Source organism: Elaeis guineensis, chromosome 7 (genome assembly GCF_000442705.2).
Source record: "Elaeis guineensis isolate ETL-2024a chromosome 7, EG11, whole genome shotgun sequence".
Taxonomy (NCBI): Eukaryota; Viridiplantae; Streptophyta; class Magnoliopsida; order Arecales; family Arecaceae; genus Elaeis; species Elaeis guineensis.
In genome coordinates this window covers 76,076,257-76,141,844 of record NC_025999.2, presented here as the reverse complement: position 1 = coordinate 76,141,844, position 65,588 = coordinate 76,076,257, and the positions used below count along the sequence as shown (strand labels likewise).

The following is a 65,588-nucleotide window of genomic DNA, read 5'->3' as shown; positions in this document are numbered from 1 at the left end:
ACCCCAAAGGCCCTCTGGGGCTCACTGTCAGCCGACCTTCTACAGCAACCAACTACCCTCCGTACTTCTTTCGGACTTCGTCAGCGTCCGAGCTTCCCCGACAATGAGAGTTCTACGGTAACCAGACTCCATCCGAGTTTCTATGGTGGTCGACCACCCCCTGGATCCTAATCGGGCTCCCGCGATAGCCGAACTTCTACTACGAACAGTCTACTCCGAACACCTACAGTGGGCTATCTACCCCAAACGTCTACTGTAAGTAAATTTCATTCGAGCCTTTACTATGAACAAAATTTTTTTGAACTTCTGTTACAGGTAGACCTCAGCCGAGCTACTCCGTAGCGAGGGGATTCCGGACGAACTTCTACAACGGGACACTACTTCGATTTTCCACGACAACTGGTCCTCGTCCGAGCTCCTACAACAAACGGCCCCCTTTCGATCTCTCGCGAGAACTGAATCCCGTCCGAACTTCTCCAGCGGATGGATTCTGGACGATCTTCTATGACGGACGAGCTCCAGCAGCTGGGTCCCTGCGATGGCCGATCGCCCCCGATGTCTGCCGAGCCTCCCCAGCACTATCCGAAGTCCATCGCCGACCGACCTCCTACCAGGCTCTTCGTAAAATCGGGCTTCCCCAGCAGATGATCTTCGAATGAGCCTCCACATCAGATAAATCCCAGATGGACTTTCCTAGCGATCGGACTTCCCTGGACTCCGCCAACAGAAAATCTCCATCCAAGCTCCTGCGGCAAGTGACTCCCACCTGAAACGTCAGCGACCTCGGAACATCCGAGCCTCTCCCAGAATGATGATGTGAAGAGCCATTCTGCTCCATCAGGCATCCCAGTCGAGCTTCAACCGATGGATCCAAACTCTCTGACAAGCCACGACAAGAGCCGTCACCCTGCTCCACTCTCTGTAACAGATTTCACGCAGCTCCATCACTCTCTGGCAAGTCACGACAACGGACACTACTTCACTCTCCGTAGCAAGCTCTATGTGGCCCTGGACGACCTCTGACGCCACTACTCTCCGTAACAAACTCCGCACGTCTCTGAATGGCCCACTTCCAGACAGTTACAGACATCGCTGTCAGTCAGTTACGCTCTCCGTCTATAAATAAGGACCCCCAGATACGTTCTTTTCTAAGCTCTAAACTCTACATCGAAACTCTGCCAAAATTTCTGCTCGAGCACTCCATTTCTGTTGAAGCAGAGTACTGACTTGAGCGTCGGAGGGTCTTGCCGGAGCACCCCCAACTCTGGTTTAGACTTTCTTTGCAGATCCCGGTAGCGGCCGCGGTCATTCCAACTCCAGCTTTTATGACCTCGACGAAATTCTGCACCAACAATTTATATTTATAATATACTATTTATTAGTACCAATATTTATTTTAATTAAAAAAATAAAATAAATAAAAGTAATATATTAAATAATTTTATTATATAAATATAAAGTATAATAAGATATTTTTAGTCTAATTTAAAATTATCATTGAATCATAATATGATAATAAATAATTAATAATATATTATAAAATAAAAGTATTATAAATATAATATATAATATCAATATAATATCAGATATCTAGTATTGATATAATATATGAACAGTATATTGATATATCAATTTTTTTTGCTAGACTAAGCAATATTTTTATTCTCAAATTTTAATTCATGATCACTATCTGAGGGTGATCCTAGATTTATGATCTCAAGGATAGATATCTCATTACTGGATTGGACAGTGATTTGAGTAGTAAGAGTAATTGGCATCAGTGTCATATAGAATCACCATAATGCAATCAAATGCAATGACGTCATTATGTCCATCCATATCGATCATCCTTGATCTTGGGTTGATTATCCCATACCTCCCTTTATGCATTGAGCCAGTGCATCATGCGGCGTACTCGCCCTAAGGAGAAATGATTATATAGACTAGGTCTGCTGGACCCCTCCAATAGTTCTGAGTTCAATTGTCACCCACCACATTACCTCTCTTGTATTCAAACTATTCAAGATTAAAATAGGGTTTGGACTGGTCCATGTAATAATTTTTCTACTATAAGATGCCCAATATGTCCATTTAGGTTATAGAGGATAAAAGATTTATCGGCCTTTTGACTACTTTTTTTAAAAAGGGACTCTCTCTCTCTATCCTTATTAACTTTTAGAAAAAAAAAATAAAAGTACTAACTTTTCAGATTTTGAAGATAAATATTTTAACTCTAGAATTTTAAATTTTTCCAATTAGATACCATAATTTATTTTTTCATTGCAATGTGACCTACCTATCTACTTTTGTTGGAAATAGTTATCACATAATAATAAAACATACCTCCTATTCCTTTTATGCCCTTTCCACTAAACTAATAGCCAACTTTAGTTTCAATAAAGAGAGAAGGATATCATGTGGCACGAAGTAAAAATGTGAAAAATTACAAACTACCATTCCATAAATAGATTAGTGGCCCATATATCCATTGATAATATAGAATAATCGCAACATGAGAAGAATGAAGAAAAGAAAAGGGGGAGGGAGAGAGATTCCATTAATATCATTGCTAAATATAAAGGGAGAGAAAAAAGAATCTTTGAGTTGTCAAAAAAAAAATGCTAGATGTAGATTGTGACCATGAAGATTGCCACGACCATAATGACCTCATTCTCCCACTATGAGGCGAAAAATAAATCAATTGAAACACCCACCATGACTATTGAGAGAAAATCAATTCCTATTGGGTTCTAGTTTTTTTTTTTTTTTGGATGATGGCCATTCACTATGCAATCTCAGAGAGGTTGGAGAGGATATCAAGAATGGGAAAAGGTCATCTTTTTTTAAGACCGTGTTCTTCCAACGATCTTAGACATTGATGTTGGGGCCTAATTTGAGGGGTTGGGGAGGATGGCTTGATAGATTGAGGTAGAAACTAGAAGAGGAATCATCGGAGTAAATGAGGAGGCTGTCCGTGAGTATGGGTGACGGGCTGGTGAGGGCCCAAATCAGAGAGTCAAGGAGGGACAGTAAGATATGGGCCTAGGTAAAGATGTAGCCGACATTCTTATAGTTGATGGATTGCTCATTGTTGCTTGTCATGGGATCATCACCCTCTCAATGGCGGCACTCCAAAAGCTACTGGAGTTAGTGAGGTCATGATAGTGGCAGCCACCAATGATGTAAGAGATGTAGAGGTTGTACTTGTTCTTCATAGCTTTAACTGCACAATGCCACCATTACTATAGTGGGTCATGTGAAGAGGCATAATTTTTTTGGGAGAGTCAGTTGGTTTCATCTTTAGTTATAGGTTTTCTCTAGCATTATTGAAGGTAGGAGGAAGGGGACCACCATCACCCCCCATCCTTCTCCTCGTCCCACCAATGGGACCACCACCCCTCTCCCAAATCCTCATCTCCCTTCTCTCCTCCAAACCCTGATCTCCAAGATCGGCGATCCCTCCTCTCCCCCACCCCATTTGCTATATGAATCCCACCTATCGGTCCTAGATTGATAAGCTTGAGATGAGAAATTGATCATCAAAGAAGGAGAAATGATACCTGATAGGTCTTTTTTTTAAAGTAAAAGATCAAAAATCTAACATCTTTCTTAACGAAAATCAGCTATATAGTAACCCCCATGGAAGATGAGGGTATTTTAGTCATTTTCTATATTTCATTAATAATGTAAGGGCACAAACAAATGGTTGAGCCAAATTGTAATAAAAAAATAAGTTATTGTATCTAATTGAAAAAAATTAAAAATTTGGGATCAAAGTATTTCTTGTCCAAACTTAAAAAGGTGTCGCTGTTTGGCATGAAGTCAAGAATATTTTTTCTTCTTCCTATATATTCTTTCCAAAGGTGCCAATTGGGTCAAGCAAAATTAGATGCAAGTGTAGTAAAAAAAAATCATTTAAACCTAACATGTTCATTATAGGTCAAAAATCTAGATATGGACCTAGCCTATTATTAAACAAGTAAACAAATCAGACTCACTCATTTATTAAATACATAGAATCAAGTTAAATGAATTTATTAGGTTAAATAGATTTTTAACAAGCTTGATAGGTTTATATAGGTTAAACAAGTTAAGCATATCAAGTTAAGGGGGCAAAAATAGGTTAAGTTTTTAACAAGTTAAACAGATTTTAAACTAATTAAAGGGGTTGAGTCATGACTCTGCTCAAACAGATCAAAAGTTCAAATCTAAATCTAACATATTTAATAAGCAGATCTAGATAGTTGACATATTTTAACCCATATCCATTTATGCCAACTCCAAACCTACTTAAAGTGGATCTATTATGAGTAGGATTGATAAGTCAGGTCATAACTTGGCACCCCCAGTTCTTTCATCCTCACTCCTATCTTCTTTCCACCTATCTCAAATTTGTAAGAACTCTACCAGCCTATCACATGGATGTGGAAAAATATTGTATGCTCTCCCGATGTCAATTGAATACTTAGTTCTAGTTTGCTGGAAATATGATCATTATAGGGTCTAGCTAGGATATGGGTGGCATGTGTCCCTTCGTAAGTTTTTACAAATGCACGCGCATTCTATCAATGTCAAATAACTAAAAAGTATTGAAAATTATATCCTAAAATCAATCGTTTGATGATTGAGTTCATCTTTGTATATGAATTATTATTTAATGAATAAAAATTATTCTGATATTTTTCATCATAAAGTAACATCTTTCTTGAACTCTTGTGCTATGATGAAGTCTTTAGAACTATGCTAGTGTGCGATAAAGAGAGGATTTATCGTATAGTTCTTAAATATGTTCACGACCAAATGATACGTCATTATGGGATGATGATGTTTATCGAGTGAAGATCATTGTGTGCCATATGGGTTGGTTGTCCTCTTAACTAAGGAGTATGGTGATACTGGTATGGCATATAGATGAGATATAAGAGTACATCATCACTGAACAGATGATTCACCTGTTGAGCATTCTACTATCCAGAGCTGCTCGCGAAATATATGGATATAAGTATCCTTCAGATCTGAGATCATCATAGTGACTTGCAAGCAACTCACTGTGCTTTGATGCCAGACTATCTTGATTTCTAATGCAGTGACGGAAGGTTACTGGGTACAGTCAAGTACTTGCAAAGTCTGCGTGTGGATCAAGATGGGATTGACCCCTCCAGATTATTGAAGTTGATGTATCACTATATTTTAATTTAGCAAAGTCTTGACCAAAATAATTCATGAGATGAATTTGAAAAGTTAAAATACAATATGGATGAAGCAATCTCGGTTGACAGTTAATCCGAGACCATCCTAGAGCATTCAGGATCAAAAGGATGAATTATGCAGCAACCATGTGTATGGGTTCTGAAATATTTCTTTACGATAATTTAACCTATCTAAACATCAAAAACTATTGTTAGATGTTATCTCAATTAGTGTAGGAATTGGTTCTTGTACTACCAGCTTAGTGTTTGAACCTATAAAATCACGCACACAAGTCAGACAAAGTAAGAAAAAATTGACCCATGTTTATATGTCCAATTTAGAAGTACTAGACTTGATTAAACATATAAGCTAACTTGATTGAGAATTAAGTTATAGGTCAAATGAGATTGAAGAGTTGACTATGTCTAACTAGCACTACACATGAGGTTCAGGTTCGATCCCGGGGATAAATAGTTTCTGATCTATGATCCATGGAGCATATGAAAGATTATATTTAAGTGCTAATTAATTTTAGATTAGATCTAAATTAATTAGACATAAATGAATCCAAAATTTAAGTTAGACGTAGTATAAAAATTCTAAAAATTTGAGATTGACAGCCTTTTGAAATTATTTCGAATTAGCTTCGAATCGGATTCGAATTGGACCTGTTTTGGATGAGATATGAGTATTCCTACTTGCACTAGAAATACACCCTCATGAAGGATAACCAAAACCTAGTTTGGTGCTTATTTGGGGCATCCCAAGTGGGTGTGAAAGTGGGTGCAAAGTAGATGTCATAAGTGATGGTAATTCTATCTCATGTAGGAATCCTTCTTTTATGAGTATTGGATCAATTCAAATCAGATTTGAGTTAGGAGTCCTACTCACATTGGATCATAAAAATTATTTATAAATAGAGAGGGTCTCTACCTATGGATGCATAGCAAATAGCAAACAAATCAGATTGAGAGAAGAGAGAAAGGGAGAGAGGCGTGAGAAGAGAGAGAGGTCCCTTTCTCCCTTTAGCCTCTCCCCTTGTTGCCGCCCCTCTTTCTTTGGGTGTGGGGTCTCTTTAGGTGTCCCACCTACTGGTTTGAGGAGTCACACCAGCACATCTCATCTCTCGATTGATTATGTTGCGAAGATAATTGGATTAGAGTTCATCCCGCTTTCCTACGGCGTCTGGCGTGCATGCGGAGTAAAAGGTCTGCACATCCAAGCCTCCATGAAGATTTATATCAGATAATTTGAGATTTAATCTCTAGTTTCACTATGATTCAGGTAAAAATTTGATCCTTAATTAAGTAGAATATTAAAAAAAAAATTTAGATGCAACCTGGGCATTCTAGAGAAAAACTGTTCTCTTCCTTTCAATTGGTATCATAGATAGCCTGAAATATATACATGCATGACAAAAAATTTTAAAAAAAATTTATGATATTTAATTAAATTTTTTTATAAAATATTAAATCTGATTTAAATCTATTTATATAAAATTTTTGTTCTAATTTTGATCAGATTAGAAGTGCCTAATCAATAGTTGATTGAGATTGTTATAAGTCTGTTATAACAGAATTCTGTTGTTGCTGAATTTTTGATGGAATAGCAATATGAATTAAAATTTATTTTAAATTTATTTTAATAAAATTTTAATATTATTATTTTTTTATAAAGTAAAATTTATTTTAGATCTGAATTGGATCCATTTTGATGGATATTTAGATCTGAATCCTATCAGAATTCAGTACTACTGAAAATAGATTTTATCAAAATTTTATTTTTTATGCATTCATATTTGTATCTAATTAATTTTTTATATAATATCAAATCTAAAATTAATATTTTATAATCAGTATAAGATATATTTCAGATCTGATATAATGTATATAATACATTAAATCTAATTAGATTAGATAAAGAACATAATTGATAAAATCAAGGATATGTTCATGACATAAAATAGTTTTATCAATAATTGCATGTTGATATAATTATATATGAAATTAGTTTTCAGATCTTAGTAGCCTAGTACTCGGATTGATGAGATCATCAGACCGTCCAGTCATAGGAGATTGAAGAGATTAATCTTTCTTTTACCTATTCGATAGGTTCTCTTATGACGTGTAGGGGTGTCATTGTGATCTGATTTTATGAAGAAAAAAGTAAATAAATTTTTATATATTATTTTGATCATAAATATATTTAGATTGGATCTAAAGTGATTTATGATTCATTACAATAGAATAAAATTCAGATATAAAATTATTTTAGATATGAATTGCATGTTACATATGATGTAAATGATATAGATCTAAAAGTTGTCATGATACATGAGATGTATGTATGAAGTTTAGATCATACCTATATATGTTTAATTGTTAAACATATTATAAAAATTTAATTTCATATATTGAAACATATGGTATGTTTCATCTGAAATCTTTGTAGAATAGTTCTACAGACTAAAATATACGTTTCACACACTTAATTATGAATTAAATTTTGAATGATCTAGATTTGAGAATTGAAAATCATTAAGACACCACATAAAATGATGGGCAAAAGGTTAGCATGAATCAGGTCCTTCTAATGGGTTAGATTTAGGATTAGAAACACATATGGATCATGTAGAGAATTGATTAAATCTAATTAAATATTGAATTAGATCAGATCAATATTTCTCTAGATCAATCTCAATAGTTGTAGTTTGATCAAGTCCATGTGTTTGACCCTAATAAATGGACCATGATCACAGCTCAATGGTTGAGCCCGAACCTTCTAATATGCCAAATCGAAACTAATTAACTAGTTAGTGTCTAAGATAAGTTTGACAGATTCGATCAAATGATTTTTAATTGGGAGCTATTCACCTAGATGTGTCTACGATGAGTTAAGGGCATATCCCTCCCACTGATCTCACTTACCTGGCCAATATGGTAGATTATATTTTGATTAGGTCACTAGTTGATTCGTGTAGACCCATGCCATTAAGATAAATCAGTGTGACTGATTTAGGTATCTTTAGACCAGCTTGTGCCTAATCTTTTACATGACTTGGTGAAGTCAGTGAGAGGATTTGCAGCTTGCAGATCAACTTCTTCTCTTATCCTCAGATCAATAAAATCAAATCCTCTAAAGTATTGAGTCAATAAAGTGATAAAATTATGAGATAACTTGATCATTACCTCCCATTAAGGTGCGTGATAATGAGTTCAATATTTCAAATAGGCATTGAAGACGCCACACGTCTGGTGTCTATTACGTATTAGAATTATCATTCATCATATGATCATCATGATGTACCTTCAGATCAATACTCAGATTGGTCAAGCCATACTTGAGCATGGATATCCGTTTGTTAGATGCACTTGGTGTGCCATGTTAATAGTTGGACCTAACCGAATTTTTAGTAAAGGCACCACACGCCTGCTGAAGAGATGCCTGAGGTAAAACTTATTGCTAGAAGTTGTTTGGAGAAATAATTGATTATGAACCTATCCATGAATACACTAAGATTGATCGAGCCATACTCAGACCTAAATGCAATCTGTGTGGATTCTAGTACCCGCTAAAAAATTAATATAATTTCTCGAGTTGGAGGTAGAGGCTATCAATTCATAAAAATAATGAGAGAACCTTTAGACTAAAATTTATATCTTCAGGATTAAAAATAATTTATACACTAATAGGCTAGTATTTTCTCCTTTCAATTATGGCCAACACACTATCCCTCCGTACGCTGTTGGACAGCAACAAGCTCATCGGACCCAACTTCGATAGCTGGTATCGAAAGTTGAAGATTATCTTGGAGCACGAGATAATTTTATACGTCCTTACGAATCAGGCACCTGAAGAACCTGCAGCCAATGCTCCTCGTGCCGCAAGAGATACTTATATGAAATGGTTCAATGACTGTACGACTGTGCGTTGCATGATGAGGGCAGCTATAAACGATAAACTTAGTTGTAAGTTCGAAGATATGCAGTCAGAGGAGATCATTCAAATGTTGAATGAGTCTTTCGGCACTCCTAAAGATGCGGAGAGACATAAAATCTCCTGCACAGTGTTCAATACCCGTATGCGAGAGGAGGCTTCAGTCACCGATCATGTATTGTATATGATTGAACAGATTGAATACCTTAGCAAATTTGACTTTCCGTTGCATGAACAGTTAAACAAGAATACTATCCTCAAATCGCTACTGAAATTCTACCTACTCTTTCTTAGTCATTATAGAATAATGAAGCCTGTGGTAAACTACCATGGTTTGCTAGGGTTACTGCAAACTTTTGAGAAAGATCACCAGCTCCAGAAGAAGTCAGTGAATTTAGTAGGAGGTTCATCTGCAGGATGTCGATCTTCTAGGAGAGCAAAGAAGAAAAAGATGCAAAAATTTTGTGCCATCGATTCCAAGCAAAGCAAACCATCAAAAGTTGACAAGAGCCAAACAGAGTACTTGTTCTGGAAAAAGCTGGATCATTGGAAAAGAAATTATCCTGCTTATATAGCCACCTTTGACCCAAACATGCCTAAAAATAATAGAAAAAAGCAAGCGGTTGTTTCACAAGGTACTTATATAATAACTCCTTATAATTTTTCTGTTTGTGATACTACTACCTGGGTATTGGATAGCGAAATTCTATTAATATATGCAATTCGTTGCAAGAACTGCAGGTAAGTAGGAAGTTTCAAGAGAGTGAGCAGTTCCTTAACGTTGGAGATGGAAGTCTTGTTCCAGTTCTGGCCTTGAGAACTTTGTAGCTTATCTTCGAGTCCAATAGTGTCATGTTAAATGATTGTCATTATTGTCTCTCTTTTTTGATGAATATCATCTCTGTAGGCCTTTTGGCCAAACTTAGTTATAAATTTATAATAAAGGATGATTTTTATGATATCATTGTGAATGATTCTACAATTATGTGTGGACAATTGAAACATTGCATATACATAATATCTCGATCTGTTAGTATAATATACACACTCAGTAAATGTCCAAAGTTAGATAATGTCAGTGAATCCTACCTTTGGCATTGTAGGCTTGGTCATGTGAACAAGAATAGGATTGACAGGTTGATCAAAGAACGTATCCTTGAGATAGATGATTGTGAATCATTGTCTACCTGTGAGTCCTATCTAGTTGGTAAAATGACTAAGTCACCTTTTAAGGAAAAAAATGAAAGAGCCAGTGATGTGCTAGGTCTAATACATACTGATGTATGCGGGCCTATGAACATAAGTGCCAGAGGAGGATACTACTACTTCATTACATTTACAGACAACCTATCGAGGTATGGGTATGTCTATCTTATGAAGCATAAGTCAGAATCATTTGAAATATTCAAACGATTCCATGCTGAAGTAGAGAAACAAACTGAAAAGAGTATTAAGATCCTTCAGTTAGACCAAAGAGGTGAATACCTCACCAATGAGTTCTTGACATATCTGGAAGAGAATGAGATTCTCTCACAGTGGATCTCTCCTGAAACACCACAGCATAATGGTGTGTCCAAGAGGAGGAATCGAATCTTATTAGACATGATCCGATCCATGATGAATTTTGTGAGTCTGTCAATCTTCTTTTAGGGATATGCTCTAGAAACTGCCTGCTACATTTTAAACAAGGTGCCTAATAAGTCTGTCGATAAAACTCCTATGAGATATGGACTGGACGTAAGCCGGTACTCTCACACCTTAGTATCTGGGGGTGTCCAGCTTATGTCAAGTGTTTAAAGACAGATAAGCTTGGATCGAAGTTCGATAAATACTTGTTCGTAGGGTACCCAAAGAAAACTAAATGATACTACTTCTATCTCGCTGCAAAGCAAAAAGTGTTTGTCAGCAGTCGAACAGTTTTTGAGAAAAAGAGTTCCTTAGTGAAGGAGCTAATGCCTATAAAATTGAACTTGATGAAATTTATAAGGTGGGAGGACCGACACACACAGAATTGAATTTGATTGGTGAATCGAATTCAGAGCCAGTAGAGGCACCATTAAAGATATCCGGTAGAGTACCGCGTCAGTCGGATAAATACTATGATTTTTTTATCCGGAATGATGATCCTATCGAACTTGATGAGAACGATGAGGATCCGATCACCTATATGGAGGCCATGCAAAGGTCCGACTTTCAAAAATGGCTTGAGGCCATAAAGTTCGAGATGGAGTCCGTGAAGATCAATGGTGTATGGACACTGGTTGATCCGTCCGAAGGGATAAAACTCATAGGGTGTAAATAGATTTTCAAGAGAAAAAGAGGAGCGAACGGTAAGATGAAGATCTATAAAGTCCGTCTAGTTGTCAAGGGTTACCGTCAGCATTATGGTATTGACTATGACGAGATATTTTCTCCTATGGCATGCTCAACTCCATCCGGATTATGCTTGCTATCGCTGCACACTTAGATTATGAGATCTGGCAGATGGACGTCAAAACCACTTTCCTTAACGGAGAGCGGAAGAAGAAGTGTATATAATACAACCTGAAGGATTTATATCTACAGATGAGTCGAAAGTGTGCAAGCTGAAAAGGTCTATTTATGGACTTAAGTAGGCGTCTAGGAGTTGGAACGTGCATTTTGATAAGGTGATCAAAATGTATGACTTCATTAGGAATAGAGAAGAGCCTTGCATCTACAAGTGGGCTTCTGATTCTATAGTCATTTTTCTTATACTATATGTAGATAATATACTGTTACTAGAAAATGACATTCTGACTTTGCAGAGTGTGAAGCTGTGACTATCATCACAGTTCTCCATGAAGGACTTGGAAGAAGCATCCTACATCCTTGGGATGAAGATCTATAGGGATAGATCTAGAAGGATGCTTGGACTATCCCAATCCACATACATTGATACCTTGTTGAAGCGGTTCAACATGGATAATTAAAAAAATGCTATCTTCCGATAGGCCATGAAATTACTCTTTCCAAGAAGGATTGTCCGACAACTCCTGAGAAGAGAGAGCGCATGAGTAGAATACCATATGCTTCAGCAGTGGGATATATCATATACGCTATGACATGTACGAGGTCGGATGTGGCCTATTCACTAGGAGTAGTGAGTAGGTACCAATCTGATCCGGATGAGAGCATTGGAAGATGGCGAAAGTACTTTTTAAGTATTTGAGAAATACTAAAGATCAATGGTTTATCTATGGAGACACTGACCTAAAACTTGTGGGATATATTGATTTCAATTTTCAGTAAGATTGTGATGACAGCAGAAGTGTGTCGGGCTATATATTTACTCTGAATGGAGGAGCCGTTTGCTGGAAGAGTTTCAAGCAACATACTGTGATCGATTCTGTATGCGAAGCAGAATACATTGCTGCATTGGATGCTGTATTGGATGCTGCATGTTCTGCGCTGCTATCACCTGGTGCGAGAGATCGTGAACCGGGATAACGTCGAACTTCAAAAGATCAACAAAAAAGAAAATCTAGCCGACTCCTTCACTAAAGCTCTCGGGATCAAAGAGTTCGATAACTTTAAATAGAAGATGGGTATAAGATACTGCTCCGATTGATTTTAGTCCAAATGGGAGTTGTTGAAAATTGTATCCTAAAACCAATCATTTGACGATTGAGTTTATCCTTATATATAAATTATTATTTAATGAATAAAAATTATTTTGATATTTTTCATCATAAAGTAACATCTTTCTTGAACTCTTATGCTGTGATGAAGTCCTTAGAACTATGCTAGTATGCGACAAAGAGAAGATTTATCGTATAGTTTTTAAATATGTTCGCAATCAAATGATACGTCATTATGGGATAATGATATTTATCGAGTGAAGATCGTTGTATGCCATATGGGTTAGTTGTCCTCTTAACCAAGGAGTGTGGTGACACTGATATGACATACAGATGAGATGTAGGGGTACATCAACACTGAACAGATGACTCACCTGCTGAGCATTCTGCTGTTAAGAGCTGCTCGCGAAACACATGGATATAAATATCCTTCAGACCTGAGATCACTATAGTGACTTGCAAGCAACTCACTATGCTTTGGTGCCAGACTATCTGGATTTCTAATGCAGTGACGGAAGGCTACTAGGTACAGTCAAGTACTTGCAAAGTCTGTGTGTGGATCAAGATGGGATTGACCCCTCCAGATTATTGGAGTTGATGTATCGCTGTATTTTAGTAAAATCTTGGCCAAAATAATCCATGAGATGGATTTGAAAGGTTGAAATATAATGCGGATGAAGCAATCTCGGTTGACAGTTAATCCGAGACCATCCTAGAGCATTCAGGGTCAAAAGGATGAATTATGCAGTAACCATGTGTATGGGTTCTGAAATATTATTTTACAATAATTGCTAGATGGTATCTCGATTAGTGTAGAAATTGGTTCTTATGCTACCGACTTAATGTTTGAACCTATGGAGTCACGCACACAAGTCAGACAAAGTAGGAAGAAATTAATCTATGGTTATATGTCTAATTTGAAAGTACTAGACTTGATTGAACATATAAGCTAACTTGATTGAGAATTAAGTTATGGGTCAAATGAGATTGAAGAGTTGACTATGTCTAGCTAGCACTACACATGAGGTTCAGATTCGATCCCGATGATGAATAGTTTTTGATCTATGATCCATGGAGCATATGAAAGATTAGATTTAAGTGCTAATTAATTTTAGATTAGATCTGAATTAATTAAACTTAAATAGATCCAAAATTCAACTTAGACTTGGTATAAAAGTCCTAAAGAGTTTGGGATTGACAGCCTTTCGAAATTATTTTGAACCAGCTTTGAATAGGATTCGAATTGGACCTATTTTAGATGAGATATGAGTATTCCTATTTGCACTGAGAATACCCCCTCATGAAGAATGACCAAAATCTGGTTTGGTGCTTATTTGGGACGTCCCAAGTGGGTATGGAGTGGGTGCAAAGTGAATATCATAAGTGATGGCAGTTCTATATCATATAGGAATCTTTTTTTTATGAGTATTGGATCAATTCAAATCAGATTTGAGTTAGGAGTTCTACTCTCATTGGATCATAGGAATCATCTATAAATAAAGAGAGTGTCTACCTATGGATGCATAGCAAATAGCAAACAAATCAGATTGAGAGAAAAGAGAAAGAGAGAGAGGCATGAGAAGAGAAAGAGGTCCCTTCCTTCATTTGGCCTCTCCCCTTGTTGCCGCCCCTCTTCCTTTGGGTGTGGGGTCTCTTTGGGTGTCCTACCTGCTGGTTTGAGGAGTCACACCAGTATATCTCATCCTTCGATTGATTATGTTGCGAAGGCAATTGGATTGGAGTTCATCTCGCTTTCCTGCGGCATCTGGCGTGCATGCGAAGTAGAGGATCTGCACATTCAGGCCTCTGTGAAAGTTTATATCAGATAATTTGGGATTTGATCTCTGGTTCTACTGCAATTCATGTAAGGATTTGATCCTTAATCAAGTAGAATATTAAAAAAAAAATTAGATGCAATCTGGATATTCTGGAGGAAAACTGTTCCTTTCCTTTCAAAAAGAAGGTAAAATAAAATATTATAGCATAAGTTTTGGTGTCTTGATCTTTAAAAAATTTTGATAGCATAATACTACCTACCTAGAAGCGGAGAAGGTAGAGTGTAGCTGGAGCAATGGATATATACTACAATAATGGATAAATTGGAGTTGAACTAGATAACCAAAAGCAAAAAATTCAAAAGATAAATATAATGATAACCTAAAGATAAAAATAAATGTAACAATGAGTTGTTTGATTTGCAGAAGGGTCTTTTCTCTTTGGATTATAATTTGATATCAGTAAATGGCTCCTACTAATTGCTGAGATAGATGTCATTACATAACTTTTGACACTTATGCTTGTTGGTTTGTGCCATATAGGCTACTATGGTAATACATGATAGTTAAAATCCCAATTCCCAATCATTGTGATTCTAATATAATAAAGTTTTTTAAAATATTTTTCAATACTAAATTATTTATCCAATTACTTTTGCAATTCAATCTGATTTGATTAATGTGATCAAATCAATCTAATCTATAACAATAACTTAACCCAACCCTACCCACCCAATTTGCAATACTGTGTTGCTGCCTGCCATCACTTGTGCACACTTTTCTATCCGATTCCTGGTGGCTTAATTTGTAATACCTATGCAACCATTGGTCCTTTCCCCACATAATTTGGACCCTCAAAACATTACCATCTTTGATAAGTTCACATGAAGTATTATGGAGTGCTTATTTGGCAAATGAGAGTTGCAAGTGAAAGTCTTGTTTTTTATTAGTCAAGCACATTTGGTACTTTATATCACTCATGAGGGATTAGTCTATTTGACTATCTTCCTTAATTTACTCACTGTAGAGTTTGCAGTAGTAGCCAATGTAGGGCGCAACATGACTATTACATAACATAAATAGTTAATCCTAAAAAATGTAGAAAGGCAAATTGATTTCATCTATATAATTCATATTTATACCATGTCTTAAGCATGGTACAAGCATGCTAATGTTATGATCATCTGTCTCTTAAATTTTAAAGCAATACATGTTCATAATTATCTATGAAGTGCATTTTCTTCCTCTTCAATCTTAGTCTATGTTCTTATTGTTTTTCATTTATCAAATTAATTCTATAATATATTTGCTAAAATCTAGCCTTTTTCATTTCCTATTGATCGGGATATTGGAGATAGCTAAGATAATAAATCAAAAATTTCTTGTCAGTAATAGTTGAACCAATAGATTCTTTTCAGTCAAGTTAACAATTAATAATACATAATGTAACAAAAAATCAGTAAAACAACCTTTTCCATTGTTGCTCATCCCTCTTCTAACATTTGGTCCAAAGGAAAAACTCATAATCGATGCCTACTTTGGAAGTGAAAGTGATTACAGATATATTAAACCAATATATCTTAATAGATTCTCAATGTCGGATCTACAATTATAATAAAGTTGATATGACTTGTTATAACTATACTATGATACAAATTTTTACAAAAATAACCATACATATTTTATATGATTAGATGTAATGCAAAATATTATATTATTCTACATTTGGTATAGCAAAAAAAAAAAAAAAAGAGGGTGCTTGATATCATTGCAATCGGTTTATAGCATATTAATTGATAGTGAATTTTGCATTAAAAAATCCACTTAATTATCATTTTCAAGAAATTTTATTGTAAAATGATATACATTTAGGGATTATTTGACGATTTTGTGCCTACATCTAAATATGAGATGATTACTAATCTAAACAAATGAATACAAAAAATTTAAAATATATATTATGCATTTAGTAGATATGTATTGTGAACCAAATTAATATATATTCTTTACCTCATAGGATAACATCATCCAATGACTCGTATATGTATGTTATTTTGGAAATAAAATTAATCTGATCTTTTCTTGTCAACTTAATAATTAAATAGATTTTTTATACAAAATTCACTGATTTTAATTTTGGACGATAATGCTAAATTTAATAATTGAGATTTGCGAGGAAAATAGGATTTATGGTCATTTTAAAGAGTTTCTTTAATAAAGACCAAGCATGGTCCATCGAGAAAGTTCACATTGTTAAATATGTAGTTTAAAATTTTAAATTTTTTACCAACTCAACGCATTACTATAAGCACCAAGAAAGCCAAGTGAATCTAAGGGGGCTTGTGTTCAATTGATCCAATGAGTGGCCATGCATTATTCACGAGGAAAATGGAGTTTCTAAACTAACGGAGATCCATTCTTATCTCCCTTTCTCAACACTCCTCTTAGCTGAAAAAAAACGGTAAAAAAAAAAAAAAATGCTTGATTTGAACCTAAGCCCCTTCTCATGGGAGTGAAGCTAGAAGAAGGTGAGTCCTGCAATTCTGGAATTAGTTGTTATATATAACGTTGTGGGACATATAGTAGTGGTTTTTTTTTTTTTTTTTTTTTTTTGGTAGTGAATGAAATCTTTATTCACATAGCATACTGTTTACAATACACTTTACAAGTCTGAAAACAAGAAACATAACATCAGGTTCTGATATCACATACATACCCAAAAGCTGTACCAATGTGTTTGGTAACCACAAGGAAACACATGCAATTTGTGATATGTATAAGACAAGAACACCCAAAATAATGATTGATTTGTTACCCAAAAAGAAGAAGCAAATATGTTTTGAAGTTTTGACTTTTATATTGTATACTGGACTTCTGTAGATGGTGGTTGTGAACAGAGGATAAAATGGGTGCGCCAAGGACTGTGCCAACAGAAGATAACCACCATGAATAAAGGCCTGTGCCATGATTGATGATGATGTGTTACTCTTGCCTCTAGTGCAATGATGCAGATATAATATGTAATATAGCAACCTGATCCCATGCTGAAAGGTTGTTATCCAAGACAAGCTCCCAGAATAAGACATGGAGACCCTGCAAACAGATGAAGCAGCGAAGCAATCCTCCCAATAAAGAACCATTAGATGCTTGAAATATATGACCCAAAGACAGATGCTAAAGAGTTGCAAAATATCACTATGTGCTGATCCATGCATCCATGAACAAGATAACTGTATGCTGGCAGTAGAAGGTACAATATAAGCATTCCTTACTATGTTCCATAACCAAGTGAAGATAACAGAGTATTGTAAAGACTGTAATCTGTACTGAATTGCTGTCCATAAACATTTTTCATGTGAAGGAAGACAGAAGTGCATCAGTAAAAGAACTATATTCATATTAACCCTGCAAAGAAAAAGAAAAAACATGTTAGTAAAATAACCTTTTTTCTCTTTTTTTGATCTTTTTTTCCTTTTTTTTTCCTTTATTTTTCTTTTTGCTTTTTTCCTTCTTTTTCATTTTTTGTTCTTATTTCTTTTGTTTTTGTAGTGATATGATACATTTGCCCAAAATCTGAAACTTATGAGAAAGTATACATCCTGTTATAGCCCAAAGCCCAAGCCCATCTAGCAAGACCCAAGCCCAAAAAAAAATAAAAATAAAAATAAAGGGAGAACAGGGGAACCGGGAAGAAGACTCCCGGTAGGAGTCTTCTTCTCCGATCAAACCTCGGAATCGGGAGACCTAAGACCTCTCGGAGTCCTAGGGCTCTCTATAAAAAGACCTCTCCCTCCTTAGAAGCCGATCATCGATCCTCTTTTTCTCTCTTTCTCCCTGATTTCCCGATTGGAGCCGCGGACACTCGTTTTGTTCTCGCCGTGATTGCTCACCGACGAGGTCACCGGAGGCCGAAGTAAGCCTTCCTTCCCTTCCTCTCTTCTTTCCCTTTCTTTCTGTACCTTTGTGCGCGACTGCCGGCGATGGGTGTCGTCGATTCTTGATCAGAAAAGAGACCTCTATTTTGGCCTCTTCTTCCCTTGAATTTTCCGACGCCGGCGATCACAATCGACCGCCGGCCTTGCCCCTCCGAACCCGGGAGAGTGGCCCCCCTGCCGCCGGGTCCGCCATGCCGGCCGTGGCCTGAATGACCGATCAAGACAGGAGACCCGCCGGTCCCCTGTTTCGGCCTGGAAGGAGCCTGAGAGAAAAAGAAGAAAAAGAAGAAAAAGAGAAAAGAAAAGAAAAGAAAAGAAAAGAAAAAGAAGAAAAAGAGAAAAGAAAAGAAAAGAAAAGAAAAGAAAAAGAAAAAAAAATAAAATATATATAAATAAATAAATAAATAAATAATAAAATAAAAAAATGAGAGAGAGTTTCTCTCTCTTCTCTCTCTTCTTTCAGTCTGAACCCTTACTTTCTCTCTCTAAAATTGGATTTTCTCTCTCTACTTTCTCTCTCTAGAATTTTTTCTCTCTAGATTGTTTCTCTCTCTTGATGGATTTCTCTCTCCAAAGTTATTCCTCTAGGATTAGCGTAGTGAAAGGCTTCATTTTGATGATTTTGATCGAGTTTAGGGAAGAGTCTGATTTTAAGTGAGGTTTTGATTTGAGATTTGTTTAGATTTAATTTTGAATTAAAAATTAATATAAAAATATAATTTTGGATAATAGACACTGAAGAATCTCCTAGAAGTTAGTCGATCTATTTATTCAGTGCTCTATGAAAGGTAAGTAATGAATCATCTTCTCGAGATATTTCATATTTATTCTGAAAATAAATAATTATTCTCTGAAATTATGCATGATTTATGAAATTATGTTTTGAAAGAAAAGTGCTTTTGAAATATTATGGTACATCGATTATGCACACGTTCAGTGAAAAATTATGATATATTATGATACAAAGTATTTTGATACAAATCGGATTTATCTCTCAGCCTAACTATGTTTCAGTGGGCCCCATCAATGGGGATTATACGTTGGTACTCAGTGGACCCTGCCAGTGGAGGTTGTGCGCTGGTGTTTATGGACCCTGCCAGTGGGGGTTGTGCGCTGGTATTCAGTGGACCCCGCCAATGGGGGTTAAACGTTGGTCATAGTCGAGGCTGCTTACGAGTGTTTTGAATCAAATCGGATTTATGATTATATTATATGTGAATATTTGAAAATATTGGATTTGTATTAAATCAGCATGAAATATATTTTTATGTTTATTTGTAACATTGTTCTTGAAAATTATATAATATCTGAAATATCTAGTTGAGATATTTGTTACTTACTGGGCTGTCTAGCTCATTACCTTTCTTACTATTTTTTAGATTCAGATAATTAATTTCGAGTGTGGGAAGAAATATTGGGACAGAGCTTTTAGAGGCGAGATTTAGCATTGTCAACTTCATTGAACTTAGATCTATTGTTTTATTTTTAGTAAAATTTTATTGGATGTAAGATATTTGATTTCATTACTTGAATTAAAGTTGAATAATAATTATTTAAATTTATTCCGCTGTGATGCATTGATATCGTGATGAGATGCCTTGCATGCTTATGGAGAGAGTTCTTCATAAGTATGCGGCGGTTGCCGCGACCTCCTGCTCGCGATCTCGGGCCGGGGGCGTGACAATTAATATGGTATCAGAGCATAAGTGGATAAATTATGACACATAGAATTAGACATAGTATGAGTGTAGGTGGGTAAACATTAGAAATATTGGGACGTTAAAGTATGAGCATCATAATAAACCCATCCTAACAAATAGATAAATGAATCTAATAAGGTTTTACTACTACAAGGTTATCATGCCTCCCCGTAGAATGACAAGAACTACTCAAGAAATTACAAGAGAGACATCACAACCACGGGATGATAGCACTCCCCATCTGACCAGTGGCACCCCTCAGGAGGAGGGAGTCGTAGATCTTAATGGGAGTACTTCGAGAGCACGTTAGGAATCAGATATGGCTCAGTTAATGCAGACCCTAATCAGGATGGTACAAGCGCAACAATAAATACAGCAATAAATGCTTGAACAACAGCAGATACAACGAGATACACAATAACATCAGCATCCACCACCACAACATGGAGAGCAACCAGTACAACGGAACAACATTTCAGAATTTAAAAAGCTTGCTCCTCCAGCTTTCAAGGAGACTACTGAACCTTTGGAGGCTGACAACTGGATAATGGAGATGGAGAAGGTCTTCGCTGTCCAAGAGTGTCTTGATGAAGAAAAGATTCGATATGCAGCTTATTTACTATAAGGAGAAGCATACAACTGGTGTCAGCGACTACAGCGCAAGTATGAACAAGACGGCAAAATACTTACCTGGGAAAGATTTCGGATTGCATTCTATGATCAGTATTTTTCTCGGAGTATAAGGATCTAGAAAGAGCAAGAGTTTATTTATTTGAAGCAAAAGGGTATGAGTGTGACTGAATATGAAGCAAAATTTACAGAGTTAGCAAAATTTGCTCCGAGATTAGTGGATGGTGAGCAAGAACGTGTTCACAAGTTTGAGATGGGACTGAGAACTGAGATTCGAAAATAAGTGGTTCCATATGAATTGATAACTTATACCGATGTGGTAAACAAAGCACTGATAATTGAAAGAGAAGTCAATAAAGAACGCATGGAAAGGGAAAGAAAGCAAAGAAAGAGAGCAAAATCAAATGATACACAAGGATAGAATAATAAAAACATCAAAAGATCAGCTAAGGAAGCAATAGATAATAAGACTCAACAGATTGATGGTGAGCAGTGCTCCAGATGTGGCAAAAATCATGCAGACAAGGATTGCTATTGGAATACAGGTGCTTGTTTCAAATGTGGTCAGATGGATCATAAAATTGCTAGCTGCCCGCTAAATACTGAAAATCAAGTTGGCCAAAGAACTTATGAGGGACAACATAAGGGTGGTGGATAGATTTCTAAAACCCAAGGAAGAGTTTATGCGCTTACTCAACAGAATGCACAGGCTTCCAATACAATGGTGACAGGTATGAAAAATTTTGAGGATGAAATTTTTTTTAGGGGTGAAGAATGTTATAGCCCAAAGCCCAAGCCCATCTAGCAAGACCCAAGCCCAAAAAAAAAAAAAACAAAGGGAGAACAGGGGAACCGGGAAGAAGACTCCCGGTAGGAGTCTTCTTCTCCGATCAAACCTTGGAATCGGGAGTCCTAGGACCTCTCGGAGTCCTAGGGCTCTCTATAAAAAGACCTCCCCCTCCTTAGAAGCCGATCATCGGTCCTCTTTCCCTCTCTTTCTCCCTGATTTTTCGATTGGAGCCGCGGACACTCATTTTGTTCTCGCCGTGATTGCTTACCGGCGAGGTCACCGGAGGCCGAAGTAAGCCTTCCTTCCCTTCCTCTATTCTTTCCCCTTCTTCCCGTGCCTTTGTGCGCGACTGCCGGCGACGGGTGTCGCCGATTCTTGGTCGGAAAAGAGACCTCTGTTTTGGCCTCTTCTTCCCTTAGATTTTCCGACGCCGGTGATCACAATCGACCGCCGGTCTTGCCCCTCCGAACCTGGGAGAGTGGCCCCCCTGCCGCCGAATTCGCCGTGTCGGCCGTGGCCTGAACGGCCGATCAAGACAGGAGACCCGTCGGTCCCCTGTTTCGGCCTGGAAGGAGCCCGAGAGAAAAAGAAGAAAACGAGAAAAGAAAAGAAAAGAAAAAGAAGAAAAAGAGAAAAGAAAAGAAAAGAAAAGAAAAAGAAAGAAAAAGAAGAAAAAGAAGAAAAAGAGAAAAGAAAAGAAAAGAAAAGAAAAAGAAAAAGAAAAGAAAATAAAATATATATATATAAATAAATAAATAATAAAATAAATAATAAAAAAATGAGAGAGAGTTTCTCTCTCTTTTCTCTTCTTTCAGTCTGAACCCTTATTTTCTCTCTCTAGAATTGAATTTTCTCTCTCTATTTTATCTCTCTAGAATTTTCTCTCTCTAGATTGTTTCTCTCTCTTGATGGATTTTTCTCTCCAAAGTTATTCTTCTAGGATTAGCGTAGTGAAAGGCTTCATTTTGATGATTTTGATCGAGTTTATGGAAGAGTTTGATTTTAAGTGAGGTTTTGATTTGAGATTTATTTAGATTTAATTGTGAATTAAAAATTAATGTAAAAATATAATTTTGGATAATAGGCACTGAAGAATCTCCTAGAAGTTAGTCGATCTATTCATTCAGTGCTCTGTGAAAGGTAAGTAATGAATCATCTTCTCGAGATATTTCATATTTATTCTGAAAATAAATAATTATTCTCTGAAATTATGCATGATTTATGAAATTATGTTTTGAAAGAAAAGTGCTTTTGAAATATTATGGTATGTCGATTATGCACACGTTTAGTGAAAAATTATGATATATTATGATACAAAGTGTTTTGATACAGATCGGATTTATTCTCTCAGCCTAACTATGTTTCAGTGGGCCCCGTCAATGGGGATTATACGTTGGTACTCAGTGGACCCTGCCAGTGGGGGTTGTGCGCTGGTGTTTGTGGACCCTGCCAGTAGGGGTTGTGCGCTGGTATTCAGTGGACCTCGCCAATGGGGGTTAAACGTTGGTCATAGTCGAGGCTGTTGAGTTACGAGTGTTTTGAATCGAATCGGATTTATGATTATATTATATGTGAATATTTGAAAATATTAGATTTGTATTAAATCAGTATTAAATAATTTTTATATTTATTTACAACATTGTTCTTGAAAGTTATATAATATCTGAAATATCTAGTTGAGATATTTATTACTTACTGGGCTGTCTAGCTCATTACCTTTCTTTCTATTTTTTAGATTCAGATAATTAATTTCGAGTGTGGGAAGAAATATTAGGACAGAGCTTTTAGAGACGAGATTTAGCATTGTCAACTTCATTGAACTTAGATCTATTGTTTTATTTTTAGTAAAATTTTATTGGATGTAAGATATTTGATTTCATTACTTGAATTAAAGTTGAATAATAATTATTTGAATTTATTCTGCTGTGATGCATTGATATCGTGATGAAATACCTTGCATGCTTATGAAGAGAGTTCTTCATAAATATGCGGCGGTTGCCGCGATTTTCTGCTCGCGATCTCGGGCTGGGAGCGTGACACATCCACTGAGATCCATGACAACCAATGGTGGCATGTGCTCTATCTGAAACAAAAAGTGATAGGCACCAAACTCAGTATAGTATGCCTCCAACCAACAGCAGAAAAAAGAAATAGTTTCTCCGTACAGTGAAGTACAAGGAATGGACCGATTCAAAGGGCGTCTATATTTTTGACACCCCATTTGATACCTGGCAGTGTTGAACCTCCTCCTGGTGTACGTGGTAGGGAACAATCCAGCTGGCCGGCTAAAGGTTGATGCTGTGTCAAGGTTTTTTGTGACAGCTATGTTTGATGAATGAAAGCGCGGCAACATATGCTCCACATTTTGAAGACTCCAATTATAATGAAGCACAATGATGAGTAGACATGATGATATCAGACAAATATTCTCTTGCTTCAATGTGTTAACCAAGAAACACTTCATTTTTTTTATTTTGTAGACACTCAATATTTATTCTTTTATGCACTCTCTTGTTTTTAACCCTCAGATTTTTAACTTGCATATTGAACTGATGGTACCAAATCATTCCAACTCCTCTCTGAATATTGATGATCTGCCTAATGAGATCAGTGTGATTGTGGTTGCAGAAATTACCGTATGACTCCCCAAAGCTTTGTTTATGCTCCTGAAAAAATAAGATGTTAGTACCAGAAATGTATATAAACTGAGCTTAACATCAATGCTGATCAAAACGAATATCTTGATGTTTTCTAAAACAGCCAATGTTTGCATAAATGTATCCGTGGCTTCCATCTTCTCCAAAATTTCATCCCCTCTGTTGAAACTGGACACCATAATTATTTGTATGTCAAAGATATAAACAATATGAGTCAACATCTGTAATTTCATTCCATTGAAAATCTCTAAATCTGGCCTTATTAGCCAAATAATCTACTACTTGATTTCCCTCCCTATATATATGGGCCACTTTAAACTCTTCCGATTGAGTCCTCCAAGTGAAAATGTCCTATAGAAAAGGAAATTATTTAGGCTGTTCACTTTTAAAGGCTTCAATCCAATGATAACAGTAAGTGAATCACCTTCTAATAAAATGAGTGGCGTGAAATTTAGTAGCAGTAACATATAGAGATGGCAATGGGTAGGATTTGGGTCGAGTAGTATACTACCCATCCCCAAATCCGAACTTAATACCCTATACCCAAACCCTACCCGATACCCAATCGGGTAAGAAAAGAGATACCCATCCCCATACCAACGGGTTCGGAGATATCCGTCGGTAACCCATTTCCCCATACCCAATCCATACCCACCCCATACACAACCCATACCCATCCATTCTATACAAAAAAAAAAGTAAAATAATTTTATGCATATTATCAATCAAATTACCAATTATATATATATACATACATACATACGCACATACACACTTCTAACACACACACACATACATGCATACATATATGCATGCATACATATACATACATACATGTTGCGGCCAATCGCCTCGTCGATGCTGGGAGACCCCGGGAGTGGAGCCTCCGGAGGATTCTGAAAGAGAGGCCGACGGTGTGCGCGGCCGCTTTTCCTTCCTCGCCCGTTCCACCGGGGAAGGAGAGGGCCGCTGAGACCGTCGGTCGTCGCGCCGTGGTCGCCCCTCCTCCTCTCCGTGGGAGCGCTGTTGAGAGCGCTCGCATGGGGGCGACAGGGGTCGGCGCGGCCGTCGGCGGCTGCTCCTGGAAGGCATAGGTCGGGCCGCCGGTTGTTGCTGGAGGCTTTTAACTGCGTCGGTCAGTACGGTCATCTGCCGTACGATGGCCGCAATCTGGGCCTCCGTGGTCACTGCAGGATGCGGAGAGCTAGGCTCCGCCGTCGGTGGGGGCGGGGAGGCTTCTTCCCGGCGGGAAGAGCGCCTTGCCGACCCAGTGATTCTCGATCGTTGAGCTCTTGTCTTTGTCATGCTGTCCCCTACCTGGCGCGCCAATCTGTTGCGGCCAATCGCCTCGTCGCCCAATCGCCGGGAAGCGTGCACCAGCAAAAGGAAGTCCGCACTGACCGGAGGCGGCTCCGACGGGGACCCTCCGACGGTCAAGTCAGAGAGGTGACTGGGCAACAGTGAAATGCAGACAGAGAGCTCTGAGAAGGAGAGAGGGAGAGGAAGAGAGAGGAGCGAGCCTGCGTATGTGGGAGAGACGAGCGAATCGATCCTTTGCACTGTTGCCTTTCCCGGTATATATAGTGGAGCACGGTATGGCGCCGTCATTAATGGCGCGGACAAGTGAGGAACTGTCAACTCACTGTAGGCTGTCAGAGCCGCCGTGAAAATGTCATGTCGCCGTGTAGCCGTCTAATCACCAGGGTTGACCCGGCTCTCGGCGGGACAATGCCCCTAGGTAACTGTGCCGCATGTCCGTGTCAGAACTGACAACGTCTGGCGGCCGTACGGCGGTTGGTGGAGTCGGCCGACCCAAGGTCGGTGGCCAGCAGAGTGGCGTCGGACTCCTCCGTCGGTCGGCGAGCTTCGTGTGGGTCGGCTACCGGACCTCTGGGTTTAGTCGGTCGGGAATGGACCGTGGAATGGCCGCAGTTAGCCGCTGCCAACGTCCGTTGGCCTGTCGCCCGACTCACGATCGGCCAGTCAGAGTCGTTCGTCGGGCCGTCGGTTGGTCGGTCAAGCCGCCAGCTGTCGCCGTGTAGCCGTCTAATCACCAGGGTTAACCCGGCTCTCGGCGGGACAATGCCCCTAGGTAACTGTGCCGCATGTCCGTGTCAGAACTGACAACGTCTGGCGGCCGTACGGCGGTTGGTGGAGTCGGCCGACCCAAGGTCGGTGGCCAGCAGAGTGGCGTCGGACTCCTCCGTCGGTCGGCGAGCTTCGTGTGGGTCGGCTACCGGACCTCTGGGTTTAGTCAGTCGGGAATGGACCGTGGAATGGCCGCAGTTAGCCGCTGCCAACGTCCGTTGGCCTGTCGCCCGACTCACGATCGGCCAGTCAGAGTCGTTCGTCGGGCCGTCGGTTGGTCGGTCAAGCCGCCAGCCGGTCGGGTCCTCCGATAGTCGGTCGGTCGGTCGGGCCGCCAGCCGGTCGGGCCCTCCGATAGTCGGTCGGTCGGTCGGGCCGCCAGCCGGTCGGGCCCTCCGATAGTCGGTCGGTCGGTCGGTGGGTATCCCCCAACAGTACATATATATAATTATATATATATATAGAGAGAGAGAGAGAAAGAGAGAGATCATATATATGTGTGTGTGTGTGTGTGTGTGTATATATATATATATATATATTCGGATATGGGTTCGGATATTACCCATATCCATAGGTTCGGATCGGGTTCGGGTAGAAAATAGCACTACCCATACCCTACCCATATCCGTACTATAGTTTTCGGGTTTTACCCAAACCCGAACCCAAACCCAGTCAAACCCTATTTTTCGGGTTTGATCGGGTTCGGGTAGAGTGTATACCCATCGGATCGGGTTAATTTTGCCATCCCTAGTAACATACATACCTAACCAAGCAGCTATTATTTCAGCAAAAAAAATCAAAATATTAAATAATTTTTTTCCACCAACCTGTAAGAAGCGAGCTACATGGTCTCTGAGAACATAAGCTGCAAAAGCTTGATTTGATACAAGAGAGCCATTAAAATTTATTTTAATAAATCCATAGAGAGGAGGTAGTCAAGAGACTGATAGAGATCTACTGTTATTAGCAGTGATGGATTGAATGCTATCCCAGTGCCTAAATAGGTGTGAAGCAGAACTGCTGATGTAAATCATGGCTCTGCATAAGACTTGCACAGGCATAGAATGAGTATGGCCAAATATGTGCTTGTTTCTCACCTGCCAGATTATCCAAGTAATACAAGCCACAAAAATTTTTCACTCCTTAATAATATTGGCATTTTGCATAAAATCAAACAAGCTTGTCAATGAGTTGAAAACCTGTGAGAAATATAAAGTCTGTACTAATGTGCAACAGGACATGTGGTGAAAATATGATCATAATCTTTAATAATGTCAGGACACACATCATAAAACCTACTAGCAGAAAGAATTATATTATAATGAGCAAGATACTGCTTTGTTGGTAGTGTAACCCAAATTAATTGCCACCAAGAGTATTGAACACGAGATGAGATAGATAAATGCTAGATGAGATTAAAAAGATGAGCATATTTATGTAAATTTGGTTGAACCTCAAAAGACAGCATATCTTTAAGCAAAACATAAGGGAGCTTAGATAGGCCCCAGTCTAATAGTTGTGGGTTTAACTATAAGAGCTAATACGCCATCTCTGTGCCATACTGTATAGGGTCTATTGGACATATACTATGTACTAATACCAACTGTTATGGATGTTTTGTACTATCCGATTCAGCACCATACAACGTACCTTGAGCTAATTAGTGGGTATCATATATACCAATACCAATGACTAGTTTCTATCATTTATTCATTTGGTCAACTGGAGTTTGGCATGTGCGACGAGAACCAATGAAATGCATGAGCAGGTATTTTGGGAATCAGAAAATAAAAAACACAAAGCTGAAGCCTCAGGTCCTCAACAGTGGAGGCATTCAAGTTAGAAAAATTTAGATTGATAATAGAATAGAAGCTTGCACAAGAAATCATAACTATCCAGAACTACATTGATGGTTATACTAAACTAAGCACTTGCCCCTTATGGACGGATGGCCAAAGCATGCCTCTATGTTGTTTTCTCAAACATAAATTTTTTGTTCTTGATGTTCATTATTAGGATTTGACGTCTCGAGATTCAGTCCACATTGAGCCCACAATGAGGTTCGCGGCAAAAAAACGAAGTCCAACGAGACCAAGATTATCCAAAACGGAGCTCGGACGGAGAAGATACGAGCTTTTGAAATCGACACGAGATCCGAGGCGACGGAGGACCGCCGGCGGCCGGTGGAGCGGCGGCGGCGCGGCTCAGGCGGGGCCAACGCGTGGGACGACCCAGGCGCGCAGCCCAGGCGGGCAGGTGGACCAGCCAGGCGTGCGGCCCAGGTGGTCCAGTCGGGCGCGCGGCCCAGGCGGGCGTTCGGCCCAGGCCCGCGTGCGCGGGCCGCCCCAGGCCCAGGCGCCCCTGCCTGGGCCTGTACCCCGGTCCACGGGTGGGCCTGTGGACCGCATGAGCGTTTCCCACGCGTTTCTCGCGGTCCACGGCACTATTCCGTGGATCGGAGCGCGATCGGAGGGCGTGGGTGACTTCCGATCTTGATCCAACGGTCTGAGACTTGATTTGGGTTGATTAAGGAGTCCTAAACCTAATATAAATCGTGAGGCACAGAAAGGTCTGAGTGGTCTGATTTTTGCCATATGGAGCCGTACAGAACCCGTAAAGGAGGGAGAGAACGCTGTATGCTGTGAGAGAAGGAGCAGGAGGTTCCTGGACAGCGGACGCCGGTCACTTCAGAGGTTCAGAGGATCTTTCAAGAGAGATAGCTTTTGAGAGGAGAACTTTTAGAGAAAGAGAATTGGGTATACAAGGGTTGAGGGTGAGGTCTCCTCTTGTAAAATTTTTTTTTTCATAGTGAAGTTTACATACCCGTGGAGACGAGCCTTTTTGTGGCTGATCCACGTATTTTGATTGTTTTTATTTTGTTTCTTCTTTCTTCCTGCTACATCGTATGGTACTAAAAAAATCTTGAGAGATGGTGTCCTAGCTAGACATCCATCTAATATTCATGTTAGTCTAAGCGGAAAGTTTGGAGATGCAGAAGAAAGCAAAGACTCCGTCCAGAAATTTAATAGCAGCACAAGAGGAACGGCTCCGTAATAGCTAAGTTTGTTCATCTATATTTTTTTTTTTTGTTTCCATATTGTTTTAGTGTGATAATCCAAAAAGATGAAATATTACTTAAATCTTTTCATTTTTTTATAAGAATTTTCCATCAATTAAAAGAAACGGAAACAGCAGTATGCAACGTTGGAAAGCTGTGAAACGTTATGGGATTGGCTTGTTATTGTTTGCATATTTCATTCATTTGAAACGTTATGGGATTGGCTTGTTATTGTTTGCATATTTCATTCATTTGACCATGGTTAATAGAGAGGTTGATGAAAGGGGAAAAAGGCACTAAAAGATGCAAACAAGATTAAAACAAAGGAAACAACTTTCATTATATCTAAATATATATAACATCGATGCATGGAACATATATAATCAAAAAAAAAAAAACAAGATACTCGGTAGGGTAGGTTGAGCCTCTACTCTAGTGGAAAACCAATATAGGATAAGGACTATGAGAGGACGTTAAGCGTTAAAACTAGTTTAAAAGCAATTTTAGGTTTTGTACAAATCAAGTCTTCTTGCTATTTTTAGTTATAAAATATATATACTGGCATGTAGTATTGAAAGTGGTATGGATAATATCCGTTCAAATTTATTTTTATATTCGAATCAATTCGGATATCTATAAAAATTTGAAGATCTGATTAATATTTATATCCGTATTCATATTGTTAAAAAAAAAATCAATATGGATATGGATACGAATAAACAACTTTCCGATCTGTATCCGAGTATCCGAATCTATCTATAATTTTATATAATTTTATACAGTACTTATTAATTTTTAAAAAATATATATAATTATATAAATATACTATTAACTTGATTTATCATCTATTTAGTAATATCTTTAATTCAATAGGCATAAAGCTTAATTATCCAATTTATATCCGTAATTATATCCATACTTTCCGTATCTAAATTGTATTCGTATCCATTTAAAATAAATATGAATATGATTTTTTTGCACCTGAATTATATCTATATCTAAATTTTAATTCGTCAGAAAAAATAAGTATAGATATAGATATACTGACATTTAATCTGTATCCAATCTAGTTTCAACTCTATAAGCATAATAACTCTTTCTTAGATGGTTGCCTGGTAGTTTCTGTGTAAATAACTCAGCTTATTTGAATAATTTTTTTTGGATAGTTAATTCCAACAACAAGCTATCTAATATAGCCTCATCTATTATGGAAAACGCACAAACAACATCCCTCAGGCGTCATGCTTGAGCAATTAATTAGATTTTGGTTGAGATAAAGTTATCAATCATTTAATATAGTTGGTTGATAAGCAATTGATTTTTGGGTGTAAATAGTTATAATGAATTTTCTTGGTACATTCATGCAACCTCCCACTAAGATAAATCACAAAGTGCACCTTCAAAGTTCCTTTTCATTCGGATCATCCTCATATTTACTTGTATTATTATTGCTTATAACATCCAAAATATTAATAGACAAGATTTCCATCTTGGTATCGGATCCATACCAATACCGATACCATTTTATCATGTTATTGATACATGATTCGATGTAGTACGAAACAACATGTCGAGTATCGATATGACATAAGATCATGTATTAGTATGAGATGGTATGGTACATCATATTGGATAGTACAACAAACCATACTAATAGATAAAATATAAAAATCTTGAGGTTTGTATAAAACAAGAGTTTCTCACAGTCACACTCATTTGCATATGTGCGTTGCACGTGGACGCTGCGAGAGAGGGAGAGATTTCATCAATATTAGGTCCAAGTAAGCTAAATCCACTCCTAATTAGTTTTATCAAGTTAGCTTGGAGTGATTAAGGTTCGCCATCTTGAGTTCTTCAGCAAGGTACACCTTGGGAGACGATTGATTGAAACCCCTCCCGATTATTAGGAGAGAAAAGGTGATAAAAAGAGAAAAAAAATGCAAGTTTAAACAGAGAATAAAAAGAGACATAGAAGAGATTGCTTGCATCTTTTATGTCATCATCATCTATCTATAATGAGAATGAGGATTAGTTTTTAGCAAAAAAAGCTTTGAAATGCTAGCAATAGGGGGTGTGCAATGAAATCGATCAAATCATAAAATTGATTTGGAACATTAATTTAGTTCACTTTAGATCAAATTTTTTCAAGTTCGGTTTGATTTTTGTTCAAATATTTTAAAAATAAAAAATGATTTAATTTTGATTTAAATTTTAAAAATGAGATTTAAACCAAACCAATCTGTATGTATGTATGTATGTGTATACAGATAAATGACAAATCATACGCTATCTTATTTTGTCAAAAAATTTGGCCCATTTAGCCTATCCATAAGCTACCTATTTAGTATGCTTAGAATTTAAAATAATAGCAGTCTATTTAGCCTATTCCATAAGCTGCCTATTTGATAGAAGCCTAATAGCTCATAATTCAATAAACCAAACCGAAGTGAATCAATTTTTTTGGATTGATTTTAATTGATATTTCCGTATGGTCAGTTTGGTTTCATTTTCAGTTTTAAAAAACTAATTTAAGTCATTTCGATTTAAAGATTGATCCTCAATCAGACCATAAACACCCCAATGACTTTTGAGAAAAATCAAATAAAATTTAAAGTATAGTACATACAAGTATACTAATTTTTCTTATTTGTCTATAAAATTTTTGTACTTTCCTATATTTATTTACTCTTACAGGTACGTCAATTAAATATTTCCTTATCTATCTACAACCATTACTTGTAATTCTTTCTAATTTGTTTACTCTCACAAATTTTTGTTAGGATATTTTCTCTATTCGTTTGAAACATGATTCTAAATTTTCTTTATTTATTTACTTATTTTGACAAAATGGTAGTGAGAATATAGCATATAGACAATACGTTTGGTATGATCTCATCAAGAAGAAATTTTATTTTTTATTTATTTATCCTGATATTTTTCAATTTTTCTTAACATTTATTTTTTGTGTATGATCCATTCCTTACATGTTTGTAACTGGTTTTTCAATTTTTTTCTTATTTTGTTGAAAGCCAAATTTTTGCTGTTTTTGTTTGTTTATTGTTAGGATTTTAACTAGATGAAATCTTTTTATTTCTTTTAAATTAACATTTTAATTTTGTTTTCTTATTTACATATAACCAAGATTGCATATGTAAACTAGAAAAGTGGAAGGATACTTTTAAGTTCAAAAAATGACAGATGGAATTTAGGAAAAATAAACCGAGATTTCAAAACTTGTATTTTTATAGAGCATAGATCTTAGAGTTTCATCTCTCTTTAGTCTCTATTTGTTGCGGTCTTATAAATGGTCTCGGATCTTCTCCAAAAAAAAAGAGGGGGGGGGGGGAGTTTCATCTCTCTTTAGTCTCTATTTGTTGCGGTCTTATAAATGGTCTCGGATCTTCTCCAAAAAAAAAGAGGGGGGGGGGGGTCTCAGATAAAAGAGAGGTATGACACACTGGCTTGTTGAGAAGTTTCAAGCAAAAATATTCAGAAATTGATTTAAAGAATCTTAATCAATTTAAACAAATCAATTTTTTTCATTAAAATTTTATAAAAGTATTCTCTGAATCATTTGAGAAATCATCAAGATGACTAGTGCACAAATCTTAGAGCCCGTTTGATTGACTTATTTAAAATAGATTTAAAGTTACTTGTGACTTAAGTAGCTTTTCTAGCTAAAAGTCATTTTGCTTTTCTATCAAAAAAAAAAGTCATTTTGCTGATAAGCTGTTTGGTGTTTGGATGGAAGTGTTGAAAAGCTACTTAAAACAAAAGAATAAGTTGTTGACTATTTGGATGAAGAAATGCTGAAAGGTTACTTATTCAATCAAATGACCAAAAAAGATATGTAGTCTGAAATTTGCATATTGATATTGAGTTTTTTAGAAGAATAAAAATATCTTTTGAAAATAAACTTTTTTCCTTCCTAATTTCATTCTAGTGGAACAAAAATTGTCAATAGTGGGCAATATATATAAGGGAAGACAAGTTAATAACATCTTAATAAAATAAAAGTTTCTTAAAAAAAATAGAATAGCATAAAGGATCAAATAGTTCAACGATTTAATAAACCAGTATTGCCATCCAACAAAGGACTCCCGATAATAGGGCTTTACCATTAGGTTGATGCTGTAAAAGTACATAGGCTTCCTTGTGTCCTTTGTAGGTAAACTTCTGATATTATTCATACATTCAGTAATGGTGGATATTTTTGGAGCCTGTGGGTCAGATAATGTATCAGTACTCAAATCATTGGCAACTCTCAAAAGTTTTGCTATATTCTGATTCACAGTAGATTGTGCAGACTTAGTGCTCTTTCTCTTACTAGCAGTGTTGCTTCCCTCCCCATTTTTTTTCTTCTTGAGAGCTGATGGGAACATGGAATCACTAGGAGCACTAACACCCATCCTCGGATCATCACTATCACCACTTCCCTCCTGTTGATTAGCATCGGCCTAAGCTATGGTTGGTATATCTCCCAGGGCATCATCAAATGAGTCTAGATTATCTGTACTCTTTTAAGTGGCGAAACAAATTTGGCATGGTGTCCGTGCTCTATGACCAGTTGCAACAATATCAAAGAACAAGTTATCATAATGAAAATACAACAAACTCAAATCTTTATTTCTAAACTTCTTGTAACTCGCATAGCCCGCAATCATTCTAAAAAGCACAACATCAATATATGCATTAGTAGACATTGCATTATGAAATTTTGAAAATTCGAACAACAAGTTTAATAGGTGGTACCTTAATTTTTGCTGCCCACCACTCCTCAGACATCATAATAGTTTTTTGGGTGTCATCCCATCCTAATCCTGTTTTTCCTTTGATAAGATTCTGTAAAGAAGCCATTCACTTTTCATTGAGGTCCAATGATTCATCAATTGCTTCTTGGTGTAATTCCTACCGGAATGCATATTGAATAATCGGACTATATTGGCCAAACTATTTTTGCTCATTCAATCACCTAACCTAATTCCTTTACTAATTTGTTCTTCACAAACTTCAATGAAACAAGGTGGGTATTGTCATTCTAGTTAGCTGCATGCCTATCTTTACTTGTAGCCATCACCTAAAGCCAGTAAGTTATAGAACAACATCTAAGACTACATATGATTACCCCTCAAACTCTTAACATATTTAGCAAAATACAATAGACCAAATATAGAGCATGACCATCCACACACACACACATTGATGTCACTGTCCATAATATGTGGTGCAAGAAAACTAAATAAGAGGAAGGAGGAGGAGGACGATCAGAAGCCACTTACCAGTGGCATCTCTACTCATGGTGGTGGCTGCTATTTTCGATGGAAGAGATAAGAGGCTGCTTTCGATGGAAGAGATAAGAAAGATGTGAGAAAAGAAACGAAAGAGACGTTAGGGGGCAGTTGGTTCAGAATTGAAACAAATAAATAAAGGTAAAATAGATATTTTATTTTGAACTTTAAGTTCGAAGCAAGTACCCAGCTACTTCTTGCTTATTTTGAACTTTTAAGATCCTACTTTAAGTTAACTTTAAGTTAACATTTGTAATAGCCAAACATCCGAGACTTTTACCATCTATTTTAAGTCTACTTCAGGTTAAAATCTCCTCCATCCAAATGGGCTCTTAAACTCAGTCTAGTGTGCAATACAAGACTAGCCTCTTATGTCTAAATAAGTTATTCTGGCCTAGCTAGTTGGATTGGATTTTTCTTGCTTTGGGTAAACTCATGGAACAATCTCCTTTTTTTTTTCTTTCCATCTTTCCTTAAACACGAGGCTATAGTTACAAACTAATGATCAGCAACCCAAATCCTAATCCTAACACTAAAAAAGTGTTTATATTTCCTAACTTTTAATTCTCAAGTTATGATTTTTAAAATAACTATATCCACACCATGCATGGGATATATAGAATATATGCCATCTTAATTTTTTTTATTCATTATGTAATTTTTAGAAATAATATATATTTTACTAATGCATATTTTTAATTTTTAATAAAATATTATTTTATTAATGCATTAATATATTATTTTATTTATTAACATATCATTTTTATTATTTATATTGCATTAACATCTTATTATAGAAATGCCCTTCATTTTCTCTTAAATTATAAAATGACCCACCATATAGACTTCGGCATAGAATTTGAAGCAGAAAGCATTGAAATACCCATTCTTTTTTTACTAAACTACAAAAATATCCCTAGAAACACTCCATGGAAGATGTTACCACTCTTAAAATATTTGCAGCTAAAACCTATCTGGCTAGAATCATAAAGTATATTCGTAGATAAAATTCTCTTTCAAATCTCCCAATTAATTCAAACAAATTCTAAAGCGTCAATCATGAATGGAGATAGTAGCTAAATTTAATGAAATATGGGGGTAAATGATTATTTGCACATCGATTAGAAAAATATATATGAATATATTCTAAGATGTGAAGTTAGAAAATATATGTAGATATATTGAAGTTGTAACCTGTGATATTAAAACCATATGTAGATACATTGAAGTTAGAAAAATATGTATGGATGTGTTCCAAGACGTGAAGTTAGAAAAAATTTCTATAAATATATTGAAGTTGTAACTAGTAATACTAAAACCATTCATCTTTGTATTCTGAAAATGGTCAGTCTCATATGACAAAAGCTTCTAATGTGGTAGAACCTCCGATAAATATGGCATTTGGTGAGGGCTTTTAATATGGAAGATCCTCTTTTGAAAGCTTTTCATGGTTCTTGATGGGGGCTTTTAGAGGGGCAAAGTTATAATTCCAATGAAATAACTTTAATAAACACATAATGGATGAAGACCATGCCAACACAGAAACCTCTATTTTAATACACACACACACACACACACACACACATATTTATTTATTTATTTAAATTAGATTCTATGCATAATAAAAGCTTATCTGAACTAAAACTGTAATATGGTAAATGAAACACAAACAATTTTAGGAGGAAGGTACATTAACATGTAATCCATGCTTAAACTGTTTTTATTAAGACTTCTAATGTATCTAAAATATTTTAAAGCCACCTACATTAGCATGTACAATCATCATGCAAAACTAGTCCAGTTCAATTTTGAGTTGGGTCTAGGCAAGAGTTTTTAGCCCATATGACCAAACCTAAGTTTTCCATCCAGATTAAAAATCAAGCAGTGACATAGGGCAGGGGTGAGGTTCATGGTTAACTAGCATTAAATCTGCAATCTCCGGTTTGCAATAAGCATCTATAAAATTAAACAAGAAATTACAACTATCCAACATGGTTTTAGTTTGAACAAGAAATCTTGTGCTTATATGCTCTCACTTCCAGTTCCTTTTCAATCCATCCAACTCATCTCAAGGTCTGGAATATGGAGAAAAAGGAAGAATCAACAACAAAATGAACTTCTATCGAACAAGAGTAAACCCAATGAATTCTCTGAATCCAAATAGCCTCAATAATTCTTTTCCTATGGAAGATGTACACCTTATAGTTGCAGAGCATCCAGTCCTCTGTTGCTTTTCTCCTCGAAGCTCTATGACAGACACCTGCATGAATGACCCAACAAACTATAAAAATAATAGAAGCTAAACTAGGCTATTTGTTTTATCTAACAATAAGTTCTCATTCTAAATCTCTGGTAATGATTTCATCTTGTCTATCCTTTTTGGAAATGACAGAATAGGAAAATCATACAGACATAATACCAAATGCAGCTTGATGAGTTTTCTTCAGAAAACAATCTGTGTTTGCTTATCTTCTGGAGCAACACACTGCCACAATGACCGGTAGGCTGGAATGTCCACTGCTTTAATACCAATCGCAGCAAGGTTGCGCCCATATTCCTACAAACCAGAGGATAGAGAGATGGCTTATAATTTCTGTTATTATAATGAGAATCACAACTTGTCATGATTTTCTTGTGCATCACTAGCTTCTCAAAAAACGTCAAGGTAAATCCAATGAATTGCATCAAGTTTCAATTTTCAAAATTGCAACTTCATAAACTACTAAAGATTTAACTTATTTGTGCAACAATGATCCTTAATATAGTGGTTTGGAATAAAATATAACCATTTGCTTTCAATCTGAATCCCTTAATTACGTGTATACAATCCTTTTCTAGCCCATAAGATATAAAAGTAGTAGTTGAAAAAGGTAGAAACAACAGAATCATAGCAATTGAAACTGCAAAATCTACTTGCATATTTTGGTAAGGTAATTCAAAAAAGTCAATGTCGTCTGGCTCCCATTTTTGTAACAAGATCAAAATGCTATGGTTCTTATCATTCGTCAATACACGAATATGTAATCCAGTAAACAACAAAGTTGCCCCTGCTAAAAGACTATACACGGAAGAGGCAAAGTTTGAGAATGGAAAAGCCAACACTGAAGATGGTATAACAGAGGTGATAAGGCCCAGATAAACAGGTGTTATATGCATAAAACTACAATATCGCCACTGCATGCAATGACTGGTCTTCCGTAGGAGGAGGTTCATTCCGAGTTAAAAACAACTCCACCGCACCCTAGCCCTTTGGCTACCTTACCTGGTTAGCAAGTAGAAATCAATTGATCGATGTAGCCAAACTATTAAAGATCATTATTTATGCTGTCACAAGTATTCTTGATGGTGTATTCTGGAGTGAGAACAGGACCATTTATTTTTACCAAGCATTCCTATTTAAATTTAACAAAAAAAAGCATACTTATTTAAATATTTCAAATAGCCCATTCAGAGATGGTCAATTGGCTATAGTTCTGGTTACACTAACATTGAGAAGTTCTTATTTTGTAAATGGAAAAGCCACCACCAAAAAGATCTTCATGAAGAGATAAGGCCAGTATAGGGACAAATGATAATTATGCAAACCAACCTAACCTAAAGAATATAATAAACTATTAGTTCCCCATTGTTCCAGTAACTTTCCTTTTTTAATAATAGAACCAGGTAAGTTTAGGTGAGAACAACTTGGTCCAAACCATTTTTACTATCCCACCTGATTAGCAAGTAGATAATAATTGACCTAGGAAACCAGACAGAACCAAAGCATTTAACCAATCCAGTTTACTTGCCAACACAAGCAAGCTGCACGCACACAGGCATGTGCATGAAAGAAAATACCAACACACAATCCTTCAGACAAGTCTCTCTATCTCTCCCTCTTGCCCATGTGTCGTAAGGGGGAAGATGCGTAGGAATGATGTATATGAAGTTAAGACTCAAAGTCTCAAACATCTTCAAATATTTTTTTGTCAGTGGACCAGAGCTGCGATAAAGGGGGTATGCTTGGCATTAAGATGTATAGCTGGATACCAATAGGGGGGGCAAGATATGATCCAATCCGTCAATCCGACCCACGTTCGACCCGTCTTAAACAAGTTTGGATTTGACTTAAACAGGTTCAGATCGTAAACGAATCGATCTGTTTAATCCATTTATTAAATAGATCGGATTTAGATTTAAATTTCTCAACTTACCCAACCTATTTAACCTGCATATAATTTTTATTTAAAATATCTGGGCTATGGAGTGTGGGCCTGTGGTAAAATTTGAGTGGCCCATTTGAATTTATATGGAATACATTTGAAATTTAAAATTACGTGTGAAGCGCCTTTAATTGACCATTGATGTCCCACTACCAGCATGCAGTCTTTTTTTTTGGATTCCGTGTTCCCCACTTTATCTATCTCGTTCCCACTTCCCCCCACTTCTCTGTTCCATCTCACACACTTTCTCTCTCCCTCCCCTCTCCTGTCTTTGAGTTTGAGTCTCCCTTTTTTTTCTTTTTGTTTTCCGTCGAGGGAGGTTGGAGACAAGGGACTGCGGAGAGGCAATGCCAAGAACGGCGTGGGTAGAGGGCGAAAAGGCAGCGAGAGCGACATCGATGTCCCCACTCTCAACTGCGACCCCGCATGCTCGCCCTCGACCCAGCATGCCCATGGTGGTGGCTTTGGAACTCCCCCTATTAATGTCCACTAGAAGCCCTAGAACATACGCATATCGCCGGCCTAGGTCGTACGCCAGTCGCCGCCCTCGGCCGCCTCGCATCGGGAAGAGCCGCTTCCAGATCCCCGCTGCTAGCTTCTCTTAAACAAGTTCCCACATATCCACCATAAAGAATGGGGGGTGGGAACCAGAAGCACTGCCACGGTGCCAACCCCTTCCGCCTCTGCTCCAACCTAAACGTCATCGGCTACTTCATGATCCTCCTCGTCGCCTCCATTATCACCATCTCCTATTGCGCCATCATCGTCATTGCCTAGAGCCCGCTCCTCTTTCGTGAAGGCCTTGTCTCCATCGTGGCCAAGAGCGGAGTCGCGGTCGAAGGTCAACAAGAGCAGAGGCCGGAGAGACGGTCGGGCAGAGATGCGACAAGGGTAGAACCATAGAGATCAGAGACAGGATTTTTTTTAAAATTTTTTTAAACGGGTCATTAAATGGGTTGGGTTAGGTTTTTTTTTAATGGGTTATAAACAGATCATAAACAAGTCGGGTCAAATAACCCATTTATTAAGTAGGTTGGGTTCAGGTTTTAAAACCTCGCCTGTTTAAATAAACAGCTCGAGTTCGGGTTCAGAGTTTTTTGACTCGGCCCATATCTGACCTAACCAGTTTATATCCGACCCGACCTGATTGCCACCCTTAGATACCAATCAACTATGGATCAAGCCAATAAAGAAAAGCATGGAATAATTTCATCTAGAATTTGTAATACCACCAAACCAAACCCAGAAAACACAAGTATACTTGGACCAGACAAGGTGATCAACGCAAGCTAACTTTCAAGCCCAAACACAACCTACAAGGTTTTATTTTAAAATCTGAGTTCAGTTTATATCATTTCCTTGTCTGTGGTCTTTACGAAACATAACTTGCATATGATCCAATAATGATAAGCTGAGGAACATACTGTTATTAATGAAATTTTAACACAAAGGGGATATTAAGAAAACCAGCATCTCGGTATAATACTCCTTACATGGTCGGAAAACGCATAGCTGAAAGCCTTGGATTTGATTGAGGAGAGAAAAGAGGAATACAAGGAATGGATGAGCTATAAACCTCAATCCTCAATTGGAAACTTCAACAGCACAATAAAAGTAAATATATATAGCAAAAGTTCAAAATTTCAGCCAACCAGATCCATCCAGGACTAAGCCAAACTGAACCCAGTCTTTCATGTTTCCAGTTTGAGCTTCAGCAGCAGCTAGTTTAAGCCTGATTTCAACCAGTTTGCATAAACTTGGCTAGTTTTTTCAACTTAAACTGACTGAAGCTTATCATTAATGATGATATTGATCAACGATTTCCTTTAAGTGTCATTTGGGACCAATTCCTCAGTTTTTACATATATTTAGTTATTGTCAATTATGGATTAACTCTTCTTTCTAAAATTAAAAGGGAAAAATATCTACCTCGCATAGTTAAATTTCTGTCTATATGAATTATTTCATCTAGTAACTTTTCGGACCATCTAATTATCAATTATATTCATAAACATATCTAAACAAATGAATAAATATCATCCTGGGTCTCATAAAGACATAGTAGATGGAAAAAAGACTACTTTACAAATTTGATTTGCCAATTAATAAAAATACAGAGGATAAATTGGAAAAGGCCAAAAAACCATTGTCTCCTGAAATACATGATTTCATTCAGGATTTTAAGAATGGGATGATAATAAATCAGAATTTATTCAAGACTTACGTAATTAATTGCCTGAGAATGCTAATGAATGATAAATCTAGACTTCAAGAATCATTTCTTAATTCTAAAAGAACAAAATTAGATTTATTTATTGACAATATTTGGAATAATTATGAATAGATTTCCAAGAAATTCTAAAAACAAAGTTACTTTTATTTTCCAATGTGACTCAATGAATTAAATCTTGGTCAATATCAATCCATCTCGGCCATCCCAAATTCAACCACTGAGATACCAGGCCATGCGCTGAGTGCCGAGACATTGGTACCTATAAAATCAAACCATCCTAGTTGGTACCAATCCATACTGGCCAATCCACCAAACACTTGGTTTAGTTGTTCTGCCTGTACCTAAGAGGCATGGTGATCATGGGATGAGGTTGGCTCTGGAGGAGAAGCTATCAAAGGAGTAGAGGATGAGGCCAATGCATCAACCACTGCTTTGGGATTAGTGAATATCTCCCTCAGCAACCTTGATTTTCACTATCAAAACTTAAAGCTTCCACTTTCATAGATAGATCCCTAAAACTTTTATGGTACTATGACAAATAACATAGTTGACTAAAATGTTTTGCTTAATTGATGTCACCATCAAAATTATGAGACTGCTATGGTATCAAACAAATTAAGGTGAAATAGGATATGCATGAATAAAAATGGTGGGTAATGTCAGCCACATGGATATCTATTTATAACTTATAATAATATACCATTGGACCAATCTTGACTTTATAAAAATAGTAAATTCCAAAGCAGGTACAAAGGTCTACCTTTTAGAATTCTTACATTGGGCATGTGTGTGCACGAACACAAAATGTATATAAACCAGATCTATGCATCAGCTTATATCCTGAGGCAGAACTGAAGGAATCATACCAACAAGAGTTTACTGAAACCATATTCAAATACCTGAATGTCAAGAAACAACTGCATGCAGATCTTCTCCGTATCGGATATATTGTTGTCCAAGGCATCTGAGCTTGCTCCAACTCGTCGTTGTGCACCTTGTCGTAATCTTAGCAGTGAAGATTCTGTTTTCCTTGCCTATCAGAAAGGTTGACAAAAGCAGATCCATTAATGTGAAGAGGTAATAACTCAAGAAGTTTGAAACAGTACTATGGCTTTGCTGACTTACCACACTCACAAGATCTGATGCCAGTTCATAGTACCGATTTGTGATTCTTTCTGTGGCACCATGGAGTAGTTCATTTCTTGCATCTACAGTTAAGTATGAAACACGTTCTCCATCAAGAAATGCCTACAGATGATAATGACAACTCCCGGTTAGGTAAAAAGTTGGTAGGATGTACACACCATGTGGGCCAATGTGATCATTTTTATTTGATAATCAGAGAAGATTCTTTTTCCTTTCCTGAGGAAATGGGGGGATTGAGATATTTATGTATGACATTCTCAATACTCTCAGACAGCATCTGGAGTTACTGCTGATGAAACCCCATTTGCTTCAATACTCATGATGACGGGATATACAACTAATACGCATTATAGAACAATTCTGCTCCATCACCTCTGAAATGCCCCCAATAATTTTAGTCCCTTACCTACTAACATAGTTTTAGAGTTATCACTCACTATAAATCAGGTCAAATCTAATGCACTGAAAAAACAAAAAAACAGCTTATTAGTGGTTGCTGACTAAAAAAGATTGAAACAACAGCTGTTTTCAAGTTCATGGTTCAGAATCCAGGCCAGCACTGGGAATGTTAATTGATTTTGTTTTGTTATAAAGTTACACTTTGGTGAGGAAACCCAAAGGGGAGAATTTATTTTTTGGACAAAGCCAGTGGTTTGTTTACCGGTGGGAGGCTCCAGCAGGTCTTGGGGTATAGTTTGAGGACAAGCTACACATATTTCGAAGAAGCAATGCAAAACAAATATACAATTGTGAGATCTCTTGGGTAAAGAGTCCTCCAAGGAGCACAGCTTAATGGATAGTTATTAGTCGAATGCATAGTTTTAAAACTCAGTTTCCTTTTCGGTTTCAATTCCTGGGTAGATTTTCAATTTCAGCAGCTATGGCAGTTTCAACAATTCCAGTCCAGGTTTTGAAGTTTCCATCGAAAAAGTCAGAAAAATTCAAGGCAGGCGAAAAAAAAAAAAAAGAAAGAAAAAGAAAAAGAAAGAAATGAAGGCTAGTTATTTCACACCATTCTATTGTATGTTAAGTCATCTATAGTCATAATTCATATATTCTGGGTCATGGTTCGCCGAACCGCCCGGTATGGGGCGTACCGAGCCGGACCGGTCCCTTACCGGTCTGGTTCGGGCTTGTTTTTCGGAAAAGGACCCCGAACCGCACCGAACTGAGCGGTTCGGTGCGGTTCGGGCCCATGCCGCCCGAAATCGGACGGTACGGCTCGGTTCTGAACCGGTTCGGGATGAATCGAACCGTACCGCCCATGGGAAAGGGGGGAGGGGGGAAAGTGGCTCAGTTTGATGAGGATCTTGTGTTATTTTCTTGGTATCTGAAATAAAATGAAACCTCAAGCACATCTCTCTCTCTATCATATCTGTTATACCATCTGTCTTGTAGTATCCGATATGATGTATTATATCATATTGATATGTTATTTCATATTATACCAATATTTGGCATGTTGTTTTGTACCAAATTAAAATATATATCGGTATTATAATAGAATGGTGTCAGTATAAGATCCGGTACCGAGATTGTAAAGCTTGTACCATGTATTAGTTCATCGGAATCCAACTCGTAAGATGAATTTGATTTGGTTTTTCATCACCAAACAGATGGAAATGCCTAGGAAAGCATTCTGAGAACTTGAGAGGAACCTGAAAGAAAATTTTGAATCTCTGATAGCTAGTAATGGAGGTTCTCGCCCCAACAATTACTAAGCATTTACCATTACCCTTCTCCCTGTTTGGTACCATGACTCCTTGCTCATTTAATCCTGTGCATTCGTACCGTTTTAAGTATTCATTTCCACAACAATTAATAGCAGTTGTAACAGATAGTTTAGAGGCCTCAACAAGATTTTAAAATACAAATCTCAGTATTATAATCACACAACACTCAGCATTTATGATTAAAAAAGAAGCATGGGCAATATCTAATATTCCAATTAGTAACTCAAAATAGCATCATAAAATTGAATAATATCTGGTTGTATCAATATCATAAATCTTGTGATGCTAGCAGTGGTATATATGTCTCAGAGTTAATGAAGAAATTCTTATGATGGAATCATAAAATTGAATAACTTCTGGTTGCATAATGTTGTGATGCTGGAAGCTTAAACTGTTATATGCGATATCATATAGGATCACAATTGGAGAAAGGCTTTTCATAAATAAGTCAAATAGAAGAGAGTTCAGGTGTTTTACCACCCTAATTTTAATCAAGTTAAATGGTTGAAGGCTTTATAATGTGTTCTGAATCTTCCAAACCTATTTCCTTCTACATGAAACTGATTCGATTGCAACATATGGCTATTAAGAGTCTTTGTACTGCAATCTAACTCCAAATTGAACCAAAATATGTCAATAATATGCAATATAATACCATATTGAAGTTGTATTTATCAATTATTAACTTCAAAAATCCAAAAAAAAAATTTGAAAATCGAAAAAATTATTGTGTACCGGTACCGGACCGGTACGCCCAGACATACCGTGTGTCGGTACGGTACGGTACCGGGACCGACACGCCATCCGGTACCGGTACAGCGAACCTTGCTCTAGGTAGTTTTAGACTGAAATTAGATCATACCAAAGTTTAATACATTAATCATATAACTTGAATGTACTAATTATCAAGATAATAAATATCATCAAATCACTCATAAAATAACAAGTAGAGCATAAAATTAATCACATATCTCATTCTACAAAATAATACAAGCTCTTGGACATGAACAGACATCCTCTCTTCTATATATTGCAATGCTGTTTATAAACAAAGTTTAGATGAGAATAGCACAGATCTGATCATCAGAACCTTAGTTAAATGTGTGGTTGAATTATATTAATGAACTTCTAAAAGCTACATATTTACTTGTTGAAAAAAAGTAGGGCTAACCTGATCAAAACCAAAAAATTTTGTCAGTCTCAGATCAATCTTGGCAAAAATCGATCTGCTTCAGCTGAATCTTTATACCTTGGTTTAATGTGCATGGCCACTTACGGAAAACCAAACCACATGCTTTTTAGCTAAAGATATTTTCCTAGTTAGGTAGCGATGTGCAACAAGGATTAGCTTAGAGATTAAGAAATATATAATCAGGGTTCAAGCCATAAAGATAACTCAAGTTTCAGGAACATTTTTGTCTTAATTTGAGTGCGAAACAAACATACAAATTCTTCTTGGGTGTCTGTGAGATAAAGTAAGCTTTAATCACATCTTTATTATGTTCAATTCTGTTCGCATGTCTTGATAGATTGGTATATGTTCAGCAATAAGCTTTCACAATGTAGTTACATGAATGGGAAGCGAGCAAAAGAAACTGTTTTCTGTTTCCCCCTAAAATTGCTTGGCAGCAGTGGGGTGACTTTTGAATATTGTAGGAAAGGAAGAGGTCTAATGTGTTTATTGAATATACTAAATACCAAGAACCGCTGAATCAGAATCAGAACCGGAACTGGACCCCATGCCAGCTAGCCGGTGGTATGGTTTGGTACGGGCGCATACCGGTCCGTGCCTGCCCGAACCGACAGGCAGAGAAGGGGAGAGGGAGAAGAAAGAGAGGAAGAGAGAGAGGGGGGAGAGAAGGAGAGGGAGCGGAAGAGAGGGCCTCCGGCAGTCATCCGAGCTCTTGCCGAGCTCGATAAGGACAGAGAGAGGGAAGAAAAGAGAGGAAGAGGTCATTACCATATGTCCAGAGGCTATCGAAGGCCTCCGGACAAACGGCGATGCTGCCGCGACGTCTCCAACAGCCAACGAACCCGCATCGAGTGGCCTGAGGGCAATCGAGGCCAGAGAAAGGCACAGTGCGAAATAGGGGTTCGCCCCTATTTCGCCCTTTTTTGGGGTTTTATCATGCGAAGTCGGCAACTGGGTTGCCGACTTCGCCTATTTTGTTTTTATCATTTCAATTAAAGTCGGCAAGCTATAATATTATTTTATTATATTTATAATATTATTTATTATATATAAAAATATTACTTAATAATTAAATTTATATTATATGATAATTATATTCTAAGTATTTATTAATAATTTATTAAATTTAATAAAAAATATTATTCTTTTTTATTATGATTTCAATCTTTTTTATTGTCTATATTAATACATAAGAAGGCTAGATAAATTTTTTTTATTTTTTCTAATTCTAATTCATCGGAGAAAGAAATTCGCTTTTTTACGGATTGCCGACTTCAACCAAAATGATTAAAAAAAAAACAAAATAGGTGAAGCCAGCAACTGGGTGGCCGCCTTCATGCGATAAAATCCAAAAAAAAAAGGACGAAACAGGGGCGAACCCCTATTTCGCACTGGAGGAGGGCAGAGGCCCTCCTTCGGCCTCGACCGCCTTCAAGAATCTCGGCACAGGCTCGGACGACCTCCGACGGCCCTCTCTTCCTCTCTCTCTCCTTCTCTCCCCCCTCTCTCTTCCTCCCTTTTTTTCCTTCCCTTCGAGACAGCCACTATGCCATTTTGTATGCCGGAACTAGACCGGTTTCCTACCAATACAGTTCGGCACGGCCTGGACCGTTCGATTTGAGATGGTTCGGCGAACGGTGCTAAATACTATTATACTCAGTTAATTATGCACATGCGCACGCACACAAAAAAAAAAGGATCAAAATTGACCTAAGCCAAACCACATAGGTCTTTGAGCCTAAAGGACCTGAGCTAGTACAAATTTAGAGCATGGATTAAGCCAAACTCATGCTTTCATCAGATTGGCTTTCAAATGTATGAGTTTGCACCACCCATTAATCACAATAGAGTGACATGAGCTCTTCCAGGATCTGCATGACACAAGCAGTCCCAGCAATTTTTATCCCTTGCTACAATCAAAAGAAAGGAAAACCCTTAAATTTCCACAAAAGTCCACATGGCTCAAGCAATGATATGCCTCAAACATTAATCTCACCTCACAAACTACACGGTTACAAAAAATCATTTCATGCTATAAATACGCACAACCTTTTAAAACAGCAATAGGAATTCTCTATGTTAACCAAGTCTATAAAATAGTTCTAATTTTTACAGACAAGCTCTATTAGAATTCTCTGGAATGACGGGAACAAGCTCCCAACATATCCTGCAACTAACAAAGCTATTTATCATTTTATCACTAAGAGCACACCTCAGAGCAATGAAATATGAAAAGAAACTGCCAAGCTTTCAAATTTCATGGTATGCTCTGTACCAAGGTATGCTGAACCGGTACCGCCGGCCGGCGGTATGGTTCGGTCGGTTTCGTACCATACCGAACCGACGAAGGCAAGTGAACCCGAATCGAAAGAAAAAAAGAGAGAAAGAGAGAGAAATAGAGAGAGAGAAAGAGGAAGAAAGAAAAAGAGGGAGGGAAAGGAGCCGGCGGGGCTGCCGGACGGCCTCCGGCTTGCCGCCGGAGGGCGCAGTCCACGCGCGCAGTGCCGCGGACGTGAAACAGGGGCATTGCCCTTGTTTCGCAATTTTTTTTTAAAAAACCTAGTTTTAAGTGAAGCCGGCAAATAGTTTGCCAGCTTCACGGTCGTCTGTTTCGAACAAGAAGAAGGGGGCGGAGCCACGGAGGAGCTCCCCCCACTCGATCCCCCTCAGGCCGTCGGCGTCGGCTCGCCAGCCACCGGGGGCCTCGCGACGGAGGCGCCATCCGTCCGATAGGTCCCTCGCCCCCCTCCGAGCGCTCTCTCTCTTTCTCGCTCTCTTGAAAGTCCTATCAGACGACATAGGGCTCGAAAGCCCTCCGACGGCCGCAACCAGCCACCGCCGGCCTCCGACGGCTCCCACCTCCCTCCCTCTCCTCCTCTCTTTCTCTCTCTCACTCTCTCTTTTTTTCCTTCCGTACCGCCCGTATACCGAATTTACCGGCCGAATCATGCCGGTTCCTCGCCGGTCCAGTACGATACGGGATGTACCAACCGATTCGGCACGGTATGGAAACCTTGCTCTGTACCATTCTTGTACTTGTGTGATTTTAGATGCAGTATGACCCCAGTATCTACTCATGATTCGCTGAGCCGGGTGATGTCCCTATGGCAATATGGGTTGATACGTTGCACATACATGATTAACACAGAATATGGCAAGGTACGGTTCCGATTTGAAACCTTGAAAGAAGCAATCACTCTACTTATGAAACAATATTGTGACATAATTTGCTTGAAGCACGTAAAAAGCCAAAGGTTCTAGTTCAATATACAACAAGAGGGAGGTTAGGAGGAGGGGGCACTGGGGGAGAGAAAGAGAGAGAGACAATCAGCTCTGCACTTATGCCTCTAGAAGTAATTCTTTTTTGCAACAAACAAGGTAGTCAAAAACCTTGCTGGGAAAATAAAAATAGAAATATAAACAAAACATGAAATCAGCATATCCAATCAGCACAAAGGATTTGCATAATGCACATACAGAAATGAACAGAGGGATTATGCAATGGATGAGAAGGCTGTAATTCTATGTCACAAGATGAAATGTTTCTGACTACAAAATCAAAACATAAAATCATATGAATCAAGAAGAGAAGACAGCACACCTTCAGTGGTCTTAAAATTGCTGACACATATGGAGAATGCCTTACAGGAAGTTTATTAGTCATCCTATATGTTGCTGTGATTCCTTTCAGCTGCCTTAGGTCCTGTGGAAATAATTGATAACAGAAAGTAAATAATTAAAAAGATGGCTAAATATTGTTAGTTGTTACACAGTAATTTTGAACTTGCAACATTATCTGATTTAACGTAAATTAGCTATGAAAGCAAATTCTGGGGGAAAATTGCCTCAAGCAAGCAACATCTTCATGCTTCTCAGATTGGCAAGTACAATTAGGTTGATATAATAGACTGGAAGATGTAGCGCAAACATAAGTTGCCCAACCCGAAATTGGAATTCCAAAAGTACAAATGGAAGCTTTTTTAAGTGCATCAGCTGTTATTTTAATAGAAATATGAAAAGAAAATCAGCGAGAACTAAAGCAAACAGCAAATACGAGAGATGGACACACACACACACACATATGCACATAAAAAAGGTTTGGGGGGGCAGAGGGGGGGACCCTATGCTAGTTGGTGATAAACATACAGTGGCAGAAATAATTGCCTAAAATGGCTGCCTGCATATACGGGGTAGCCTGTCTCTGCATTTTTCTACTGTTAATTATCCCTGCCTGAATATGAGGCAGTCTTGGACATGACAAGGGCAAACAACAGATCAGTCCAACCTCTGCGTTCCACCAATTTGGATATACACCTATTTCAATAGCACCATTTTATGGTGTTTAAGGTAACTGCAGTTATTATGCTGATTCTCTAGATCAGCACGAAGAAAAAAATGGCCAATATGCAAAATGCCAATTAGAAGTTTCTGATTGCCAATTCATTGATAGCACACAAAACATGGAATGCCATATTGGACCGAACTGTCCGGTACACCCCGTGTCATACCGGATGCGTACCGATATGCCGAAACACCCCGTACCGGCACAGGCGTACTATACTGAACCACGTACCAACACTACAGTAGATTTCATCGGTACGGGGTCTGATACCGAGACGGAATTCCTTGCCACAAAATATGCATCTCAATTTAACGTCTGGACTCACAAGATACACAAAAGTTACCTCTAATTGCCTGAAATTTTCACACTGTTCAGGTTTCCATCTTTCAAAAGAAAACTAAATAGACTCCTCATTGCACTGGAATCATATATCTTTTCAGTCCTCTTTCTTAATAGAGTCTTTGCTCCCTTCTCTATCTCCATATACCAGTAACTTCCTTTCCTTTATAAACATTTAAATTATAGAAAGATAAATTTCAGGTCTTCCTTTTTGCATACACTGCCTTCTCCTTTGTACCAAGCTTTCTGTTGAGCATGTTGTTTCTAATGGAGATTTGTCACATATGTCTCACCGCTACAGAAATTCAACACAACAAAAATGCTATTTTATTTCCTTCCCTTTTCAGATGGTGAGACTTGGCGATATGGCCAGGTTACGCCATTGTGACCTCGAGTTCAAAACATGGAAACAGCCTTCCTGGATAGGGGGGCAAAGCTATGAACATCTGACCCACCATAGACCCCACACTGACGGGAGCCTCATGCATTGGGCTGTCTCTCTCTCTCTCTTTTTGATCAAATTCACAATACACACTAGCAGCAAAATTAGTGAAAGCAACATCACATGGTATGGGGCCATGGGCTGGCCTAGTGAACTTATCCAGTGTTTGCACTGTGTACAATGGTTTTCAACTTGAAGCTCATAGTACTCTGTTTTTGTAGAGTTCTTTGTTCAATCAATTAACAAAGATGCTCCCTTTGTCCGTTCTTTATGCTGATTTATAATGAACTTACAGCTCCTAGTTTTATGCAGGCACCAACAAATCATTTTTCAAGACACTTCATTAGATGTTTTCTGAAGTTCATTAAAGAAATGCCTAGACTGCTTATTTTCATCTAAATGTTGTCATTAATTGCAAAAGAAGAAAAAAAACATTTCAATCATCCTTCTTGACATCCAAATAGTTTGTCAAAGATCATTAACAACAATGTAACCAACGCCACCTTATTCTAGTCGCCCTTCCTTGTAACTTCATTTGGATAATCTGAGTTAATGGTTTAACTGGGAGAAATCAGATGCATAAGCAAAAACTAATGGATTCCATTCCGCCTAATTGAGTAATTTGATCAAAATCATGCTTCAATTTTGATGCTTGCTAGTTTTTTCAAATAATCTTGATATAAGTCCATTTTCAGACAGTTAACTATGCCCACTTCATGTTATAACATTTTATACATCAAGCAGATTGCATTTAGTCCTAAAACAAAGGTTCACTGTGCCGGAACCAGACCTCATGCCCGATTGACCAGCGGTATAGTTCCGTATGCCTCCGTCCCATTCCATACGAGTCTGAACCGACATGACAAAGTAAGCAAGGGAGAGAGAGAACCCGGGGGGGGGGAGAGAAAAAGAGAGAGGAACAGAATGAGGGGGACTGGGCAGGGAGGCCAGCAGTGGAGAATAGAAGGCCTTGGAGGTACTTGGAGGGCAGGATCTTCCTCCCTACCCTCCGTTGGGTTGAAACAGGGGTGACCACCCCTGTTTCGATCACGATCCATTTATTTTTTTTCACCATCCATAGTGAAGTCAACAACAAGGAGGAAGGTGAAGCTGGCAACAAGGTTACCGCCTTCACAGTAAATCATGATTGAAAAAAAAAATAGAATTACGATCAAAAACAATGGAGGTCACCTCTGTTTCAATCCAACAAGGGCAGGGAGGAAGATCCCGCCCACCCAGGGCCTTCGCAGCCCTCTGACGGCCACCACCGGCCTCTCCACCCACTCCCCCTCCTTCTATTCCCCCCCCCTCTCTATCTCTCTCTATTTCTCTCTTTTTTCCTTCCTACGGAGGAAGGCGAAGCTTTGGAGGCCTCGGCGGCCCTCCAATGGCCTCCAGCGGCCTCTCCAGTCCTTCCCTCCTCGCTTTCTCTTTTCCTCTTTTTTCTTCTTCCGCCTCACTGGTGTACCATTTTTGACACCAGAACTATGCCGATCAACAGCTGATACAGTTTGGCATGCCCTAAACCGGCCAGTTCAGGATAATTCGGTGAATATTGCCTAAAACCTTATCAAACCCATATATATTACCATCCAAACTGACATGCAGTCCACATGATTCCTTAGAGAAGGCTTTAGCATGAAATTTCTCATGTGTGAACACCAATGGAAAACCAACCTAATGGTAGAACAAAGGATCCTCATTTTTAGACCCCATGCATCAGAGGGGTCGAAATAGCTGCTCAATATAAAGTTTGGATGAATCCAATGTCAGAATTAATTTCACCTAGCCCATTATGCAACCCCATGTAATCTGATCCGTAAACAACCTGCAACCTCCTTTTGCAAAGGATTGACTAAATCCATGTTGACTAACCCTGATCCAAATACTTATTAACAAAGCAAAAACTGAATCTCATTAAATCAGGTACAAACAAAATTATGAAACCATTTCCTAGTAGTTCAGGTTTCTAGGGTTTTGCCCCTAAGTAGATCTGACTACTTTGTAGCCCCATCACTAAAATATGGGTATCCCGCATCTATTCATCAGGTAGGTAATCCTTAAAGCAAATCAGGATCTATCCAGATTCATACCACATATAACATGCAATACCCTTCTAACTTAACCTTGGACCCACCCAATTGTGTCATTCAGCATACCCAGCCCATGCAAGTGCGCATATGCATGCATACACATACATATATCCATACTACAGTCATTCTACATGGTTTATTATCAATCACTTATAAGCATTAATCATTTTTCGCTAAATTCCTTCAGCACTATATAGTTGCTTATATCTAAGGCTCCAAGAGTTATATAAAAGCCTTTATTTTGTATTTTCAGCATATGCCAGACTTGCAAAATTATAACATCTGATGATCAAAAGTTTAGAAGTCAAACTTGGAAAGGACAAAGGAAGAATTGCATTACAATCTTTTATGAACAAGAGCAATGTTATTATTTACCTCCACAGATTTCTCAACAATGGCCTCAATCATTGTATCCATTACAGGAGGCAACAAATCCTCCAAAGATTTTCCAGCTTCTAAAACGCTTTGTTTTACAAGATCAAGAACTTCAGCCGAGCAGGACTTAAGAAGTTGAAGCACATGTCTAAGGTAATCACCAGAAAGCTCACAAACCAGGAAATTTACATCATGGATTACCTGCGCATGGAAAAGCAAGATGAATATGCAGCATAAGAAAATATATGTTATTGTGCCAAGATGCATAAGACAAAACAAACTAAGATTACAAACTCAATTCCATGTTTATACACAAGGCATTCATGTTGGAGTGCCATCTTTCCAAATTAAGCATGGCAGTCCCATCCAAGGTTTGCCACACTATACCAAATTGGCAAATACAGAGCATACTGTACCATACCGATTCGGCACCGGTACGCAGTATAGGGGTGTATCGACATAGTAATAGGTTGGTACCAGTACAGAGCCCGCTACCAAAATAGCGAACCTTAGTGCCATCAGTTCGCTTCCACTTTTCCTTTTAAACCAAAAGCCACAAACTTTTAGCATATTCGAATACTATCTCACTCACACAGAATTAGAGGAACTTTAAGGCATTTATGAAGTGCAACTTCATTCTCTTTTGTTAGTCTTGATTCCTATAACTTCTAGGTTTTTTTGTTTTATTTCCCTCAACAATAGATTCTCGAGCCTAAAACATATTAACTTATTTCATCAAAGCAACAATCTGAACAACTGCAAATCCTAGCCAAGAACAAGATAACTAGGCCAAAAATTGACAGAGTTGGCCAAAAGTATTCCCTAGCTGACCCAACCTCTTAGTTGTTTTTTCCACCAGTTTCGGTCTGCAACTTTTGTGATATCTATTAAATAGTTAAGTTTTGGCCAAAACTACTCCCAAGCTGACTCAAGCTCTTGGTTGTTTTCCAGCCAGTTCCTGTATGCAACTTTTGTAATGTCCTTTAAATAGAGAAAGCATTTTGAGAATCATAATCAATTTAAAACTACCTGTGTTTAGTTCCATTTTAAATAGGCTCATGCAAAACAACAACATGAATTGCTTGAAATTGGATTAGAGAAGACCTTAAGTCTTAAACTAGCGTTGAACATGACTTGGGCTAATTGTAGCATTCTATAAGGTCCTAAAATTTATAAATTAGTGATGATTCATATTCTCATATCGGTAATTAATCCTCCTATTACTTCTGTCTCTTTCCTCTCATCATATATTTCTTGTTCTTGTTATCTACTTTAGTATATCCCTATTCTCCATGACGAGAAGGCTGGAGGCATATCTCTTCTACCAACAAAATCTCTTATGGAATACCACAGAAAAATCTTTTCCCAAAAAAAAAAAACTTACCTTTCCAGAGTCTAAATCCATCAACCTTATCAATATCAGATCTTATCGCACAACAACAGCTCCTCTATGAACATACAGTCAAATGTCATGTCAGTAATAAAGCAAGGAGATCTCCTTCCTGACTCATCTCAACAGCTTTATGAAATCACTAAAAGATACACTTTAGCTATAAATCCTACAGAAACATCTGTATAGCAAAACATCATTCATATCTCCAAAACTGACCAACTCTCGGTGACACATGATGCCACGTGAGTATCTATTTAAGTGCATTAGTCATTTGACATTAACTCTATCAATCATCTTGCACCTCAATAAACTATCTCTTACTCCAACCTATTTTCCAGTCAAGGAGGCTTCTCACAGTTCCAAAAGCCATTAAGATAGCCTAGTCAATTGGCCAAAAAAAAAAAAAAGCAGTCAATAGTTTCTTCTATTGTATAAAGTAAAAAAGCATCCATCACATGCATGCAATGTATATATGCCTATAATATTTCATGTAGGTCAAAATAGAATTCCATGATTCTTTAACCTCTCTCTAGACATACTAATAATTTATAATATTTCTTCTTTTCTTTAGTCTGTAATGCTTTTGTAGACTTGGTCTAGATAAAACATTTTTACAGATTATAAAACAATTTAATTCTTTTATGGTTTTCATGCCATTATTTCCTGTATTCTTTTAGGCTGATTTTACAACTTGATATATCTCATAAAAGAATTCATTCTAGAGGTAGTCCTAGATTAGGATATGACAAAGCTTGAAATAACATTAAAGGCAACCCTATATAGGAAAACTGGTGAAGGAAGATTCATACTCATCCCGGACAATTTGAACAAAGATTGATGGTTATGGTTAGTTAGAGAGTGAACAGAAAAGGACTTAACAAAGAAGTCTAAATCATGATGCTGGTTGAGTTATCAGTTAATAAGGCACAACAGCATTGCACTTCTAGTTCAAGATGGCGAATTATTTTTAATAGCACATACATCATTCAACCAGTAAAGAGATATGACTCCCATTTATTTAAAATCAAAAAGTGTTTTGAAGTCGTACAGTGAATCATTCTCACTTTCACACCGAAGAAAACGATTGAACGAGAAGTGAATTGCCAATGTGCAACAGCATATATTATTCAAATTAAAAATGAAACTGAAGGAAAATTCATATGAAATGAAAACACATCTTCTAACAGAAAATAGCAACAGAACCATTAGGTTAGGAAATGCAATCTGGATGTGACCATACATAAATAAAATCTTCAATGTGTGCAGACTTAGCCCACTCAGTGTTAGGTGTAGAGTTTGAGTTGGCACTACGTGCTTTGCGAGCAGCTAGACCAGATGACAACCAACTTGAGTATCTGTTTGCATGTCCAAAAAAGCATATAAGAAATTGACATATAGGCAAACATGTGTACAAAAGAAGATGCTTGGGCTTGCTGACCTAGAAAGAAGCTGCAAAGATAAGCGAAGGAACTTATCAGAGTAAGAAAGAACAAGAACATCATCACTCCAGCAGGATCTCAAGCTTTCCATCAGTGTGATACTTTGTTTCAATGTCAGTTTCTGGTGTTTCCCATGACTGTCATGCAAGTTTTCGGTGGTGGTAATGGCAGTAACCATTAGAGCAGAATCCAGGGCACCAGCAATCTCTTGAAACCTGAATTAATAGAATTATTAGCTGTAGGAAACTCATAGAGCAATGAAATGAACTCATATATATATATATATATATATATATATATATTATATTTTCATATATATATTATTATATATATATATTATAATAATAATAATAATAATATATATATATATATATATATATATATATATATATATATATATATATATAATACCTTAGTGAGAAATAAACCCCAACATTCCACTGTTTCATGAAGTCTACATAGACAGCCTCTGATCTGAATCTTGACACAGCGGATCTGGACGGACAGTAACCTTGCATATGGAGAATATCGTGAGACAAATACTGCAAGCAATCTAACTTAAAAATGTATTGCTGAAAAGAAATCTGGAATTCCAGTTAGTGCTGTGAATTATAATTTTGTAAAAACAAATTAAGATGAAATATAACACTTTCTCATCATATATTTATTCTCCTACAAGCGCAGATAAATCTTCCTCAGGAGAGAGAGTATGAGGGAAGGGGGACTAGAAAGAGGAGAAAGTGAGTCCTGCAGACCCACACACGGAGGTGCGCGAGCGCGCACACACACACGGAGGATCAGCAACTAGTGTCATCTAAATCTGTCCCCTAACTAAAACAAAATGCCACATGGCAGTGATCAAAATCACCATGCCTGAGTGCAAACACTTTAGCTGAACATCTTGCTCACAGATATATACTTCAAAAGTCACCTCCAAAACTCACCCATTAACAGGCATTTATTAACAAGGAATGTTTCAAAAATATCCATAGACTATCACAAACTTCAAAAGTTCCAAGTAGTAGCTGGTTGGTACCTTCAAGAAATGTGAGGAAACCCAGGCTTGATTTGTAGTTCCTCAGAAACTCTGTAGGTCTTCCAGGAGAGAATGCACCAGGTTTCCCCTTTTGAAGAGCAAAAAGGACCTCCTTAAGTATTGAATTTGCCAGGAAATCAAAAACATGCAAACCTGAATTTGCTGAAATCACAATGAAAACTGAATGAGCTGATAGAAGAAATTCAATCTTAACATGGGGAAAATAATTTGAATTTGCTGGAAAATTTGAGGAGTACTAAATAAGATGATAAAGGATAATGCAGGCAAGTTTCAAAACCTGTGGATGATATTTCCAAAATAAATTTGCAATCCTTCTCGATACACTGCATTATTTGTTGATAATCCTCCTGGAGTCCATCTGATGAACCCCCACCAGCTACCTGCAAGTGGCTATAAGGAATAATTTTCTGAACCAAGGGAGATACGATAGTCGTGCGAAAATGATTCTCAGCTGCTGAGGTGTCATCAATTGCAGCATATGCACGTAAGCAGTTGTAGATTGCATTTGCATCTCGATGCTCTAGGCTGTCCACAAAACAATGTCCTAAGCTGTCATCCAGTAATAATGTAGCATTCTGGATCCTCTTCTCCATGTTCTCGATGAAGGGAAGGTTCTGTACTGCCATAAATTAAAACAGGAATAAGAACTAAATGCATATTTTTTTACAAAAAACCTACTGAAGAAAATCCATTCTTTAATGACAGAAAAGCTAATTATATAAGTATTTAGCATATAAGATTAGATAGAAGCAGCATGAAAAATATGCATGCAATGCCAAGGCTAAATTCCTTCCAACAGATCAAATATAATAGAGCACAAATAGAATAGTCCAGAAAATTGTATTAACTTACCCTCAAAAAGCACAGGATTTGCTGTCCTTACATATACAATAGTACCTATTAAACTATCATGGTAACTAGAATTTGATGCTTCATGGTTCACTATTAACTTCCTTTTACCCTTATCTCTTTAACTATCCAAATTCAGAACCGTCTAAAAGTCAGAAACCAAAAATGTTAATGTGCCCAGTGGTGACAAACTTTTACCTTCCTCGCTACCCTGACCATACATCTAATTTATATCAGCATAATATTCCCAATATGTATTACACCAGATATGGACAACGATATTGATATCCAATTGATAAACATATCCACATCCATATGAATAGAAGACTGGTACAAATATGATAATACATATAACCGATCAATATATGTTTCAATTGCAACTCTTACTTTTTAGGTTTTCTTCTTTCATTAGCAGATCCTTGAAGACTGCCAAAAGATATAAGATAAGCAACACTGCAACACAAATTGATGCTCATTCCTAACCGAGAAAACATTTCCAACAAATTAACAATTATAAGATTGCCTATTATATGACAGAGTACAACAACAATTCTGGGCAAGTGAAGTAGACCTTTGCATTAGCGATATAGAACTTAAGCCGATTCATCTCACTAGCGATTCTTTCCAAAAGAATGCTTTGAGTCTCTCTGAGATTTGCTCCGCTTTCTATGTGCTGCAAGGCATTTTCACTGTTTGGAGCGCTACTATCTATAGACGCCATGTCCGCAGTTGACAGATCAGATGCTGTAGTTGGCAATTCCTTGATAAGTTTCTCGACCTGCAGTAAAAGGGGAACCAGAAAATGTAAATCATTCAATGAACAATTAATCAATGGATGTATTGGAGCAACAAGCATTCCAAAGGGCCCCAACTCTATCAACAGAACATGAATCAAGCATACAGATCTTATAATGTAGTGATGATCAAATAAGATAACACACTTAACTGATGTAGAAAATAAAAATTTCATAAGATAACAAAACGTGAAGATTGAAGAATGTGAAAGGAAACTCTACATGAGAGGAAAAGAAATTTCTATAAGAAATCTAGAAAACAAAGTGAGTTTCAGTTCATCAACTTATTTTCCTGCTATAGATATTTTTCCTAACCAACAAGGCAACAAACTGCGGCTGAAAGGATCTAATTACCAATGAAAGATAACCAGAACAATTGATCACATACTTTAACCTATGAATGGTTCAAAACAAACCAGTATTGGCGTCTTTCTAAAACAGAGAACGGACTTCAGCCAAAATCATTGGATCCATATCAAAATTAGGTCAACCAAGCTAGAAAGATTGCTTCTTTGATCAAAGAAACGACGCATTTCGCCATTAATTTGCCCTACTAATATCTATATCTAAAATGCATAAGATTTCGGTTCTAATTTCTGATCAAATGTGATAAGAGTTGTCAGATCCAGGCACCTTGGAGACGACGTGGAAAGTGTCAAGCAGCAACTCGAGGATCTCGCGGGCGGCGGAGGCCTCGGCGCGCTGGCGGAGGCCGCTGCAAAGGTTGGCGAGGGAGGAGTCGACAACGGCATGGAAGGCGGCGACCTTGTCGCGGAACTCGGCGAGGGGAGCGCGCATACGGGCGACGGCGGAGTCGACGTCGACGAGGCGGGTACTGAGGCTGACGAAGTCGGCGTAGTCGCGGTTGATGAGGTCGACGAGCTCGGCCTTGAGGGCGGCGAGGTGGGCGCGGAGCTCGGCGGCGAGGCTCTCCAGGGGGACGAAGGAGCGGAGGTCGGCGATGTAGGACTCCGGCTCGAAGTCCGGGCGGAGGAAGGAGGCGGCCTTGAACCAGAGCGGCTGAGACTCGATGGGATCGCCGAAGAGATCCGTGGCCGATCGGGGAGGGAGGAGCTCCGCCATGGCTCTAGGATTTTCGGCGGTCCTTCTTTCTTTCTTTCTTCTCTAGATCGCTTCTTCTTCTTCCCTTCTTCTACAATAGTGTGCAGTGAGAAGAACGCGAAGGCAGGAATACCGTTTCAAGATCCAGAAATGGAGAACGAGATGGGTCAGATAGTTGTGCCGGCGGAACCAGTTAAAGGAGACGTGGAGTGCCTTTCTACTTTTTGCCAAGCCACCCGACCCCAATAATCATGTCACCCGACGTGCACCAATCTAAGCAGGAAAAAAAAAAAAAAAAAATGCTAAATCTGCATCTTTTTTTCTTCTTTGGCATCATGAAAATTCAAATAAAAAATAAAATTAAAAAAAAATGTGCTTTCTTTTATTTGAAATTAAGAGGGTATTTGATTTGCAATCGATAATGAGAATCAGAATAGCTTGAAATCGAAATCGAAATCGAAATGGTCAAATCTTCTGAAGCATTTGGTTTGGGATCGGAATCGAAATCAGAATCGAAATTGAAATGAAAAATTGAATCTATGAAAGAGAGTAGGAATTGAGTTCTATATAGATTGAATCATTCCCATTCCACCCCGAAATCGGAATCGAAATGGGACTCCTCCCAATCAAACAGTTGGAATGAAAGTCATCAATTTCGATTTCGATTCCAAACCCCCACTTTTCCCAACCAAACACCCTCTAAGATTTTTCTTATCGAGGGGATTAATTTGAGACTGTTGGGATTAGATCGGATCAAACAAATCTACTATTAACTTTTCTAACAAAATTTGAATTTGATGCAAATTCCAAAATTTGAACCCAAGCATACTTCATTGAGTTAGTTTATTTTAAATGCCTTCTAAAAATAGATTAAAAAAATTTATATCCTACAAATATATAGTTTTGACATCGATTAGTTTTAAACTTTTACAAATATAATATAAATGTGGGTTGAATTGATTAAAAGCTTTTAAATAGAAAGATTCACCATTTCTCTTGCTTGTGCCACTATCTTTTCTTTTCAGAATTTAAATAAAAATGTTTAAAAAATTATCATTGCTTCTACTCGAGTGAAACTCTCTTTGTATGGAATTGACTTCAAGCAAGAGCAAATGGCTGGGTTTGATTTGGATTAGATTAAATTAGATCAATCAAATAACTGAGGTTAAGATTATGCATTGTCATGTACAATAGAATACGATTGGGTTGGATTGAGATATGTGTTGGTATTAATTTGAGCATCCCATTTTATCTCAAAAAAAGAAAGTATTGGAACAAATACTTATCAACTAAATTCAACTCGTTTATTAAATAGATCAAAAATTAAAAATATCCAATTCTTAGATAACTTGATCTAACGTATATAATCTATTGAATAAACATATCAAATCATGTTAAAAAGCTTAAATAAATCTTAAATGAGTTCCAAATATTTTAAAAAATTAAATATTTAAATATTAAATAAGTCAAAATGAGTTAGAGGGACAAAGACTCTAACCCTTAACTTATTTTATTCAATAAATGGGCTAAAGCAAATTGACCCATTTTTATTGATCCCGCATCAAGTCGGTTGTGGGCTTTTGATAGTTTGAGTCATAAATTGCATTCCTTAATTATGTATAAAACTCTAAACTTTTTAAAAATTTTCAATTTCATCCTAAGATTTTATTTAGTACAATCAGGTCATCAAATTTTTAAATTTTATCAATTTGAACCTTGATAGCAACTTCCATCGATATGCTATAATGAAGTTATCACGTGATGTCATGTGACTCACTTAGGTAGCCTTCTTTTTGTTGATATAAAAAAATACTTTCAAATTTCATTCTTTTTTTTCTTCTACCTTCCATCTAGAGTTTTCATACCATCTTTGTTTCTCCTTCCCATCTCATCCAACTATTGGATGCTAGCAACGGCTACAAGACAGTAAGCAAAAGTGACCAAAAAAGAAGAGCATTTAAAGAGATAGCGAGTGTGAGAGTTAGAAAGTCTTCAAAGGAGTCTCCACTCTTTAGCATGAGTCAACTGAGAGCTATAAAGGTGTAGATCATTATAAGTGCGGTCTTGTACCTAAAATATGGACCTCATGAATTGATGAAAATCCTGGACAAAAGTTTAGAGATTGTCCAAACTATTATGTAAGTATAATCGATTTCTTGGATGGATGTTTTCACTAATCTGATTGTCTAAACTATTAAGTTGTTCATCTCATACATTTTGTTGTATGCAAGTTGGCTGGAGATCATATTAAGTAATCTTTATAATCTTGATAGTTCACATGTCTTGATCTATATGTTTATATCTGTATGGCAGTGTACATCTTTATTTGACTATTTTATTTATTTGTTAAGCTGCTATGATAACATCTAAGTTCTTATAACTTCAGTGGAATATGTAGCAAAGGTAAAGTGGTTGCTCTTTCAACCTAATTTTATAGATTAAAAAAAAATACTTGTCATAATATTTGTGCATATTTACTAGTTACAGAATGATTCGTATTATGAACATTTCACATAGATTAACCCTGAAATTAGAGATCGAGATAAAAGCGGCTTTGCTTGAAAAAAGAGATGAAATCAGGGATCTAAAATTAGAGGTGAGAAGATTATCTACAATAATTGAAAGATATCGAGGAGAAAGTTTAGATTTGAAAGTACATATGGTAGAACTAAAAGGAGAGACAATGGATTTGTTAGAAGAGAGAGATTTTAAAAGAAGAGGCAGTAGGCAGTAGACATCAAAAAGGAGGCAGCAAGATTGAAAGCTGAATGATCTATATTAAGATATGAGTTTGTAAAGTTTGCTGCAAGAGAGAAGTTTTATATTATTGCAATCATGGATTTTGCTAGAATTGGTGATCATGTTTTGAATGATTGCCATTTTTGTGACTATGTAATAACCTTAAAAATGACTTTTATAATGATGATTATATTCTGATGATCATTTTTTGAATGATTGCTAGTATATCAGGATATTGTAAATAATTTATGTAATGAATATTGTGCAGCAATGATATTGAATATAATATTAGTAATAATCTATAATACAAGTTCTTTATATAGTAAGGAGTAATGATCTGTAGTATATTTTAATATTATAGATAGCTTGTTTTATATGTGATATCTATATTGGAAAAGAAATAATGACAACTATGAAATAATAACCTATGAAACGATGAGCTATGAAACATTAAAAAATGCTCTTGCTGTAAAGGCTGAAACCCTTGATATATTTGAAACATTTGAATCATTTGGTATATTGTAGCATTTGAAACTCTTGAATCCTTGATAGATTGAAATCTTTGAAATTTTTTTTAAAGACTGAAACATGTTACATCGGTGACTGCATTGAGCCAAATAGTTTGAAATCAATTTAATCAATAAAATCAGTTTGAAATCGATTTCAAAGACTATTCTACACAAATTTTCTGTTTTAAGATCGTCATTTGAAAATATCGCAGCTACAATCTTTTGTATATTGAAGCTAAAATTTTGCCTTTCATTTCATTTATGTGCCATTAATGTCAGCCAGTGACCTATTTCATACATATGCTAGTGAACCAAATGTTTGTTGCATACATATACCAGTGACCTGTTTCAATTGAACCAAACATTTTAACCAAGCAATGCACTATACTTTGAACCAGATATCGAACTCATGGAACATTCAGGTCCTAAATATGAAACTTGAATCTTTGCCTTTTATATGAAAATAATATATTTCATTCATGTGCCATTAATCTTAATTAGTGAACTATTTGTTAAATGTGGTATTGAGCCAAGTCCTAAATATTTAGCCAACCAGTTTCAATTAAGCCAAACAACGAGCCAAGCAATTAATTACTCAAGGCATTACACTTTGAGCCAAACAACTCATGGAACATTGAAGACATAAAATATTGAATTTCAAAATATGCCATTACACATTAGACTTAGAGTCATTGAGCCACTAAAATGAACCGTGCCATTACAAATATGAAACAGAAGCTGTACCACTAAATGAACATGGAATTAAATATGATACATTAGAAATATTGAAGTAATGATACAATATATTATGCCATTGAAATGTAAAGCCTTCAGGTGATTCTTTAACATTGCACACAATACCTTGAAATGATACATTAGATATATAAACCTTTCAACTGATACTTTAACAAGTACATTGAACTGTAGTACTGAACATAAGCTTTGAATTACATATTGCAATTTTTTCATACATTGAAGTTATGATATATGATACTGTGTCATTAGACATGTGAAGCAAAAACATTGTATCTTAATTGATCTTTTAACAAGAATATCAACTAAAACATATAACATTGCAAAAATATTGCACATCAACTGAAGCACATAACATTGTACAATTCGATATTGAACAACCTTGAAGTTATGATATATTAGACATGTAGAACTTTCAACGGATCCTTTAACAAGTACATTGAACCACAACACTGGATATAAGCATTGAATTACACATTGAAGTCCTTCAATAAATTGAATATACATCAAATTGCACATCAAATAAATCAGTAATGCCTGAAAACATTAAACTAAAATTGAAGTCATGAACATTGAATTGAAACAATGAAGTCATAAATATTTAACCAAAATTAAAGTCATGATACATTACTTATGGAACATTATACTGTTCTATTGAAGCCATAAATAACTTATTGAAATATTGAATTCATAAGCACAGAACTGACATAAACATTGCAACTACATTCATACCAACAAAACATTATTCCATAATACTACAACTACATTTATACCAACAAAATATTGTTCCATAACAAGCAAACTTTAAATAGTTAACAAACTATTCATCCTAACCAAAAACATCAACTAACAGTAATCCTTCTAAACATCATCAACTGTGCTTCCCTGAGTTTTCGACTAGAAAGATAATGATTGAGTAGATTCTCTAGTTTGCTTTCTCCTCCTTGCATCAACATAAGATTTTAGTGAACTCATACTAAGTTGGGTTGCTCTTCCATGACTCAAGTATCGTACCCTATCTGATCCATATGAAACAAAGAATATTAATATTAGTTGAGTTTTTTCATATTAACTAAACAATGATAAAATCTTTACCATAAAGAACTTCTCTCCACTATCATATGAACATCACAACCTAAATGGGCAACTATTAAATGCACATTTTACCTCTATTCAGGTTGCTTCATTCTTGATAAACTTTACATCATACCTTTATGCTACACTATACTTGATCACATCATTTTTGAAGTGCTCCGTGATATTGAATATCATATCTTTACTAAAACAAACATCTTACATATTAGTTTTGGGGTTGAAATGAAGCCATCTCTTCCTCTTCCTAAGGTCACCAATGTCATGTTCAAGACTTGACTAAGATGTATTAAAATCAGAACAATCATTATACTCACCATGGTAAACTATCTGTTTTTGAACTTCCTCCATAGTAGCAGCTTCTGTTGGTCCTGTAATCCCATTGATAGATGCTGGTTGATCTTTTTACACCTCATCAGTATTTTTTTTTTCTTATTCTTTGCTTATCTGGCTATCAACTCATCATCATCAATTAATAGCTCAACATCTATATAGTAACTATCATTAGTCTCCTCTTCATCACTGTCACTACATGATCTGTACTCTCATCCTCTTTATCTTTATTAGCAACTCTTGGACTTGTAGTTCTCTTAGATATTTTATCTTTTGTCTTATTTTTTAGTTCTCTGTTTGAAATTAGTTTTTGACTTTGCTTTCTAAAGGTCTTGCTAACTTTGTTGAAGCTTGCATGAGCTCCTTTCTTAGCCACATCATTATTTTCTCTGCTCCATATTTGCTTCTTACCATATTTTTTGGTTGTAATCACCACTTCTTAAGTTTGGTTCTCACCAATATGCTTTGTATAACATTGTATCCTAGGTTTGCTTCTTGGTTGCTTCATACTTGCTTCTTCCTGGACTACTTCATGCTCCATATACACATGAAGATATTTTCTTGTATCCAAAATAATATTTATCATTTCTTTTGGGTTGACTATCTTTATATAAAATCATCATTTTTTGATTTCTATTGGGAACCAAAATTCCGTAGAATAATCTCACAACTTCATCCACACATACTAGCTCCACCATTTCTTGTAATTTGTCAAAAAAGAATATTTCTATATCAGTGATATTGTAATAGGCCACTCTCCTTCCAACATATTCACCGTATCTTCTTTTGTTGACTAACTTACCACCATGATGTAGAGCAATAGTT

General features: G+C 37.1%; 1 protein-coding gene and 1 long non-coding RNA gene across 3 annotated transcripts; both read right to left on the bottom strand.

Annotated features, from left to right (window-relative positions):
* Positions 1–33,437: 33,437 nt before the first annotated feature.
* LOC140859224 (uncharacterized) lies at positions 33,438–35,282 on the bottom strand. The gene is made up of 2 exons (XR_012142694.1): positions 34,111–35,282; positions 33,438–34,023 (listed from the first exon to the last, which is right to left on the bottom strand). It is a non-coding gene; the product is annotated as an uncharacterized lncRNA (long non-coding RNA).
* A 1,265-nt stretch (positions 35,283–36,547) lies between these two features.
* On the bottom strand, positions 36,548–59,512 carry LOC105048924 (conserved oligomeric Golgi complex subunit 2). 2 transcript variants are annotated; one of them, XM_010928418.4, is made up of 13 exons: positions 58,909–59,512; positions 58,053–58,259; positions 56,910–57,246; positions 56,612–56,773; positions 55,987–56,086; positions 55,575–55,790; positions 55,377–55,491; positions 52,744–52,944; positions 48,754–48,855; positions 42,207–42,329; positions 41,981–42,115; positions 37,059–37,203; positions 36,548–36,906 (listed from the first exon to the last, which is right to left on the bottom strand). In XM_010928418.4, the coding sequence occupies exons 1-12, from the start codon at positions 59,356–59,358 to the stop codon at positions 37,090–37,092; spliced, it is 2,262 nt and encodes a 753-aa protein (XP_010926720.1). In that variant the 5' UTR covers positions 59,359–59,512; the 3' UTR covers positions 36,548–36,906; positions 37,059–37,089. The 2 variants fall into 2 exon arrangements, with proteins under 2 accessions (XP_010926720.1, XP_010926719.1); XM_010928417.4 differs by having other exon boundaries at positions 37,066–37,203; positions 58,909–59,511.
* Positions 59,513–65,588: the final 6,076 nt, after the last annotated feature.

Excerpts from the sequence above, each read along its gene's own strand:
- LOC105048924 (XM_010928418.4), bottom strand. The coding sequence starts at position 59,358 with ATGGCGGAGCTCCTCCCTCCCCGATCGGCCACGGATCTCTTCGGCGAT. Across the intron at positions 52,945-55,376 it reads ACATTGAAGATTTTATTTAT|GTAATCCATGATGTAAATTT; the intron begins GTATGGTCACAT and ends TTCCATGCGCAG. Across the intron at positions 42,330-48,753 it reads CAATTTTAAGACCACTGAAG|GCATTTCTTGATGGAGAACG; the intron begins GTGTGCTGTCTT and ends TATCATCTGTAG.